A 72,089-nucleotide genomic window follows, 5' to 3' on the forward strand; every position below is an offset into this window, starting at 1 on the left:
CCACCTGCCGAACAATTGAGACATCTCCAATTCTTGGAGTCTCATCCTTAAAGTGAAGAGTACAATGTGCCCTAAAATCTCTTTTGCTTTAGGACTGTTTCCTAAAAGCACAATTTCTGGAACACACTTTAGTCCCATTGTGGGAGTATTGGCTGCAGGGTCCTCTATCTATACTCTCTTTCTTTCCGTGGAGCCTTGCTCGGGAAAGGAGGGTCCCCGGAGACTAGAGATGAACCCTGAAATCATGAGGAAGACAAGCCCACAGTGAGGCCATCAGGCTACCTGGGCGGGACCCGTGGAGCAGGGAAGAGCCTGTCCATACCGCCCTCATGGATCCTCCCTCCACAAGCATCCCTGCCCCACCACACACACACACACACACACACACACACACACACACACACACACCCGTCCTGGAACACCCCTCATCCAGACCCCATCCCGGGACACACCCCAGCCACTCCAGCCCCTCCTGCTCTAGAACTCAGCTTCTAAGTAGAGCAACCGGGTCCTGCTTCCAGGCCAGCAGAGGGGCGTCGGCCGGGCCACACTTGTCTGCTTGCTCCGGGTCCATCCTTTTTGGGCCTTGTCCTCCCAGGAAGGAACCAAGCTCTCATGGCAGCTCAGGTCAGTGAGTCACAGACATGACCTGAATGTGTTCATCCATATGTCCACTAGGTGGCAACAGCAAGAACTGCTTGAACCTCTGTGAACAGGGGGGACCTTTACTGAGGAGGGAAGAGAAGGCTAGCTGAGGACAAAGCCGGAATTGACACCCCACACACACCCCCACCATGGGGTGTACGTGACATTCCTCAGGCACTCCTGGCTGCCCTAAAGGGCAAAGAAATAGTTAACCTATAGACACCACAATCCTGCAAGACTTAAGTCTCCCTCAGTTTCCCAATGTCTTAGCAGTTTACAAGAACCAAGCATTTCTATCAATAACTTAGCTTCCTGAAGGGAAAGTAGATACAATGAAATGTCCTTATACTCTGCAGCCTCCAGGAAGTTCCCAACCGTCTTAATGTTCATGCCTTGCTAGGGGGCAAAACCACCTTCCCTAGACAATGGCAAGGCCTCTGTACCTTGTGAGTCTTCTTTCACATATGCAAGTATTATCTCAACCTCCCTTTTTCCTTACCTTCTCCCAACCCCATAGTCTACCATCAGCCACCCCTCACAAGCCAGGGCAGCATCTCTTTCTGCCATGGGTCCTGTCATAAACCACCAATTTTGCACCAAAGACGTCTCAAGAATTCTTTCCTGGTCGTCGGCTCCAGATTCCACCCCCACTGAACCTCACCTGTATTCCACAACCTCCTCATTTCCAAAGCACACTGGGTGCTCATGGAAGCTGCAGGATGGACAGAGCCTCAACCGGCAGCTTTGGCACTGGGCATAGCCCCTCCACACCCCTCAGGCTCCTCCAGCAGTGACCCCCTGCCCCTGCCAGCCCCAATTCTTGATAACCCTGCAGTTCAGTTGTTGTGAGAGCGGTGCCTACGCTTCCTGCTCCAGACACAAGTGAGGAGAAGGGAGAGATCCCTCTCCTTGCACAAAGTCGGTTGACGGGGAGTCCACTTGATCGGAAGCTCTCCACCTGGGAGCCCTGCAAAGGACAGAAACGCTGTGACCCTCCACCTTCCCCAAGGAGCTTTGGTGTGGGGAGCACCGCAGAAGTCTACAGAACTTGGTGCACAACAGCATCACACCTCTGCGCCTACAGATGAGGGCGGCCGTTTTTATTCTCACCCTTTCAAGAGGCAGGGAAAGCCCTCTGGGAACACAAGGCACACAGAGCAACCAGCTGACCCTGAGCCCCACCGGGCCCCCTGGCAAGGGGCAGTGCATCCCCGTCCAGGCAAAAACACCTGAGAATCAGCGCACTAGGCCCCCGCCCCCTGAAAACGAGGTGAAAGAACAAGTGAACAGCAAGTTTACAGACCAAAGAGGATGGCCAAACTCCAGCGCTAGGGGAAAATAGCACCTAGAGCTTGAGGCTTTTTCTCATGATTCATTTCTCTCTCCATTCAAAATTTTCCATTTATTTTTTTTCCCTCTTTTTTTCCCTTTCCAACTACTTTTTTTTTAATTTTAGCAACTCTTCATTTTTCAATCTTTTCTGAACTGTCATTTTTTACATTGACATTTTACACATATATTCTTCATTTTTGTTTTCTTGGTTTTTTTTTTAAAGAGAGTCTTATTTTTTTATAGATTTTATTTATTTATTCGACAGAGATAGAGACAGGCAGCGAGAGAGGGAACACAAGCAGGGGGAGTGGGAGAGGAAGAAGCAGGCTCATAGCAGAAGAGCCTGATGTGGGGCTCGATCCCAGATTGCCGGGATCACGCCCTGAGCCGAAGGCAGACGCTTAACCGCTGTGCCACCCAGGCGCTCCTATAGTCCTCATTTTTGGATTCCTTTCGCTATATATATATGAGTTTGGCTTTCTTTACAATTTTGGGATTTAGTGACTTCCAACACACAGACCAAAAGACAATCGGGACCAAGTGGATCACCCTGTTTTGTCCACCCTGTGAGATCCCAATCTCTCTCTCCCCCATCCATTCTTCTCTGGGAAAAGTGACTAGAGGGAGGGATTCACAGCAAAAGAAAGAGCCAGGGGTAACACTCTCTGCCACTGATCTAATGCATACGGTTTTAAGTAACATGTCAGAGCTGGAACTCAGGATGACAATTACAAAGTTGCTAGCTGGGCTTGAAAAAAGGATAAATGACACGAGAGACTCTCATAGTGCAGAAATGAAATCGAATCAGGCCCACATTCAAAAGGCTCTAACTGAGATGCAGTCTACATTGGATGTGGATGCTCTAACGGCTAGGGTCAATGAGGCAGAAGACAGAGTCAGTGACACCAAAGACAAGCTGATGGAAAGGAAGGAAGCTGAGGAAAAGAGAGAAAGCCAACGAATGGACCATGGGTGGAGGAATCGAAAAATCAGTGATGCCACAAAAGGAAACAATATTGGAATTACTTCTGGCCCTGAGGGAGAAGACACAGAGGGACAGAAGATCTATCTGTGTGGATCGTAGCTGAGAACTTCCCTAATCTGGGAGGGAAACAGGCATTCAAGTCCAAGAGGTAGAGAGGACTCTTCCCCAAATCCATAAGAATAGAGGAACACCCTAACATATACTAGTGACGTTTGCAATTTCAGACAGAAAGAGAAAATCCTGAAAGCAGCTCGAGACAAGGGGGTCTTCACCGACAGGGGTAAGCACATTAGACTAGCCACATACCTATCCACAGAGACCTGGCACACCAGAAAGGGCTGGCGTGATCGAGTCAGGGTACTAAATGAGAAAAACATGCAGCCAAGAATACTTTATCCAGCAAGGAGTCATTCCGAATAGGAGCAGAGATAAAGAGCTTCCAGGACAGAAAGAAACTCAAAGGATTTGGCCGCTAAACCACCCTGCAAGAAATAGGAAGGGGGATCCTGTAAGGGAAGAGAGACTCCAAGAGTAACACAGACCAGAAAGAAACAGAGACCATCTACACAATTAGGGACGTGACAGGTAATGCAATGGACTCATCTCCATCTGCTTTTTAGATTTTTTTCTTTAGCATTGGTCTTAAGCAATTTTATTAGGATGTAGGTTGATAAGGAGGGGTTTTTTTCCATGATCCTTATGTTTGGGGGTTTTGTTGGCTGGATTCCTGAATTCTTGAATCTATGGGTGTAGAGGGTTCATGCAATTCAGATAATAATCAGACATTACTTCTTCAAACATTTTTTTTTTCTGTACCTCAGCCAATTTCTTATCTACCAGGCCACTTGAAATTGCTACAAAGCTCACACCTACTCTAGTGTTTGTGTGCACGGCGTGGTTTGCACCCTTCCTTTTCTCTGCTTTATTCTGGACAACTGCTATGATCATGCATTCAAGTTCTCTCTCTGTCTCTCTCTCTCTCTTTTTGCTATGTAGTGTCTAACGTGGAAGAAAGCCCATCTACTACATTTTTCATCTTAGACGTGCTACTCTTCAGCTCCAGAAGTTGGGTTTTCCTTGTTTTCATATTTTCTATATCTCTGTTTCACTTCATCCTTTGTGTACATTCTTACGTATATAAAACCTCTTTCTAACAGTTGTTTGCAAGTGCATGTGCAATACTTCCATCCTCTTTTTCATTTCTGGGTAGGTTTCTATTGTTTAATCTTTCTCCTCAGTACGAGGTGAACTTTTCTCCTTCTTTGCATCCTGGTAATCTTTGGTTGGAAGGCAGGTATTGTGAATTTTAATTGTTAGATATTAACTATTGCTTATATTTCTACACATACTCTTGAGGATTGTTCTGATGGTGAGGTTCCTGGAGAACTATTTTATCCTTCCAGACTAGCTTTCCAAAGGTCTGTTAGGGGGTATCACAGTAGTCTTCAATATATTTTGCTATTGTTCTGTTGGTATTCTGAGCTCTCTTTGCAATGTCCCACGAATTACGAGGTTTTCCACTCTGCCTGCTGCTGGTAGCACAGACTTTTCCTGGTTGTGTGTGAAGGCTAGTGACATTTTCCTCTCTGCTTCCCCTGGGCTATTATTTTCCCCACACCACATACGTTCCTCACACAGGTGCCCTATTGAGGAATTCTATGAAACCTCAAAAGTGATCCTAGATGGCTTTCTGAGGTCCTCTTTCTCTGTGCAGCTCTCCTCAGTATTCTGTACTGTAAACCACAGCCATATCGACTTCTCCAAATTTCCATCTTGCTGTCTCCAACTCATGGAAATGGCTGAGCTTCGCCTGTATTCTTCATCCCTGACCCATAGACTAGAAACTAAATCTCTTTAGGCAGTTAAGTGAGGGAAATGCAGAGTCCCCCATGTTTGTCTTCCCTCTTGCACTAGTCACTTCCCTGCATTGCCTGGAAATATATCGAAAGTGTTCTTTTGCCAGGGCGCCTGGGTGGCTCAGTTGCTTAAGCTTCTGACTCGTGATCTGGACTCAGGTCACGAATTCAGGGTCTTGCGATCAAGACCAGCATTGGGCATCACACTCAGCACAGAGTCGGCTTGAGATTCTGTCTCCCCTCTCCCTCTATCCTCCCCACCCCCCACACTCTGTCTCTCAAACCAACACAGAAAATCTTTCAACTAAAATAAAGTCAGTTACGTAAGAGACGGCCTCTGCAACAAGGGGAAGACCCTAGCAGGGTCCGTGCCTTGCCCAGAATCACAGACTGGTAAGAAGGCAGAACCAGGCCTGAACCCAGCTCTCCGAGTGTCCTCAAAGGTGGGGCCATGGCTGAACCTAGCTACTCACTGGGAGCTCGGGAAGAGGTGGTGTTCTGGAACTGGCTGTAGACCTGGAGATGGTATGGGGGTGGGAAGAAGCATCGACATCCCAGGCAGGAGGCATCCCAGCACGTACCTGTCTGAGGAGGAGCCCAGGCCAGGGCAACCCACTGACGGCACCCCTGCCCATATGCCACCCAGAGGAAAGGAGGGATGGCTCGTGACACACGACTGGCAGCGTCTAGGGGTAAGGGTGGGCTCAGCCCCTCTAAGCCAAGGCTCCAATAGCTTCTGCAGGGTTTGCCTTGGAAATTAGAAAGCCTAAGACCTGGGAAAGCTATTTCCCATCCACCCCTAGGTGGGACTGGGCCTGCACAATAGGAGTACTGGGGCACACACATGTGCACAGACACACACACAACGCTAGGGACCGTGGGTGGGATCGGAGGAGTACAGACTCAGAGAAGGTGAGAAAGGAAGAAAATGTGGTGGCAGGTATTCCCTACGTGCGACACCACTCCCCCAATTTCTTAGATGGTATCCCACCTATGCCTGTGGACTTCTGCAAGACGTACACGCTGGAATAATCCCTATCGCACAGGCAAGACACAGACCATCCCTGACAGGCACAACAGCTTCTCCGGGGTCCAAAACAGGGAAGATGGAGAGTTGCATCAGAGCCCAGGGGTGTTTCCAAGCTGGGGCCCTGGCTGTACCCAGACCTTCCCTGGGGCCTGTGGAGAGGGTTGTGTTGGTGTCACTGGGTACACATTTGGCATGGCATGCAGAAAGGGGATGAGCAGTCGGCAGCCCAGAGCACTGTCTGTGCAGGTGCTAGTCCAGGTGTGGACTCAGGGAGGGGATCCCAGGAAGTGAAGTCACTTCCCTGATAACCGACCCCAACGGAACTCGGAACCCCGGTCACCAGGCACCCACATTCTAGTGCGGTCCCGTATCAGGCTCACTTGGCCGGAGACATTCGATAGTGAAAGATGTTCTCTTGCTGCGTGCCCATTTTCCGGGGCTCTGGCTTCCAGAATCCCCGGGGTGAGGGACGTTTCACATGCTGCAGACACTGGCTCAACCCGCGCCCCCGACACCTCAGGGCCTTTCCGAGGAGGTGCCGGAAGGTAATACCGAGCGACCTAGGCCAGGCCAGGCCACCTCTCCGAGCCATCCCTGGGCAGCCCCATTCCCCCAGTTTCAGGGAAAGAGGGGTATGTGGGGGAGGTCCCGCCCTGGGCTGGAGGAGGTTGCACGGCAGTGGATACCCTGGTGATGCCTTCACGTTCACACCGATGCCACGGGGGGGTGGGGGGGGCAGGGTGGAAAGAGGATTCCCGAGGTGCCTCTCACCAGGGCCAGAGTGAATCCAAGGCCCTCGAGCTGTGTCACTTTTCTCTCCATGGTGGAGCTGCGTGCATCCTGGGGTGTGGTGTGTCTGGAAGGGAGTCCCCTGGGGCTGAGGACCAGCCAAGGCAGCCAGACAGACCTGTGAGGCCTCCCGCCTGGCTGCCGGGCACTGTCTTTACAGAGCTCCACACAGGAGACGGGGCAGGAGCTGAACGATGGGATCCCCTGCCCCACCTCCTTGAAGGACAGGAAGGAGTCCCCTACTGCCAACAAAGTCCAGCGCTGGCTCAGGGTGAGTGGAGGTGCCGGAGGGACCCAGCACCCAGGGCACCGATGCGGCACAAAGGGACCCAGATCCCAGAAACCAGCCTCTGGGCTCCTCGGGGCTCCGTCCTAGACTCCTGCTCCCATGTGAACCCGGATCCCCATCCCCTCCCCAAACCAGCCCTCAGGGCCCTGCCACGGCCTTGGCCCGATGCACAGTCCCTATCCACATATCTGTACGAATATCAGAAAAGTGACCTTAAACCACCTCTCATCCCTTGCTCGAGATCCTGGTGAGTTGGGAGACTTTTCCCCAAAGGGGCATGGGGCTCACGGTACTATGCCTATTGCTCTGCCCTTTGGTTGTAAAGGAGCACATCCCTGGGGCCCCTCCAGGGTCCGGAGCAGGCGCCTCCTTGTGCTGCACAACATTCCAGAAGGCCCATCAGTTACCGCAGCCATTGAGCCCTTCACAGATGCAGGACGTTCATGTGATTCCCTTCTGTTGCCAACTCACAGTGCTGCACGGAACATCCTACGTACCCTAAAATGCTGAGCACCCCCACCCATGAAACAGTCTCTGTGTTCTCAAGCGTGGGATACATCGTCAGAAATCACAGGGACGATGCCCTTAGTGCAGGGAGAGGCTGTCAATACTCAGCTAACGATCTGACCTGAGATACCAACGTCCATTCACACACCCCCCACCTCACATCCTCCTATTGTTGCCATTCTCCCTTTTCCCTAAAAGGATTGCATGAGGTATTTTTTTGAGACACAGACAGAGATAGAGACAGAGACAGAGACGGGGGTGGGAGACACAGAGGCAGAGACAGGATCCTCAAGCAGACCCCGCCCTAAGTGCGAATCGGCCTGAGGATGGACTCGATCTCAGGACGCGCGCATCATGACCTCAGCCGAAACCAAGAGGCGGACCCCGAACCCACGGAACCAGCCAGGCACCTTGTTCCTTTTGTCTACTGTGGGCCCTCCTGTCCCACCTCTTTGCCTACGTCACCGAGAGCCTGGGGGGTTTGCTCTGGGCTCCAACCCCCAACCCTCCTGGTGACTGCAGTGAAGACCGCATTGTCTCCCCTGTCCCACCTCAGGCTAGAAAGGCCTCAACCGGGAAGAGCAATGGGACCTGCGTGGTGTGGCCCCAACGGGCAGAGCTGCTGAAGAAGCGAGTAGAACACCTGCTGCCCGCCTTCCTAGCCAGAGACCTCAGCTACGTCTCCACGTTCCTGGCCACATACAGAGCTTTTGCTACCACCCAGGAGGTGCTGGACCAGCTGTTGACAAGGTGAGCACCCTGCCCCTCCACAGCCCAGTGGGATTTGCCCACCTCGTGCTTGGGAGTCTGGGGAATGCCACCCAACTTCCCGGAGCCTCAGTTGGCTCCTCGGACTGGGGCAGAGTTATTACAGGGACTCAGTGGGGTCCTGTAGGCTAAGGACACCTGGGTGCCTGGCCCTGTGGAAAGGTCCGCTACAGGGGCTGTGATCGTGCTCGTGGACCATCGTCCCGCTCCCCATGAAGAAGCCTCTGCCTCAGCCCTCACCATCACCACGGTCTTGAGCTGAGCTCTTTTCCCCTTGGAAAAGGACATCGGACACTCCATCTGGGCTCTGTGTCCTGGGTGAGACCAGAGCAGGCATGCCTGGGGATGAGCAGGGGGCCCCAGGCCCACTCAGCTCTCTGGGATGGGGCTGGTGGGGGCCCTGCCATTCATCGAGCATAAAGGATGGATGCCCTTCTAGGTGCAGACCTGCAGACGCTTCCCTGGGCGCTGACTGTGATCCCACGCACACAGCAGACAGCACCCGGGAGCACCCCAGGGCTCCATTCTAGTCGGCAGTCAGACAGTGACACTAGATATGATGAGAGGGAGGGTTCACAGGACATTTCATGCGATCCCCCCACCACCCCTCCGGCCTCCTCTAGCTACGGATGCGTCCTCTCTTCCTGGGACGAGATCGGCGGAGTCCAGGAGCAGCGGGGCATGTGAGTGAGCTTTGGCTAATGCACAGGGCCCTTCCTTCTTTGAGAGGGCAGCGAGGGGACTGTGGTCTGGGGGCTGCTGGACCCTCATCCCACACATCTGCAATTCCTGTTGGAGGGTCCAGGTCTCAGGGCTTCTTCTGCAGAAGAGGAAAGGGATCCTGGAGAGCCCTGGGTGGGGTGTGGGCACTGTGGGAGAGCAGAGGGGGCTGGAGGGCAGCCTCAGCCCCTAACAGTGTCATTCCCCATCACCGCCGCCTCCCAGCCCTGTCTCTACCCCAATCCTGGGACCCAGAACAAAGGGCATGGCTTCCACAAATCTCGTGGAACGTCGACACTGGGTGCTCAGCAGGTACTCAGAGGAGACCCAGGGAGGGCTCGGGGACTGGACGTCCCCCACCCAGTGGGAGATTAGTGTCCACGGAAGGACACCCTCTCCTGGCACCTACTGAACGAGGCAGCACGTAGGCACGGGAGGGGAAGTGGGAGGTATCGGGAGGGTCCTGGGAAGGCCAGGGATGGGACAGAGTCCCTTTGTTCCCTCCTTGGTTGGATAGTCACAGAGCACTAGTGTGCACTGAGGGCAATGACCACGCCAGACACGCCACCCCTCCCTGCCCACGTGCAGTGGAAGTCACGCGGCAAGTGGGCGGGGAGACTGAGCAGGGCGTCCAGTTTCCACGACGAGGACAGAAATGGTCACACCAGGGGTCAAGGGCTCCCACTCACAGAGGCTTTGGGCCAGCCCCTCCTCAGTGACCAGGTCTGCCTCAGGCAGGACTGCCACATCACAGGTGGACATGGAGTAGGAATGGGCTCTGACAGCCAGGAGCCGGGGACCCAGGGGCCCAGGTTCCCACAGGGGTTCCCTGGGGCATCCGTGTGGGAGGTGCCCCGTCCTCTGACTCCTCTGCCCACCTGTCTGTCCCCAGGGCCATCTCCTCCATCCTGGGCACCTGGCTGGGCCACTACCCTGAAGATTTCTTCCAGCCCCCAGAATTTCCCTGCCTAAAGACACTACTGGCGTACGCAAGGCTCAATGTGCCAGGCTCAGACCTGGAGCAACGTGCCTGGCTCCTCCTCTCTCGGCTGCGACATCTCGAGCCCGCTGGGCCAGAGGCTGGGGGTGAGGAGGACTGGGGGTGACTGATGGAGGCCTGTGGAGGGGAGAGAATGGGCCACACAGAGCAAGCCTCCGCAGACTGCAGTGTGGCTGGGAGCAAGGAGTGGTCTCAGATCACTGTCCCCATGGGCTACAATATGGGGAGACCACCCAGGGACGGGTTCTTAGACTCAGACAATATTGAGTGGTGGGCAAAGTTGCCTTCATTTGGAAGGGACATGGAAAGACAATCATGATGACCACACTTTCTCTTCTTGGAGCCACAGCAGCGGCCCCAGAGCGAGATCCGGAACCGTGCCGAAAGCTAGTCCCAGCTCCCACTGTGCTGCCTGCTGCAGCTTCAGAGCCTGAGCTGGAAAACCCCATCACTGCTGCTGGAGCTCAGCAACTCAAAAGAGCAGGGACGTCACCTGCCGTGTCGGGCCCAGTGCAGCTGGTGGTCAGAGCTCTGATCCACCGTGAGGATGTGCAAGAGTCACCTGCGCCTTTGGAAAGCCAGGAGCCAGAGCAGGCCCCAGCACTAGCTAGAGAGGTCCCTGAAGGGCCCCTGATGCCACCTGCCCTGTCGGAGTCGGCGCAGGACAGACTCACAGCTCTAAGTCCCTGTCAGAAGCTCCAAGAGCCACCTGTGCCCTTGGCAGCCCCAGAGCCAAAGCAGGCTCCAGTCCTAGCTATGGAGGTCCCTGAAGAGCCCCTTAGGCCACATGCCATGTCAGAGCCAGCGGAGGATATACTCACAGCTCTGACTCTCTGTCAGGAGCTAGAAGAGTCACCTGCACCTTTGGAAAGCCAGGAGCCCGAGCAGGCTCCAGCAACCACCTCTCTCAGTGGAGCAACCGGCCTCGGCCCCGGAGCAGCAGTTCCTGCTCGCTGAATCCCCAAAGGATGGCTTCCCCTCCCCTGTCCTTCCAGTGTTTCTAATTTTTGCGTTGTTCATGCACCTATTTCATAGCTTAATGTATTCTGGTCTATAAATAAAGGATAAATTGAGTTTTCATGGAATTTTACTCTGATCCTTTTACATTGTACTTCCAGGTGTCATTAGGTACAGAGTGTTTCACAGCCTTGTCCTTCTACAGTATTTCCCTCCCAGAGACTCCCGTGCCACTCGTCAGATACTGTTCATTCCCTCAGCCCAGTCCCTGCAGCCACGGCTGCCCTCTCCGCCTCTGTGAGTTGCTTCTTCTGGGTTTTCATGTGTGTGGGATCAGACGGTGTGCCCTTTTTGTATCTAGCTACGTAACCTATGAGTGATTCATATTTTTTTTCAGTTTTTTTCTCTTAAAAAACAAACAAAACCAAAAACAGAAACAAACAAACAAAAAAACCCATTTTACTACAAAGGAATAGTCCTGATACAATAGTGCGCATGTGAAGCCCCAAAATGAAATGTTTTCATGATCTGGGATAGGCTTCCCTTTTGTAAGTGTGACCCAAGAGCCAGAAATATCTGGGTTCATGAGACACCTTCAAAATCTTTCATTTTCCTGGATAGGCCAGGTTTCAATGATTCTAATGGGCATATTAGAAAAATATTAAGACTGCATATTAAATCTTCCGCTTTATTACAAACATATCAGGTAATTAAAAAGTTCTCTAAGGTTTTAGCCAGATTACGTTTTGTTAGTAAAATAGTGATGTAAATATGAAGAAAGGAAGCCACATTCCTTCTACCTTCTATCACGATAGCCCATAACACATGGCGGCCCTCTTCCAGTCCTTTCCCTTGGAGTGTATGGGTGAGTGTGTGGGGGGAGGGGGTTTGCCTGTGTGTGGGATAGGGTGGGGCAGGGAGGGTTCCACAGCTGGGCTCTTGTGCGGCCTGAGGTCCCCACAGGGGACAGGCACTGCTACTCCTGTCCCCTTCTGCATTCTCAGGGGCTACACATCATTTACTCAGCAGCACCACCTGCCGAACAATTGAGACATCTCCAATTCTTGGAGTCTCATCCTTAAAGTGAAGAGTACAATGTGCCCTAAAATCTCTTTTGCTTTAGGACTGTTTCCTAAAAGCACAATTTCTGGAACACACTTTAGTCCCATTGTGGGAGTATTGGCTGCAGGGTCCTCTATCTATACTCTCTTTCTTTCCGTGGAGCCTTGCTCGGGAAAGGAGGGTCCCCGGAGACTAGAGATGAACCCTGAAATCATGAGGAAGACAAGCCCACAGTGAGGCCATCAGGCTACCTGGGCGGGACCCGTGGAGCAGGGAAGAGCCTGTCCATACCGCCCTCATGGATCCTCCCTCCACAAGCATCCCTGCCCCACCACACACACACACACACACACACACACACACACACACACACCCGTCCTGGAACACCCCTCATCCAGACCCCATCCCGGGACACACCCCAGCCACTCCAGCCCCTCCTGCTCTAGAACTCAGCTTCTAAGTAGAGCAACCGGGTCCTGCTTCCAGGCCAGCAGAGGGGCGTCGGCCGGGCCACACTTGTCTGCTTGCTCCGGGTCCATCCTTTTTGGGCCTTGTCCTCCCAGGAAGGAACCAAGCTCTCATGGCAGCTCAGGTCAGTGAGTCACAGACATGACCTGAATGTGTTCATCCATATGTCCACTAGGTGGCAACAGCAAGAACTGCTTGAACCTCTGTGAACAGGGGGGACCTTTACTGAGGAGGGAAGAGAAGGCTAGCTGAGGACAAAGCCGGAATTGACACCCCACACACACCCCCACCATGGGGTGTACGTGACATTCCTCAGGCACTCCTGGCTGCCCTAAAGGGCAAAGAAATAGTTAACCTATAGACACCACAATCCTGCAAGACTTAAGTCTCCCTCAGTTTCCCAATGTCTTAGCAGTTTACAAGAACCAAGCATTTCTATCAATAACTTAGCTTCCTGAAGGGAAAGTAGATACAATGAAATGTCCTTATACTCTGCAGCCTCCAGGAAGTTCCCAACCGTCTTAATGTTCATGCCTTGCTAGGGGGCAAAACCACCTTCCCTAGACAATGGCAAGGCCTCTGTACCTTGTGAGTCTTCTTTCACATATGCAAGTATTATCTCAACCTCCCTTTTTCCTTACCTTCTCCCAACCCCATAGTCTACCATCAGCCACCCCTCACAAGCCAGGGCAGCATCTCTTTCTGCCATGGGTCCTGTCATAAACCACCAATTTTGCACCAAAGACGTCTCAAGAATTCTTTCCTGGTCGTCGGCTCCAGATTCCACCCCCACTGAACCTCACCTGTATTCCACAACCTCCTCATTTCCAAAGCACACTGGGTGCTCATGGAAGCTGCAGGATGGACAGAGCCTCAACCGGCAGCTTTGGCACTGGGCATAGCCCCTCCACACCCCTCAGGCTCCTCCAGCAGTGACCCCCTGCCCCTGCCAGCCCCAATTCTTGATAACCCTGCAGTTCAGTTGTTGTGAGAGCGGTGCCTACGCTTCCTGCTTCAGACACAAGTGAGGAGAAGGGAGAGATCCCTCTCCTTGCACAAAGTCGGTTGACGGGGAGTCCACTTGATCGGAAGCTCTCCACCTGGGAGCCCTGCAAAGGACAGAAACGCTGTGACCCTCCGCCTTCCCCAAGGAGCTTTGGTGTGGGGAGCACCGCAGAAGTCTACAGAACTTGGTGCACAACAGCATCACACCTCTGCGCCTACAGATGAGGGCGGCCGTTTTTATTCTCACCCTTTCAAGAGGCAGGGAAAGCCCTCTGGGAACACAAGGCACACAGGGCAACCAGCTGACCCTGAGCCCCACCGGGCCCCCTGGCAAGGGGCAGTGCATCCCCGTCCAGGCAAAAACACCTGAGAATCAGCGCACTAGGCCCCCGCCCCCCGAAAACGAGGTGAAAGAACAAGTGAACAGCAAGTTTACAGACCAAAGAGGATGGCCAAACTCCAGCGCTAGGGGAAAATAGCACCTAGAGCTTGAGGCTTTTTCTCATGATTCATTTCTCTCTCCATTCAAAATTTTCCATTTATTTTTTTTCCCTCTTTTTTTCCCTTTCCAACTACTTTTTTTTTAATTTTAGCAACTCTTCATTTTTCAATCTTTTCTGAACTGTCATTTTTTACATTGACATTTTACACATATATTCTTCATTTTTGTTTTCTTGGTTTTTTTTTTAAAGAGAGTCTTATTTTTTTATAGATTTTATTTATTTATTCGACAGAGATAGAGACAGGCAGCGAGAGAGGGAACACAAGCAGGGGGAGTGGGAGAGGAAGAAGCAGGCTCATAGCAGAAGAGCCTGATGTGGGGCTCGATCCCAGATTGCCGGGATCACGCCCTGAGCCGAAGGCAGACGCTTAACCGCTGTGCCACCCAGGCGCTCCTATAGTCCTCATTTTTGGATTCCTTTCGCTATATATATATGAGTTTGGCTTTCTTTACAATTTTGGGATTTAGTGACTTCCAACACACAGACCAAAAGACAATCGGGACCAAGTGGATCACCCTGTTTTGTCCACCCTGTGAGATCCCAATCTCTCTCTCCCCCATCCATTCTTCTCTGGGAAAAGTGACTAGAGGGAGGGATTCACAGCAAAAGAAAGAGCCAGGGGTAACACTCTCTGCCACTGATCTAATGCATACGGTTTTAAGTAACATGTCAGAGCTGGAACTCAGGATGACAATTACAAAGTTGCTAGCTGGGCTTGAAAAAAGGATAAATGACACGAGAGACTCTCATAGTGCAGAAATGAAATCGAATCAGGCCCACATTCAAAAGGCTCTAACTGAGATGCAGTCTACATTGGATGTGGATGCTCTAACGGCTAGGGTCAATGAGGCAGAAGACAGAGTCAGTGACACCAAAGACAAGCTGATGGAAAGGAAGGAAGCTGAGGAAAAGAGAGAAAGCCAACGAATGGACCATGGGTGGAGGAATCGAAAAATCAGTGATGCCACAAAAGGAAACAATATTGGAATTACTTCTGGCCCTGAGGGAGAAGACACAGAGGGACAGAAGATCTATCTGTGTGGATCGTAGCTGAGAACTTCCCTAATCTGGGAGGGAAACAGGCATTCAAGTCCAAGAGGTAGAGAGGACTCTTCCCCAAATCCATAAGAATAGAGGAACACCCTAACATATACTAGTGACGTTTGCAATTTCAGACAGAAAGAGAAAATCCTGAAAGCAGCTCGAGACAAGGGGGTCTTCACCGACAGGGGTAAGCACATTAGACTAGCCACATACCTATCCACAGAGACCTGGCACACCAGAAAGGGCTGGCGTGATCGAGTCAGGGTACTAAATGAGAAAAACATGCAGCCAAGAATACTTTATCCAGCAAGGAGTCATTCCGAATAGGAGCAGAGATAAAGAGCTTCCAGGACAGAAAGAAACTCAAAGGATTTGGCCGCTAAACCACCCTGCAAGAAATAGGAAGGGGGATCCTGTAAGGGAAGAGAGACTCCAAGAGTAACACAGACCAGAAAGAAACAGAGACCATCTACACAATTAGGGACGTGACAGGTAATGCAATGGACTCATCTCCATCTGCTTTTTAGATTTTTTTCTTTAGCATTGGTCTTAAGCAATTTTATTAGGATGTAGGTTGATAAGGAGGGGTTTTTTTCCATGATCCTTATGTTTGGGGGTTTTGTTGGCTGGATTCCTGAATTCTTGAATCTATGGGTGTAGAGGGTTCATGCAATTCAGATAATAATCAGACATTACTTCTTCAAACATTTTTTTTTTCTGTACCTCAGCCAATTTCTTATCTACCAGGCCACTTGAAATTGCTACAAAGCTCACACCTACTCTAGTGTTTGTGTGCACGGCGTGGTTTGCACCCTTCCTTTTCTCTGCTTTATTCTGGACAACTGCTATGATCATGCATTCAAGTTCTCTCTCTGTCTCTCTCTCTCTCTTTTTGCTATGTAGTGTCTAACGTGGAAGAAAGCCCATCTACTACATTTTTCATCTTAGACGTGCTACTCTTCAGCTCCAGAAGTTGGGTTTTCCTTGTTTTCATATTTTCTATATCTCTGTTTCACTTCATCCTTTGTGTACATTCTTACGTATATAAAACCTCTTTCTAACAGTTGTTTGCAAGTGCATGTGCAATACTTCCATCCTCTTTTTCATTTCTGGGTAGGTTTCTATTGTTTAATCTTTCTCCTCAGTACGAGGTGAACTTTTCTCCTTCTTTGCATCCTGGTAATCTTTGGTTGGAAGGCAGGTATTGTGAATTTTAATTGTTAGATATTAACTATTGCTTATATTTCTACACATACTCTTGAGGATTGTTCTGATGGTGAGGTTCCTGGAGAACTATTTTATCCTTCCAGACTAGCTTTCCAAAGGTCTGTTAGGGGGTATCACAGTAGTCTTCAATATATTTTGCTATTGTTCTGTTGGTATTCTGAGCTCTCTTTGCAATGTCCCACGAATTACGAGGTTTTCCACTCTGCCTGCTGCTGGTAGCACAGACTTTTCCTGGTTGTGTGTGAAGGCTAGTGACATTTTCCTCTCTGCTTCCCCTGGGCTATTATTTTCCCCACACCACATACGTTCCTCACACAGGTGCCCTATTGAGGAATTCTATGAAACCTCAAAAGTGATCCTAGATGGCTTTCTGAGGTCCTCTTTCTCTGTGCAGCTCTCCTCAGTATTCTGTACTGTAAACCACAGCCATATCGACTTCTCCAAATTTCCATCTTGCTGTCTCCAACTCATGGAAATGGCTGAGCTTCGCCTGTATTCTTCATCCCTGACCCATAGACTAGAAACTAAATCTCTTTAGGCAGTTAAGTGAGGGAAATGCAGAGTCCCCCATGTTTGTCTTCCCTCTTGCACTAGTCACTTCCCTGCATTGCCTGGAAATATATCGAAAGTGTTCTTTTGCCAGGGCGCCTGGGTGGCTCAGTTGCTTAAGCTTCTGACTCGTGATCTGGACTCAGGTCACGAATTCAGGGTCTTGCGATCAAGACCAGCATTGGGCATCACACTCAGCACAGAGTCGGCTTGAGATTCTGTCTCCCCTCTCCCTCTATCCTCCCCACCCCCCACACTCTGTCTCTCAAACCAACACAGAAAATCTTTCAACTAAAATAAAGTCAGTTACGTAAGAGACGGCCTCTGCAACAAGGGGAAGACCCTAGCAGGGTCCGTGCCTTGCCCAGAATCACAGACTGGTAAGAAGGCAGAACCAGGCCTGAACCCAGCTCTCCGAGTGTCCTCAAAGGTGGGGCCATGGCTGAACCTAGCTACTCACTGGGAGCTCGGGAAGAGGTGGTGTTCTGGAACTGGCTGTAGACCTGGAGATGGTATGGGGGTGGGAAGAAGCATCGACATCCCAGGCAGGAGGCATCCCAGCACGTACCTGTCTGAGGAGGAGCCCAGGCCAGGGCAACCCACTGACGGCACCCCTGCCCATATGCCACCCAGAGGAAAGGAGGGATGGCTCGTGACACACGACTGGCAGCGTCTAGGGGTAAGGGTGGGCTCAGCCCCTCTAAGCCAAGGCTCCAATAGCTTCTGCAGGGTTTGCCTTGGAAATTAGAAAGCCTAAGACCTGGGAAAGCTATTTCCCATCCACCCCTAGGTGGGACTGGGCCTGCACAATAGGAGTACTGGGGCACACACATGTGCACAGACACACACACAACGCTAGGGACCGTGGGTGGGATCGGAGGAGTACAGACTCAGAGAAGGTGAGAAAGGAAGAAAATGTGGTGGCAGGTATTCCCTACGTGCGACACCACTCCCCCAATTTCTTAGATGGTATCCCACCTATGCCTGTGGACTTCTGCAAGACGTACACGCTGGAATAATCCCTATCGCACAGGCAAGACACAGACCATCCCTGACAGGCACAACAGCTTCTCCGGGGTCCAAAACAGGGAAGATGGAGAGTTGCATCAGAGCCCAGGGGTGTTTCCAAGCTGGGGCCCTGGCTGTACCCAGACCTTCCCTGGGGCCTGTGGAGAGGGTTGTGTTGGTGTCACTGGGTACACATTTGGCATGGCATGCAGAAAGGGGATGAGCAGTCGGCAGCCCAGAGCACTGTCTGTGCAGGTGCTAGTCCAGGTGTGGACTCAGGGAGGGGATCCCAGGAAGTGAAGTCACTTCCCTGATAACCGACCCCAACGGAACTCGGAACCCCGGTCACCAGGCACCCACATTCTAGTGCGGTCCCGTATCAGGCTCACTTGGCCGGAGACATTCGATAGTGAAAGATGTTCTCTTGCTGCGTGCCCATTTTCCGGGGCTCTGGCTTCCAGAATCCCCGGGGTGAGGGACGTTTCACATGCTGCAGACACTGGCTCAACCCGCGCCCCCGACACCTCAGGGCCTTTCCGAGGAGGTGCCGGAAGGTAATACCGAGCGACCTAGGCCAGGCCAGGCCACCTCTCCGAGCCATCCCTGGGCAGCCCCATTCCCCCAGTTTCAGGGAAAGAGGGGTATGTGGGGGAGGTCCCGCCCTGGGCTGGAGGAGGTTGCACGGCAGTGGATACCCTGGTGATGCCTTCACGTTCACACCGATGCCACGGGGGGGTGGGGGGGGCAGGGTGGAAAGAGGATTCCCGAGGTGCCTCTCACCAGGGCCAGAGTGAATCCAAGGCCCTCGAGCTGTGTCACTTTTCTCTCCATGGTGGAGCTGCGTGCATCCTGGGGTGTGGTGTGTCTGGAAGGGAGTCCCCTGGGGCTGAGGACCAGCCAAGGCAGCCAGACAGACCTGTGAGGCCTCCCGCCTGGCTGCCGGGCACTGTCTTTACAGAGCTCCACACAGGAGACGGGGCAGGAGCTGAACGATGGGATCCCCTGCCCCACCTCCTTGAAGGACAGGAAGGAGTCCCCTACTGCCAACAAAGTCCAGCGCTGGCTCAGGGTGAGTGGAGGTGCCGGAGGGACCCAGCACCCAGGGCACCGATGCGGCACAAAGGGACCCAGATCCCAGAAACCAGCCTCTGGGCTCCTCGGGGCTCCGTCCTAGACTCCTGCTCCCATGTGAACCCGGATCCCCATCCCCTCCCCAAACCAGCCCTCAGGGCCCTGCCACGGCCTTGGCCCGATGCACAGTCCCTATCCACATATCTGTACGAATATCAGAAAAGTGACCTTAAACCACCTCTCATCCCTTGCTCGAGATCCTGGTGAGTTGGGAGACTTTTCCCCAAAGGGGCATGGGGCTCACGGTACTATGCCTATTGCTCTGCCCTTTGGTTGTAAAGGAGCACATCCCTGGGGCCCCTCCAGGGTCCGGAGCAGGCGCCTCCTTGTGCTGCACAACATTCCAGAAGGCCCATCAGTTACCGCAGCCATTGAGCCCTTCACAGATGCAGGACGTTCATGTGATTCCCTTCTGTTGCCAACTCACAGTGCTGCACGGAACATCCTACGTACCCTAAAATGCTGAGCACCCCCACCCATGAAACAGTCTCTGTGTTCTCAAGCGTGGGATACATCGTCAGAAATCACAGGGACGATGCCCTTAGTGCAGGGAGAGGCTGTCAATACTCAGCTAACGATCTGACCTGAGATACCAACGTCCATTCACACACCCCCCACCTCACATCCTCCTATTGTTGCCATTCTCCCTTTTCCCTAAAAGGATTGCATGAGGTATTTTTTTTGAGACACAGAGAGAGATAGAGACAGAGACAGAGACGGGGGTGGGAGACACAGAGGCAGAGACAGGATCCTCAAGCAGACCCCGCCCTAAGTGCGAATCGGCCTGAGGATGGACTCGATCTCAGGACGCGCGCATCATGACCTCAGCCGAAACCAAGAGGCGGACCCCGAACCCACGGAACCAGCCAGGCACCTTGTTCCTTTTGTCTACTGTGGGCCCTCCTGTCCCACCTCTTTGCCTACGTCACCGAGAGCCTGGGGGGTTTGCTCTGGGCTCCAACCCCCAACCCTCCTGGTGACTGCAGTGAAGACCGCATTGTCTCCCCTGTCCCACCTCAGGCTAGAAAGGCCTCAACCGGGAAGAGCAATGGGACCTGCGTGGTGTGGCCCCAACGGGCAGAGCTGCTGAAGAAGCGAGTAGAACACCTGCTGCCCGCCTTCCTAGCCAGAGACCTCAGCTACGTCTCCACGTTCCTGGCCACATACAGAGCTTTTGCTACCACCCAGGAGGTGCTGGACCAGCTGTTGACAAGGTGAGCACCCTGCCCCTCCACAGCCCAGTGGGATTTGCCCACCTCGTGCTTGGGAGTCTGGGGAATGCCACCCAACTTCCCGGAGCCTCAGTTGGCTCCTCGGACTGGGGCAGAGTTATTACAGGGACTCAGTGGGGTCCTGTAGGCTAAGGACACCTGGGTGCCTGGCCCTGTGGAAAGGTCCGCTACAGGGGCTGTGATCGTGCTCGTGGACCATCGTCCCGCTCCCCATGAAGAAGCCTCTGCCTCAGCCCTCACCATCACCACGGTCTTGAGCTGAGCTCTTTTCCCCTTGGAAAAGGACATCGGACACTCCATCTGGGCTCTGTGTCCTGGGTGAGACCAGAGCAGGCATGCCTGGGGATGAGCAGGGGGCCCCAGGCCCACTCAGCTCTCTGGGATGGGGCTGGTGGGGGCCCTGCCATTCATCGAGCATAAAGGATGGATGCCCTTCTAGGTGCAGACCTGCAGACGCTTCCCTGGGCGCTGACTGTGATCCCACGCACACAGCAGACAGCACCCGGGAGCACCCCAGGGCTCCATTCTAGTCGGCAGTCAGACAGTGACACTAGATATGATGAGAGGGAGGGTTCACAGGACATTTCATGCGATCCCCCCACCACCCCTCCGGCCTCCTCTAGCTACGGATGCGTCCTCTCTTCCTGGGACGAGATCGGCGGAGTCCAGGAGCAGCGGGGCATGTGAGTGAGCTTTGGCTAATGCACAGGGCCCTTCCTTCTTTGAGAGGGCAGCGAGGGGACTGTGGTCTGGGGGCTGCTGGACCCTCATCCCACACATCTGCAATTCCTGTTGGAGGGTCCAGGTCTCAGGGCTTCTTCTGCAGAAGAGGAAAGGGATCCTGGAGAGCCCTGGGTGGGGTGTGGGCACTGTGGGAGAGCAGAGGGGGCTGGAGGGCAGCCTCAGCCCCTAACAGTGTCATTCCCCATCACCGCCGCCTCCCAGCCCTGTCTCTACCCCAATCCTGGGACCCAGAACAAAGGGCATGGCTTCCACAAATCTCGTGGAACGTCGACACTGGGTGCTCAGCAGGTACTCAGAGGAGACCCAGGGAGGGCTCGGGGACTGGACGTCCCCCACCCAGTGGGAGATTAGTGTCCACGGAAGGACACCCTCTCCTGGCACCTACTGAACGAGGCAGCACGTAGGCACGGGAGGGGAAGTGGGAGGTATCGGGAGGGTCCTGGGAAGGCCAGGGATGGGACAGAGTCCCTTTGTTCCCTCCTTGGTTGGATAGTCACAGAGCACTAGTGTGCACTGAGGGCAATGACCACGCCAGACACGCCACCCCTCCCTGCCCACGTGCAGTGGAAGTCACGCGGCAAGTGGGCGGGGAGACTGAGCAGGGCGTCCAGTTTCCACGACGAGGACAGAAATGGTCACACCAGGGGTCAAGGGCTCCCACTCACAGAGGCTTTGGGCCAGCCCCTCCTCAGTGACCAGGTCTGCCTCAGGCAGGACTGCCACATCACAGGTGGACATGGAGTAGGAATGGGCTCTGACAGCCAGGAGCCGGGGACCCAGGGGCCCAGGTTCCCACAGGGGTTCCCTGGGGCATCCGTGTGGGAGGTGCCCCGTCCTCTGACTCCTCTGCCCACCTGTCTGTCCCCAGGGCCATCTCCTCCATCCTGGGCACCTGGCTGGGCCACTACCCTGAAGATTTCTTCCAGCCCCCAGAATTTCCCTGCCTAAAGACACTACTGGCGTACGCAAGGCTCAATGTGCCAGGCTCAGACCTGGAGCAACGTGCCTGGCTCCTCCTCTCTCGGCTGCGACATCTCGAGCCCGCTGGGCCAGAGGCTGGGGGTGAGGAGGACTGGGGGTGACTGATGGAGGCCTGTGGAGGGGAGAGAATGGGCCACACAGAGCAAGCCTCCGCAGACTGCAGTGTGGCTGGGAGCAAGGAGTGGTCTCAGATCACTGTCCCCATGGGCTACAATATGGGGAGACCACCCAGGGACGGGTTCTTAGACTCAGACAATATTGAGTGGTGGGCAAAGTTGCCTTCATTTGGAAGGGACATGGAAAGACAATCATGATGACCACACTTTCTCTTCTTGGAGCCACAGCAGCGGCCCCAGAGCGAGATCCGGAACCGTGCCGAAAGCTAGTCCCAGCTCCCACTGTGCTGCCTGCTGCAGCTTCAGAGCCTGAGCTGGAAAACCCCATCACTGCTGCTGGAGCTCAGCAACTCAAAAGAGCAGGGACGTCACCTGCCGTGTCGGGCCCAGTGCAGCTGGTGGTCAGAGCTCTGATCCACCGTGAGGATGTGCAAGAGTCACCTGCGCCTTTGGAAAGCCAGGAGCCAGAGCAGGCCCCAGCACTAGCTAGAGAGGTCCCTGAAGGGCCCCTGATGCCACCTGCCCTGTCGGAGTCGGCGCAGGACAGACTCACAGCTCTAAGTCCCTGTCAGAAGCTCCAAGAGCCACCTGTGCCCTTGGCAGCCCCAGAGCCAAAGCAGGCTCCAGTCCTAGCTATGGAGGTCCCTGAAGAGCCCCTTAGGCCACATGCCATGTCAGAGCCAGCGGAGGATATACTCACAGCTCTGACTCTCTGTCAGGAGCTAGAAGAGTCACCTGCACCTTTGGAAAGCCAGGAGCCCGAGCAGGCTCCAGCAACCACCTCTCTCAGTGGAGCAACCGGCCTCGGCCCCGGAGCAGCAGTTCCTGCTCGCTGAATCCCCAAAGGATGGCTTCCCCTCCCCTGTCCTTCCAGTGTTTCTAATTTTTGCGTTGTTCATGCACCTATTTCATAGCTTAATGTATTCTGGTCTATAAATAAAGGATAAATTGAGTTTTCATGGAATTTTACTCTGATCCTTTTACATTGTACTTCCAGGTGTCATTAGGTACAGAGTGTTTCACAGCCTTGTCCTTCTACAGTATTTCCCTCCCAGAGACTCCCGTGCCACTCGTCAGATACTGTTCATTCCCTCAGCCCAGTCCCTGCAGCCACGGCTGCCCTCTCCGCCTCTGTGAGTTGCTTCTTCTGGGTTTTCATGTGTGTGGGATCAGACGGTGTGCCCTTTTTGTATCTAGCTACGTAACCTATGAGTGATTCATATTTTTTTTCAGTTTTTTTCTCTTAAAAAACAAACAAAACCAAAAACAGAAACAAACAAACAAAAAAACCCATTTTACTACAAAGGAATAGTCCTGATACAATAGTGCGCATGTGAAGCCCCAAAATGAAATGTTTTCATGATCTGGGATAGGCTTCCCTTTTGTAAGTGTGACCCAAGAGCCAGAAATATCTGGGTTCATGAGACACCTTCAAAATCTTTCATTTTCCTGGATAGGCCAGGTTTCAATGATTCTAATGGGCATATTAGAAAAATATTAAGACTGCATATTAAATCTTCCGCTTTATTACAAACATATCAGGTAATTAAAAAGTTCTCTAAGGTTTTAGCCAGATTACGTTTTGTTAGTAAAATAGTGATGTAAATATGAAGAAAGGAAGCCACATTCCTTCTACCTTCTATCACGATAGCCCATAACACATGGCGGCCCTCTTCCAGTCCTTTCCCTTGGAGTGTATGGGTGAGTGTGTGGGGGGAGGGGGTTTGCCTGTGTGTGGGATAGGGTGGGGCAGGGAGGGTTCCACAGCTGGGCTCTTGTGCGGCCTGAGGTCCCCACAGGGGACAGGCACTGCTACTCCTGTCCCCTTCTGCATTCTCAGGGGCTACACATCATTTACTCAGCAGCACCACCTGCCGAACAATTGAGACATCTCCAATTCTTGGAGTCTCATCCTTAAAGTGAAGAGTACAATGTGCCCTAAAATCTCTTTTGCTTTAGGACTGTTTCCTAAAAGCACAATTTCTGGAACACACTTTAGTCCCATTGTGGGAGTATTGGCTGCAGGGTCCTCTATCTATACTCTCTTTCTTTCCGTGGAGCCTTGCTCGGGAAAGGAGGGTCCCCGGAGACTAGAGATGAACCCTGAAATCATGAGGAAGACAAGCCCACAGTGAGGCCATCAGGCTACCTGGGCGGGACCCGTGGAGCAGGGAAGAGCCTGTCCATACCGCCCTCATGGATCCTCCCTCCACAAGCATCCCTGCCCCACCACACACACACACACACACACACACACACACACACACACACCCGTCCTGGAACACCCCTCATCCAGACCCCATCCCGGGACACACCCCAGCCACTCCAGCCCCTCCTGCTCTAGAACTCAGCTTCTAAGTAGAGCAACCGGGTCCTGCTTCCAGGCCAGCAGAGGGGCGTCGGCCGGGCCACACTTGTCTGCTTGCTCCGGGTCCATCCTTTTTGGGCCTTGTCCTCCCAGGAAGGAACCAAGCTCTCATGGCAGCTCAGGTCAGTGAGTCACAGACATGACCTGAATGTGTTCATCCATATGTCCACTAGGTGGCAACAGCAAGAACTGCTTGAACCTCTGTGAACAGGGGGGACCTTTACTGAGGAGGGAAGAGAAGGCTAGCTGAGGACAAAGCCGGAATTGACACCCCACACACACCCCCACCATGGGGTGTACGTGACATTCCTCAGGCACTCCTGGCTGCCCTAAAGGGCAAAGAAATAGTTAACCTATAGACACCACAATCCTGCAAGACTTAAGTCTCCCTCAGTTTCCCAATGTCTTAGCAGTTTACAAGAACCAAGCATTTCTATCAATAACTTAGCTTCCTGAAGGGAAAGTAGATACAATGAAATGTCCTTATACTCTGCAGCCTCCAGGAAGTTCCCAACCGTCTTAATGTTCATGCCTTGCTAGGGGGCAAAACCACCTTCCCTAGACAATGGCAAGGCCTCTGTACCTTGTGAGTCTTCTTTCACATATGCAAGTATTATCTCAACCTCCCTTTTTCCTTACCTTCTCCCAACCCCATAGTCTACCATCAGCCACCCCTCACAAGCCAGGGCAGCATCTCTTTCTGCCATGGGTCCTGTCATAAACCACCAATTTTGCACCAAAGACGTCTCAAGAATTCTTTCCTGGTCGTCGGCTCCAGATTCCACCCCCACTGAACCTCACCTGTATTCCACAACCTCCTCATTTCCAAAGCACACTGGGTGCTCATGGAAGCTGCAGGATGGACAGAGCCTCAACCGGCAGCTTTGGCACTGGGCATAGCCCCTCCACACCCCTCAGGCTCCTCCAGCAGTGACCCCCTGCCCCTGCCAGCCCCAATTCTTGATAACCCTGCAGTTCAGTTGTTGTGAGAGCGGTGCCTACGCTTCCTGCTTCAGACACAAGTGAGGAGAAGGGAGAGATCCCTCTCCTTGCACAAAGTCGGTTGACGGGGAGTCCACTTGATCGGAAGCTCTCCACCTGGGAGCCCTGCAAAGGACAGAAACGCTGTGACCCTCCGCCTTCCCCAAGGAGCTTTGGTGTGGGGAGCACCGCAGAAGTCTACAGAACTTGGTGCACAACAGCATCACACCTCTGCGCCTACAGATGAGGGCGGCCGTTTTTATTCTCACCCTTTCAAGAGGCAGGGAAAGCCCTCTGGGAACACAAGGCACACAGGGCAACCAGCTGACCCTGAGCCCCACCGGGCCCCCTGGCAAGGGGCAGTGCATCCCCGTCCAGGCAAAAACACCTGAGAATCAGCGCACTAGGCCCCCGCCCCCCGAAAACGAGGTGAAAGAACAAGTGAACAGCAAGTTTACAGACCAAAGAGGATGGCCAAACTCCAGCGCTAGGGGAAAATAGCACCTAGAGCTTGAGGCTTTTTCTCATGATTCATTTCTCTCTCCATTCAAAATTTTCCATTTATTTTTTTTCCCTCTTTTTTTCCCTTTCCAACTACTTTTTTTTTAATTTTAGCAACTCTTCATTTTTCAATCTTTTCTGAACTGTCATTTTTTACATTGACATTTTACACATATATTCTTCATTTTTGTTTTCTTGGTTTTTTTTTTAAAGAGAGTCTTATTTTTTTATAGATTTTATTTATTTATTCGACAGAGATAGAGACAGGCAGCGAGAGAGGGAACACAAGCAGGGGGAGTGGGAGAGGAAGAAGCAGGCTCATAGCAGAAGAGCCTGATGTGGGGCTCGATCCCAGATTGCCGGGATCACGCCCTGAGCCGAAGGCAGACGCTTAACCGCTGTGCCACCCAGGCGCTCCTATAGTCCTCATTTTTGGATTCCTTTCGCTATATATATATGAGTTTGGCTTTCTTTACAATTTTGGGATTTAGTGACTTCCAACACACAGACCAAAAGACAATCGGGACCAAGTGGATCACCCTGTTTTGTCCACCCTGTGAGATCCCAATCTCTCTCTCCCCCATCCATTCTTCTCTGGGAAAAGTGACTAGAGGGAGGGATTCACAGCAAAAGAAAGAGCCAGGGGTAACACTCTCTGCCACTGATCTAATGCATACGGTTTTAAGTAACATGTCAGAGCTGGAACTCAGGATGACAATTACAAAGTTGCTAGCTGGGCTTGAAAAAAGGATAAATGACACGAGAGACTCTCATAGTGCAGAAATGAAATCGAATCAGGCCCACATTCAAAAGGCTCTAACTGAGATGCAGTCTACATTGGATGTGGATGCTCTAACGGCTAGGGTCAATGAGGCAGAAGACAGAGTCAGTGACACCAAAGACAAGCTGATGGAAAGGAAGGAAGCTGAGGAAAAGAGAGAAAGCCAACGAATGGACCATGGGTGGAGGAATCGAAAAATCAGTGATGCCACAAAAGGAAACAATATTGGAATTACTTCTGGCCCTGAGGGAGAAGACACAGAGGGACAGAAGATCTATCTGTGTGGATCGTAGCTGAGAACTTCCCTAATCTGGGAGGGAAACAGGCATTCAAGTCCAAGAGGTAGAGAGGACTCTTCCCCAAATCCATAAGAATAGAGGAACACCCTAACATATACTAGTGACGTTTGCAATTTCAGACAGAAAGAGAAAATCCTGAAAGCAGCTCGAGACAAGGGGGTCTTCACCGACAGGGGTAAGCACATTAGACTAGCCACATACCTATCCACAGAGACCTGGCACACCAGAAAGGGCTGGCGTGATCGAGTCAGGGTACTAAATGAGAAAAACATGCAGCCAAGAATACTTTATCCAGCAAGGAGTCATTCCGAATAGGAGCAGAGATAAAGAGCTTCCAGGACAGAAAGAAACTCAAAGGATTTGGCCGCTAAACCACCCTGCAAGAAATAGGAAGGGGGATCCTGTAAGGGAAGAGAGACTCCAAGAGTAACACAGACCAGAAAGAAACAGAGACCATCTACACAATTAGGGACGTGACAGGTAATGCAATGGACTCATCTCCATCTGCTTTTTAGATTTTTTTCTTTAGCATTGGTCTTAAGCAATTTTATTAGGATGTAGGTTGATAAGGAGGGTTTTTTTTCCATGATCCTTATGTTTGGGGGTTTTGTTGGCTGGATTCCTGAATTCTTGAATCTATGGGTGTAGAGGGTTCATGCAATTCAGATAATAATCAGACATTACTTCTTCAAACATTTTTTTTTTCTGTACCTCAGCCAATTTCTTATCTACCAGGCCACTTGAAATTGCTACAAAGCTCACACCTACTCTAGTGTTTGTGTGCACGGCGTGGTTTGCACCCTTCCTTTTCTCTGCTTTATTCTGGACAACTGCTATGATCATGCATTCAAGTTCTCTCTCTGTCTCTCTCTCTCTCTTTTTGCTATGTAGTGTCTAACGTGAAAGAAAGCCCATCTACTACATTTTTCATCTTAGACGTGCTACTCTTCAGCTCCAGAAGTTGGGTTTTCCTTGTTTTCATATTTTCTATATCTCTGTTTCACTTCATCCTTTGTGTACATTCTTACGTATATAAAACCTCTTTCTAACAGTTGTTTGCAAGTGCATGTGCAATACTTCCATCCTCGTTTTCATTTCTGGGTAGGTTTCTATTGTTTAATCTTTCTCCTCAGTACGAGGTGAACTTTTCTCCTTCTTTGCATCCTGGTAATCTTTGGTTGGAAGGCAGGTATTGTGAATTTTAATTGTTAGATATTAACTATTGCTTATATTTCTACACATACTCTTGAGGATTGTTCTGATGGTGAGGTTCCTGGAGAACTATTTTATCCTTCCAGACTAGCTTTCCAAAGGTCTGTTAGGGGGTATCACAGTAGTCTTCAATATATTTTGCTATTGTTCTGTTGGTATTCTGAGCTCTCTTTGCAATGTCCCACGAATTACGAGGTTTTCCACTCTGCCTGCTGCTGGTAGCACAGACTTTTCCTGGTTGTGTGTGAAGGCTAGTGACATTTTCCTCTCTGCTTCCCCTGGGCTATTATTTTCCCCACACCACATACGTTCCTCACACAGGTGCCCTATTGAGGAATTCTATGAAACCTCAAAAGTGATCCTAGATGGCTTTCTGAGGTCCTCTTTCTCTGTGCAGCTCTCCTCAGTATTCTGTACTGTAAACCACAGCCATATCGACTTCTCCAAATTTCCATCTTGCTGTCTCCAACTCATGGAAATGGCTGAGCTTCGCCTGTATTCTTCATCCCTGACCCATAGACTAGAAACTAAATCTCTTTAGGCAGTTAAGTGAGGGAAATGCAGAGTCCCCCATGTTTGTCTTCCCTCTTGCACTAGTCACTTCCCTGCATTGCCTGGAAATATATCGAAAGTGTTCTTTTGCCAGGGCGCCTGGGTGGCTCAGTTGCTTAAGCTTCTGACTCGTGATCTGGACTCAGGTCACGAATTCAGGGTCTTGCGATCAAGACCAGCATTGGGCATCACACTCAGCACAGAGTCGGCTTGAGATTCTGTCTCCCCTCTCCCTCTATCCTCCCCACCCCCCACACTCTGTCTCTCAAACCAACACAGAAAATCTTTCAACTAAAATAAAGTCAGTTACGTAAGAGACGGCCTCTGCAACAAGGGGAAGACCCTAGCAGGGTCCGTGCCTTGCCCAGAATCACAGACTGGTAAGAAGGCAGAACCAGGCCTGAACCCAGCTCTCCGAGTGTCCTCAAAGGTGGGGCCATGGCTGAACCTAGCTACTCACTGGGAGCTCGGGAAGAGGTGGTGTTCTGGAACTGGCTGTAGACCTGGAGATGGTATGGGGGTGGGAAGAAGCATCGACATCCCAGGCAGGAGGCATCCCAGCACGTACCTGTCTGAGGAGGAGCCCAGGCCAGGGCAACCCACTGACGGCACCCCTGCCCATATGACACCCAGAGGAAAGGAGGGATGGCTCGTGACACACGACTGGCAGCGTCTAGGGGTAAGGGTGGGCTCAGCCCCTCTAAGCCAAGGCTCCAATAGCTTCTGCAGGGTTTGCCTTGGAAATTAGAAAGCCTAAGACCTGGGAAAGCTATTTCCCATCCACCCCTAGGTGGGACTGGGCCTGCACAATAGGAGTACTGGGGCACACACATGTGCACAGACACACACACAACGCTAGGGACCGTGGGTGGGATCGGAGGAGTACAGACTCAGAGAAGGTGAGAAAGGAAGAAAATGTGGTGGCAGGTATTCCCTACGTGCGACACCACTCCCCCAATTTCTTAGATGGTATCCCACCTATGCCTGTGGACTTCTGCAAGACGTACACGCTGGAATAATCCCTATCGCACAGGCAAGACACAGACCATCCCTGACAGGCACAACAGCTTCTCCGGGGTCCAAAACAGGGAAGATGGAGAGTTGCATCAGAGCCCAGGGGTGTTTCCAAGCTGGGGCCCTGGCTGTACCCAGACCTTCCCTGGGGCCTGTGGAGAGGGTTGTGTTGGTGTCACTGGGTACACATTTGGCATGGCATGCAGAAAGGGGATGAGCAGTCGGCAGCCCAGAGCACTGTCTGTGCAGGTGCTAGTCCAGGTGTGGACTCAGGGAGGGGATCCCAGGAAGTGAAGTCACTTCCCTGATAACCGACCCCAACGGAACTCGGAACCCCGGTCACCAGGCACCCACATTCTAGTGCGGTCCCGTATCAGGCTCACTTGGCCGGAGACATTCGATAGTGAAAGATGTTCTCTTGCTGCGTGCCCATTTTCCGGGGCTCTGGCTTCCAGAATCCCCGGGGTGAGGGACGTTTCACATGCTGCAGACACTGGCTCAACCCGCGCCCCCGACACCTCAGGGCCTTTCCGAGGAGGTGCCGGAAGGTAATACCGAGCGACCTAGGCCAGGCCAGGCCACCTCTCCGAGCCATCCCTGGGCAGCCCCATTCCCCCAGTTTCAGGGAAAGAGGGGTATGTGGGGGAGGTCCCGCCCTGGGCTGGAGGAGGTTGCAGGGCAGTGGATACCCTGGTGATGCCTTCACGTTCACACCGATGCCACGGGGGGGTGGGGGGGGGCAGGGTGGAAAGAGGATTCCCGAGGTGCCTCTCACCAGGGCCAGAGTGAATCCAAGGCCCTCGAGCTGTGTCACTTTTCTCTCCATGGTGGAGCTGCGTGCATCCTGGGGTGTGGTGTGTCTGGAAGGGAGTCCCCTGGGGCTGAGGACCAGCCAAGGCAGCCAGACAGACCTGTGAGGCCTCCCGCCTGGCTGCCGGGCACTGTCTTTACAGAGCTCCACACAGGAGACGGGGCAGGAGCTGAACGATGGGATCCCCTGCCCCACCTCCTTGAAGGACAGGAAGGAGTCCCCTACTGCCAACAAAGTCCAGCGCTGGCTCAGGGTGAGTGGAGGTGCCGGAGGGACCCAGCACCCAGGGCACCGATGCGGCACAAAGGGACCCAGATCCCAGAAACCAGCCTCTGGGCTCCTCGGGGCTCCGTCCTAGACTCCTGCTCCCATGTGAACCCGGATCCCCATCCCCTCCCCAAACCAGCCCTCAGGGCCCTGCCACGGCCTTGGCCCGATGCACAGTCCCTATCCACATATCTGTACGAATATCAGAAAAGTGACCTTAAACCACCTCTCATCCCTTGCTCGAGATCCTGGTGAGTTGGGAGACTTTTCCCCAAAGGGGCATGGGGCTCACGGTACTATGCCTATTGCTCTGCCCTTTGGTTGTAAAGGAGCACATCCCTGGGGCCCCTCCAGGGTCCGGAGCAGGCGCCTCCTTGTGCTGCACAACATTCCAGAAGGCCCATCAGTTACCGCAGCCATTGAGCCCTTCACAGATGCAGGACGTTCATGTGATTCCCTTCTGTTGCCAACTCACAGTGCTGCACGGAACATCCTACGTACCCTAAAATGCTGAGCACCCCCACCCATGAAACAGTCTCTGTGTTCTCAAGCGTGGGATACATCGTCAGAAATCACAGGGACGATGCCCTTAGTGCAGGGAGAGGCTGTCAATACTCAGCTAACGATCTGACCTGAGATACCAACGTCCATTCACACACCCCCCACCTCACATCCTCCTATTGTTGCCATTCTCCCTTTTCCCTAAAAGGATTGCATGAGGTATTTTTTTTGAGACACAGAGAGAGATAGAGACAGAGACAGAGACGGGGGTGGGAGACACAGAGGCAGAGACAGGATCCTCAAGCAGACCCCGCCCTAAGTGCGAATCGGCCTGAGGATGGACTCGATCTCAGGACGCGCGCATCATGACCTCAGCCGAAACCAAGAGGCGGACCCCGAACCCACGGAACCAGCCAGGCACCTTGTTCCTTTTGTCTACTGTGGGCCCTCCTGTCCCACCTCTTTGCCTACGTCACCGAGAGCCTGGGGGGTTTGCTCTGGGCTCCAACCCCCAACCCTCCTGGTGACTGCAGTGAAGACCGCATTGTCTCCCCTGTCCCACCTCAGGCTAGAAAGGCCTCAACCGGGAAGAGCAATGGGACCTGCGTGGTGTGGCCCCAACGGGCAGAGCTGCTGAAGAAGCGAGTAGAACACCTGCTGCCCGCCTTCCTAGCCAGAGACCTCAGCTACGTCTCCACGTTCCTGGCCACATACAGAGCTTTTGCTACCACCCAGGAGGTGCTGGACCAGCTGTTGACAAGGTGAGCACCCTGCCCCTCCACAGCCCAGTGGGATTTGCCCACCTCGTGCTTGGGAGTCTGGGGAATGCCACCCAACTTCCCGGAGCCTCAGTTGGCTCCTCGGACTGGGGCAGAGTTATTACAGGGACTCAGTGGGGTCCTGTAGGCTAAGGACACCTGGGTGCCTGGCCCTGTGGAAAGGTCCGCTACAGGGGCTGTGATCGTGCTCGTGGACCATCGTCCCGCTCCCCATGAAGAAGCCTCTGCCTCAGCCCTCACCATCACCACGGTCTTGAGCTGAGCTCTTTTCCCCTTGGAAAAGGACATCGGACACTCCATCTGGGCTCTGTGTCCTGGGTGAGACCAGAGCAGGCATGCCTGGGGATGAGCAGGGGGCCCCAGGCCCACTCAGCTCTCTGGGATGGGGCTGGTGGGGGCCCTGCCATTCATCGAGCATAAAGGATGGATGCCCTTCTAGGTGCAGACCTGCAGACGCTTCCCTGGGCGCTGACTGTGATCCCACGCACACAGCAGACAGCACCCGGGAGCACCCCAGGGCTCCATTCTAGTCGGCAGTCAGACAGTGACACTAGATATGATGAGAGGGAGGGTTCACAGGACATTTCATGCGATCCCCCCACCACCCCTCCGGCCTCCTCTAGCTACGGATGCGTCCTCTCTTCCTGGGACGAGATCGGCGGAGTCCAGGAGCAGCGGGGCATGTGAGTGAGCTTTGGCTAATGCACAGGGCCCTTCCTTCTTTGAGAGGGCAGCGAGGGGACTGTGGTCTGGGGGCTGCTGGACCCTCATCCCACACATCTGCAATTCCTGTTGGAGGGTCCAGGTCTCAGGGCTTCTTCTGCAGAAGAGGAAAGGGATCCTGGAGAGCCCTGGGTGGGGTGTGGGCACTGTGGGAGAGCAGAGGGGGCTGGAGGGCAGCCTCAGCCCCTAACAGTGTCATTCCCCATCACCGCCGCCTCCCAGCCCTGTCTCTACCCCAATCCTGGGACCCAGAACAAAGGGCATGGCTTCCACAAATCTCGTGGAACGTCGACACTGGGTGCTCAGCAGGTACTCAGAGGAGACCCAGGGAGGGCTCGGGGACTGGACGTCCCCCACCCAGTGGGAGATTAGTGTCCACGGAAGGACACCCTCTCCTGGCACCTACTGAACGAGGCAGCACGTAGGCACGGGAGGGGAAGTGGGAGGTATCGGGAGGGTCCTGGGAAGGCCAGGGATGGGACAGAGTCCCTTTGTTCCCTCCTTGGTTGGATAGTCACAGAGCACTAGTGTGCACTGAGGGCAATGACCACGCCAGACACGCCACCCCTCCCTGCCCACGTGCAGTGGAAGTCACGCGGCAAGTGGGCGGGGAGACTGAGCAGGGCGTCCAGTTTCCACGACGAGGACAGAAATGGTCACACCAGGGGTCAAGGGCTCCCACTCACAGAGGCTTTGGGCCAGCCCCTCCTCAGTGACCAGGTCTGCCTCAGGCAGGACTGCCACATCACAGGTGGACATGGAGTAGGAATGGGCTCTGACAGCCAGGAGCCGGGGACCCAGGGGCCCAGGTTCCCACAGGGGTTCCCTGGGGCATCCGTGTGGGAGGTGCCCCGTCCTCTGACTCCTCTGCCCACCTGTCTGTCCCCAGGGCCATCTCCTCCATCCTGGGCACCTGGCTGGGCCACTACCCTGAAGATTTCTTCCAGCCCCCAGAATTTCCCTGCCTAAAGACACTACTGGCGTACGCAAGGCTCAATGTGCCAGGCTCAGACCTGGAGCAACGTGCCTGGCTCCTCCTCTCTCGGCTGCGACATCTCGAGCCCGCTGGGCCAGAGGCTGGGGGTGAGGAGGACTGGGGGTGACTGATGGAGGCCTGTGGAGGGGAGAGAATGGGCCACACAGAGCAAGCCTCCGCAGACTGCAGTGTGGCTGGGAGCAAGGAGTGGTCTCAGATCACTGTCCCCATGGGCTACAATATGGGGAGACCACCCAGGGACGGGTTCTTAGACTCAGACAATATTGAGTGGTGGGCAAAGTTGCCTTCATTTGGAAGGGACATGGAAAGACAATCATGATGACCACACTTTCTCTTCTTGGAGCCACAGCAGCGGCCCCAGAGCGAGATCCGGAACCGTGCCGAAAGCTAGTCCCAGCTCCCACTGTGCTGCCTGCTGCAGCTTCAGAGCCTGAGCTGGAAAACCCCATCACTGCTGCTGGAGCTCAGCAACTCAAAAGAGCAGGGACGTCACCTGCCGTGTCGGGCCCAGTGCAGCTGGTGGTCAGAGCTCTGATCCACCGTGAGGATGTGCAAGAGTCACCTGCGCCTTTGGAAAGCCAGGAGCCAGAGCAGGCCCCAGCACTAGCTAGAGAGGTCCCTGAAGGGCCCCTGATGCCACCTGCCCTGTCGGAGTCGGCGCAGGACAGACTCACAGCTCTAAGTCCCTGTCAGAAGCTCCAAGAGCCACCTGTGCCCTTGGCAGCCCCAGAGCCAAAGCAGGCTCCAGTCCTAGCTATGGAGGTCCCTGAAGAGCCCCTTAGGCCACATGCCATGTCAGAGCCAGCGGAGGATATACTCACAGCTCTGACTCTCTGTCAGGAGCTAGAAGAGTCACCTGCACCTTTGGAAAGCCAGGAGCCCGAGCAGGCTCCAGCAACCACCTCTCTCAGTGGAGCAACCGGCCTCGGCCCCGGAGCAGCAGTTCCTGCTCGCTGAATCCCCAAAGGATGGCTTCCCCTCCCCTGTCCTTCCAGTGTTTCTAATTTTTGCGTTGTTCATGCATCTATTTCATAGCTTAATGTATTCTGGTCTATAAATAAAGGATAAATTGAGTTTTCATGGAATTTTACTCTGATCCTTTTACATTGTACTTCCAGGTGTCATTAGGTACAGAGTGTTTCACAGCCTTGTCCTTCTACAGTATTTCCCTCCCAGAGACTCCCGTGCCACTCGTCAGATACTGTTCATTCCCTCAGCCCAGTCCCTGCAGCCACGGCTGCCCTCTCCGCCTCTGTGAGTTGCTTCTTCTGGGTTTTCATGTGTGTGGGATCAGACGGTGTGCCCTTTTTGTATCTAGCTACGTAACCTATGAGTGATTCATATTTTTTTTCAGTTTTTTTCTCTTAAAAAACAAACAAAACCAAAAACAGAAACAAACAAACAAAAAAACCCATTTTACTACAAAGGAATAGTCCTGATACAATAGTGCGCATGTGAAGCCCCAAAATGAAATGTTTTCATGATCTGGGATAGGCTTCCCTTTTGTAAGTGTGACCCAAGAGCCAGAAATATCTGGGTTCATGAGACACCTTCAAAATCTTTCATTTTCCTGGATAGGCCAGGTTTCAATGATTCTAATGGGCATATTAGAAAAATATTAAGACTGCATATTAAATCTTCCGCTTTATTACAAACATATCAGGTAATTAAAAAGTTCTCTAAGGTTTTAGCCAGATTACGTTTTGTTAGTAAAATAGTGATGTAAATATGAAGAAAGGAAGCCACATTCCTTCTACCTTCTATCACGATAGCCCATAACACATGGCGGCCCTCTTCCAGTCCTTTCCCTTGGAGTGTATGGGTGAGTGTGTGGGGGGAGGGGGTTTGCCTGTGTGTGGGATAGGGTGGGGCAGGGAGGGTTCCACAGCTGGGCTCTTGTGCGGCCTGAGGTCCCCACAGGGGACAGGCACTGCTACTCCTGTCCCCTTCTGCATTCTCAGGGGCTACACATCATTTACTCAGCAGCACCACCTGCCGAACAATTGAGACATCTCCAATTCTTGGAGTCTCATCCTTAAAGTGAAGAGTACAATGTGCCCTAAAATCTCTTTTGCTTTAGGACTGTTTCCTAAAAGCACAATTTCTGGAACACACTTTAGTCCCATTGTGGGAGTATTGGCTGCAGGGTCCTCTATCTATACTCTCTTTCTTTCCGTGGAGCCTTGCTCGGGAAAGGAGGGTCCCCGGAGACTAGAGATGAACCCTGAAATCATGAGGAAGACAAGCCCACAGTGAGGCCATCAGGCTACCTGGGCGGGACCCGTGGAGCAGGGAAGAGCCTGTCCATACCGCCCTCATGGATCCTCCCTCCACAAGCATCCCTGCCCCACCACACACACACACACACACACACACACACACACACACACACACCCGTCCTGGAACACCCCTCATCCAGACCCCATCCCGGGACACACCCCAGCCACTCCAGCCCCTCCTGCTCTAGAACTCAGCTTCTAAGTAGAGCAACCGGGTCCTGCTTCCAGGCCAGCAGAGGGGCGTCGGCCGGGCCACACTTGTCTGCTTGCTCCGGGTCCATCCTTTTTGGGCCTTGTCCTCCCAGGAAGGAACCAAGCTCTCATGGCAGCTCAGGTCAGTGAGTCACAGACATGACCTGAATGTGTTCATCCATATGTCCACTAGGTGGCAACAGCAAGAACTGCTTGAACCTCTGTGAACAGGGGGGACCTTTACTGAGGAGGGAAGAGAAGGCTAGCTGAGGACAAAGCCGGAATTGACACCCCACACACACCCCCACCATGGGGTGTACGTGACATTCCTCAGGCACTCCTGGCTGCCCTAAAGGGCAAAGAAATAGTTAACCTATAGACACCACAATCCTGCAAGACTTAAGTCTCCCTCAGTTTCCCAATGTCTTAGCAGTTTACAAGAACCAAGCATTTCTATCAATAACTTAGCTTCCTGAAGGGAAAGTAGATACAATGAAATGTCCTTATACTCTGCAGCCTCCAGGAAGTTCCCAACCGTCTTAATGTTCATGCCTTGCTAGGGGGCAAAACCACCTTCCCTAGACAATGGCAAGGCCTCTGTACCTTGTGAGTCTTCTTTCACATATGCAAGTATTATCTCAACCTCCCTTTTTCCTTACCTTCTCCCAACCCCATAGTCTACCATCAGCCACCCCTCACAAGCCAGGGCAGCATCTCTTTCTGCCATGGGTCCTGTCATAAACCACCAATTTTGCACCAAAGACGTCTCAAGAATTCTTTCCTGGTCGTCGGCTCCAGATTCCACCCCCACTGAACCTCACCTGTATTCCACAACCTCCTCATTTCCAAAGCACACTGGGTGCTCATGGAAGCTGCAGGATGGACAGAGCCTCAACCGGCAGCTTTGGCACTGGGCATAGCCCCTCCACACCCCTCAGGCTCCTCCAGCAGTGACCCCCTGCCCCTGCCAGCCCCAATTCTTGATAACCCTGCAGTTCAGTTGTTGTGAGAGCGGTGCCTACGCTTCCTGCTCCAGACACAAGTGAGGAGAAGGGAGAGATCCCTCTCCTTGCACAAAGTCGGTTGACGGGGAGTCCACTTGATCGGAAGCTCTCCACCTGGGAGCCCTGCAAAGGACAGAAACGCTGTGACCCTCCGCCTTCCCCAAGGAGCTTTGGTGTGGGGAGCACCGCAGAAGTCTACAGAACTTGGTGCACAACAGCATCACACCTCTGCGCCTACAGATGAGGGCGGCCGTTTTTATTCTCACCCTTTCAAGAGGCAGGGAAAGCCCTCTGGGAACACAAGGCACACAGAGCAACCAGCTGACCCTGAGCCCCACCGGGCCCCCTGGCAAGGGGCAGTGCATCCCCGTCCAGGCAAAAACACCTGAGAATCAGCGCACTAGGCCCCCGCCCCCCGAAAACGAGGTGAAAGAACAAGTGAACAGCAAGTTTACAGACCAAAGAGGATGGCCAAACTCCAGCGCTAGGGGAAAATAGCACCTAGAGCTTGAGGCTTTTTCTCATGATTCATTTCTCTCTCCATTCAAAATTTTCCATTTATTTTTTTTCCCTCTTTTTTTCCCTTTCCAACTACTTTTTTTTTAATTTTAGCAACTCTTCATTTTTCAATCTTTTCTGAACTGTCATTTTTTACATTGACATTTTATACATATATTCTTCATTTTTGTTTTCTTGGTTTTTTTTTTAAAGAGAGTCTTATTTTTTTATAGATTTTATTTATTTATTCGACAGAGATAGAGACAGGCAGCGAGAGAGGGAACACAAGCAGGGGGAGTGGGAGAGGAAGAAGCAGGCTCATAGCAGAAGAGCCTGATGTGGGGCTCGATCCCAGATTGCCGGGATCACGCCCTGAGCCGAAGGCAGACGCTTAACCGCTGTGCCACCCAGGCGCTCCTATAGTCCTCATTTTTGGATTCCTTTCGCTATATATATATGAGTTTGGCTTTCTTTACAATTTTGGGATTTAGTGACTTCCAACACACAGACCAAAAGACAATCGGGACCAAGTGGATCACCCTGTTTTGTCCACCCTGTGAGATCCCAATCTCTCTCTCCCCCATCCATTCTTCTCTGGGAAAAGTGACTAGAGGGAGGGATTCACAGCAAAAGAAAGAGCCAGGGGTAACACTCTCTGCCACTGATCTAATGCATACGGTTTTAAGTAAGATGTCAGAGCTGGAACTCAGGATGACAATTACAAAGTTGCTAGCTGGGCTTGAAAAAAGGATAAATGACACGAGAGACTCTCATAGTGCAGAAATGAAATCGAATCAGGCCCACATTCAAAAGGCTCTAACTGAGATGCAGTCTACATTGGATGTGGATGCTCTAACGGCTAGGGTCAATGAGGCAGAAGACAGAGTCAGTGACACCAAAGACAAGCTGATGGAAAGGAAGGAAGCTGAGGAAAAGAGAGAAAGCCAACGAATGGACCATGGGTGGAGGAATCGAAAAATCAGTGATGCCACAAAAGGAAACAATATTGGAATTACTTCTGGCCCTGAGGGAGAAGACACAGAGGGACAGAAGATCTATCTGTGTGGATCGTAGCTGAGAACTTCCCTAATCTGGGAGGGAAACAGGCATTCAAGTCCAAGAGGTAGAGAGGACTCTTCCCCAAATCCATAAGAATAGAGGAACACCCTAACATATACTAGTGACGTTTGCAATTTCAGACAGAAAGAGAAAATCCTGAAAGCAGCTCGAGACAAGGGGGTCTTCACCGACAGGGGTAAGCACATTAGACTAGCCACATACCTATCCACAGAGACCTGGCACACCAGAAAGGGCTGGCGTGATCGAGTCAGGGTACTAAATGAGAAAAACATGCAGCCAAGAATACTTTATCCAGCAAGGAGTCATTCCGAATAGGAGCAGAGATAAAGAGCTTCCAGGACAGAAAGAAACTCAAAGGATTTGGCCGCTAAACCACCCTGCAAGAAATAGGAAGGGGGATCCTGTAAGGGAAGAGAGACTCCAAGAGTAACACAGACCAGAAAGAAACAGAGACCATCTACACAATTAGGGACGTGACAGGTAATGCAATGGACTCATCTCCATCTGCTTTTTAGATTTTTTTCTTTAGCATTGGTCTTAAGCAATTTTATTAGGATGTAGGTTGATAAGGAGGGGTTTTTTTCCATGATCCTTATGTTTGGGGGTTTTGTTGGCTGGATTCCTGAATTCTTGAATCTATGGGTGTAGAGGGTTCATGCAATTCAGATAATAATCAGACATTACTTCTTCAAACATTTTTTTTTTCTGTACCTCAGCCAATTTCTTATCTACCAGGCCACTTGAAATTGCTACAAAGCTCACACCTACTCTAGTGTTTGTGTGCACGGCGTGGTTTGCACCCTTCCTTTTCTCTGCTTTATTCTGGACAACTGCTATGATCATGCATTCAAGTTCTCTCTCTGTCTCTCTCTCTCTCTCTTTTTGCTATGTAGTGTCTAACGTGAAAGAAAGCCCATCTACTACATTTTTCATCTTAGACGTGCTACTCTTCAGCTCCAGAAGTTGGGTTTTCCTTGTTTTCATATTTTCTATATCTCTGTTTCACTTCATCCTTTGTGTACATTCTTACGTATATAAAACCTCTTTCTAACAGTTGTTTGCAAGTGCATGTGCAATACTTCCATCCTCGTTTTCATTTCTGGGTAGGTTTCTATTGTTTAATCTTTCTCCTCAGTACGAGGTGAACTTTTCTCCTTCTTTGCATCCTGGTAATCTTTGGTTGGAAGGCAGGTATTGTGAATTTTAATTGTTAGATATTAACTATTGCTTATATTTCTACACATACTCTTGAGGATTGTTCTGATGGTGAGGTTCCTGGAGAACTATTTTATCCTTCCAGACTAGCTTTCCAAAGGTCTGTTAGGGGGTATCACAGTAGTCTTCAATATATTTTGCTATTGTTCTGTTGGTATTCTGAGCTCTCTTTGCAATGTCCCACGAATTACGAGGTTTTCCACTCTGCCTGCTGCTGGTAGCACAGACTTTTCCTGGTTGTGTGTGAAGGCTAGTGACATTTTCCTCTCTGCTTCCCCTGGGCTATTATTTTCCCCACACCACATACGTTCCTCACACAGGTGCCCTATTGAGGAATTCTATGAAACCTCAAAAGTGATCCTAGATGGCTTTCTGAGGTCCTCTTTCTCTGTGCAGCTCTCCTCAGTATTCTGTACTGTAAACCACAGCCATATCGACTTCTCCAAATTTCCATCTTGCTGTCTCCAACTCATGGAAATGGCTGAGCTTCGCCTGTATTCTTCATCCCTGACCCATAGACTAGAAACTAAATCTCTTTAGGCAGTTAAGTGAGGGAAATGCAGAGTCCCCCATGTTTGTCTTCCCTCTTGCACTAGTCACTTCCCTGCATTGCCTGGAAATATATCGAAAGTGTTCTTTTGCCAGGGCGCCTGGGTGGCTCAGTTGCTTAAGCTTCTGACTCGTGATCTGGACTCAGGTCACGAATTCAGGGTCTTGCGATCAAGACCAGCATTGGGCATCACACTCAGCACAGAGTCGGCTTGAGATTCTGTCTCCCCTCTCCCTCTATCCTCCCCACCCCCCACACTCTGTCTCTCAAACCAACACAGAAAATCTTTCAACTAAAATAAAGTCAGTTACGTAAGAGACGGCCTCTGCAACAAGGGGAAGACCCTAGCAGGGTCCGTGCCTTGCCCAGAATCACAGACTGGTAAGAAGGCAGAACCAGGCCTGAACCCAGCTCTCCGAGTGTCCTCAAAGGTGGGGCCATGGCTGAACCTAGCTACTCACTGGGAGCTCGGGAAGAGGTGGTGTTCTGGAACTGGCTGTAGACCTGGAGATGGTATGGGGGTGGGAAGAAGCATCGACATCCCAGGCAGGAGGCATCCCAGCACGTACCTGTCTGAGGAGGAGCCCAGGCCAGGGCAACCCACTGACGGCACCCCTGCCCATATGACACCCAGAGGAAAGGAGGGATGGCTCGTGACACACGACTGGCAGCGTCTAGGGGTAAGGGTGGGCTCAGCCCCTCTAAGCCAAGGCTCCAATAGCTTCTGCAGGGTTTGCCTTGGAAATTAGAAAGCCTAAGACCTGGGAAAGCTATTTCCCATCCACCCCTAGGTGGGACTGGGCCTGCACAATAGGAGTACTGGGGCACACACATGTGCACAGACACACACACAACGCTAGGGACCGTGGGTGGGATCGGAGGAGTACAGACTCAGAGAAGGTGAGAAAGGAAGAAAATGTGGTGGCAGGTATTCCCTACGTGCGACACCACTCCCCCAATTTCTTAGATGGTATCCCACCTATGCCTGTGGACTTCTGCAAGACGTACACGCTGGAATAATCCCTATCGCACAGGCAAGACACAGACCATCCCTGACAGGCACAACAGCTTCTCCGGGGTCCAAAACAGGGAAGATGGAGAGTTGCATCAGAGCCCAGGGGTGTTTCCAAGCTGGGGCCCTGGCTGCACCCAGACCTTCCCTGGGGCCTGTGGAGAGGGTTGTGTTGGTGTCACTGGGTACACATTTGGCATGGCATGCAGAAAGGGGATGAGCAGTCGGCAGCCCAGAGCACTGTCTGTGCAGGTGCTAGTCCAGGTGTGGACTCAGGGAGGGGATCCCAGGAAGTGAAGTCACTTCCCTGATAACCGACCCCAACGGAACTCGGAACCCCGGTCACCAGGCACCCACATTCTAGTGCGGTCCCGTATCAGGCTCACTTGGCCGGAGACATTCGATAGTGAAAGATGTTCTCTTGCTGCGTGCCCATTTTCCGGGGCTCTGGCTTCCAGAATCCCCGGGGTGAGGGACGTTTCACATGCTGCAGACACTGGCTCAACCCGCGCCCCCGACACCTCAGGGCCTTTCCGAGGAGGTGCCGGAAGGTAATACCGAGCGACCTAGGCCAGGCCAGGCCACCTCTCCGAGCCATCCCTGGGCAGCCCCATTCCCCCAGTTTCAGGGAAAGAGGGGTATGTGGGGGAGGTCCCGCCCTGGGCTGGAGGAGGTTGCACGGCAGTGGATACCCTGGTGATGCCTTCACGTTCACACCGATGCCACGGGGGGGTGGGGGGGGCAGGGTGGAAAGAGGATTCCCGAGGTGCCTCTCACCAGGGCCAGAGTGAATCCAAGGCCCTCGAGCTGTGTCACTTTTCTCTCCATGGTGGAGCTGCGTGCATCCTGGGGTGTGGTGTGTCTGGAAGGGAGTCCCCTGGGGCTGAGGACCAGCCAAGGCAGCCAGACAGACCTGTGAGGCCTCCCGCCTGGCTGCCGGGCACTGTCTTTACAGAGCTCCACACAGGAGACGGGGCAGGAGCTGAACGATGGGATCCCCTGCCCCACCTCCTTGAAGGACAGGAAGGAGTCCCCTACTGCCAACAAAGTCCAGCGCTGGCTCAGGGTGAGTGGAGGTGCCGGAGGGACCCAGCACCCAGGGCACCGATGCGGCACAAAGGGACCCAGATCCCAGAAACCAGCCTCTGGGCTCCTCGGGGCTCCGTCCTAGACTCCTGCTCCCATGTGAACCCGGATCCCCATCCCCTCCCCAAACCAGCCCTCAGGGCCCTGCCACGGCCTTGGCCCGATGCACAGTCCCTATCCACATATCTGTACGAATATCAGAAAAGTGACCTTAAACCACCTCTCATCCCTTGCTCGAGATCCTGGTGAGTTGGGAGACTTTTCCCCAAAGGGGCATGGGGCTCACGGTACTATGCCTATTGCTCTGCCCTTTGGTTGTAAAGGAGCACATCCCTGGGGCCCCTCCAGGGTCCGGAGCAGGCGCCTCCTTGTGCTGCACAACATTCCAGAAGGCCCATCAGTTACCGCAGCCATTGAGCCCTTCACAGATGCAGGACGTTCATGTGATTCCCTTCTGTTGCCAACTCACAGTGCTGCACGGAACATCCTACGTACCCTAAAATGCTGAGCACCCCCACCCATGAAACAGTCTCTGTGTTCTCAAGCGTGGGATACATCGTCAGAAATCACAGGGACGATGCCCTTAGTGCAGGGAGAGGCTGTCAATACTCAGCTAACGATCTGACCTGAGATACCAACGTCCATTCACACACCCCCCACCTCACATCCTCCTATTGTTGCCATTCTCCCTTTTCCCTAAAAGGATTGCATGAGGTATTTTTTTGAGACACAGACAGAGATAGAGACAGAGACAGAGACGGGGGTGGGAGACACAGAGGCAGAGACAGGATCCTCAAGCAGACCCCGCCCTAAGTGCGAATCGGCCTGAGGATGGACTCGATCTCAGGACGCGCGCATCATGACCTCAGCCGAAACCAAGAGGCGGACCCCGAACCCACGGAACCAGCCAGGCACCTTGTTCCTTTTGTCTACTGTGGGCCCTCCTGTCCCACCTCTTTGCCTACGTCACCGAGAGCCTGGGGGGTTTGCTCTGGGCTCCAACCCCCAACCCTCCTGGTGACTGCAGTGAAGACCGCATTGTCTCCCCTGTCCCACCTCAGGCTAGAAAGGCCTCAACCGGGAAGAGCAATGGGACCTGCGTGGTGTGGCCCCAACGGGCAGAGCTGCTGAAGAAGCGAGTAGAACACCTGCTGCCCGCCTTCCTAGCCAGAGACCTCAGCTACGTCTCCACGTTCCTGGCCACATACAGAGCTTTTGCTACCACCCAGGAGGTGCTGGACCAGCTGTTGACAAGGTGAGCACCCTGCCCCTCCACAGCCCAGTGGGATTTGCCCACCTCGTGCTTGGGAGTCTGGGGAATGCCACCCAACTTCCCGGAGCCTCAGTTGGCTCCTCGGACTGGGGCAGAGTTATTACAGGGACTCAGTGGGGTCCTGTAGGCTAAGGACACCTGGGTGCCTGGCCCTGTGGAAAGGTCCGCTACAGGGGCTGTGATCGTGCTCGTGGACCATCGTCCCGCTCCCCATGAAGAAGCCTCTGCCTCAGCCCTCACCATCACCACGGTCTTGAGCTGAGCTCTTTTCCCCTTGGAAAAGGACATCGGACACTCCATCTGGGCTCTGTGTCCTGGGTGAGACCAGAGCAGGCATGCCTGGGGATGAGCAGGGGGCCCCAGGCCCACTCAGCTCTCTGGGATGGGGCTGGTGGGGGCCCTGCCATTCATCGAGCATAAAGGATGGATGCCCTTCTAGGTGCAGACCTGCAGACGCTTCCCTGGGCGCTGACTGTGATCCCACGCACACAGCAGACAGCACCCGGGAGCACCCCAGGGCTCCATTCTAGTCGGCAGTCAGACAGTGACACTAGATATGATGAGAGGGAGGGTTCACAGGACATTTCATGCGATCCCCCCACCACCCCTCCGGCCTCCTCTAGCTACGGATGCGTCCTCTCTTCCTGGGACGAGATCGGCGGAGTCCAGGAGCAGCGGGGCATGTGAGTGAGCTTTGGCTAATGCACAGGGCCCTTCCTTCTTTGAGAGGGCAGCGAGGGGACTGTGGTCTGGGGGCTGCTGGACCCTCATCCCACACATCTGCAATTCCTGTTGGAGGGTCCAGGTCTCAGGGCTTCTTCTGCAGAAGAGGAAAGGGATCCTGGAGAGCCCTGGGTGGGGTGTGGGCACTGTGGGAGAGCAGAGGGGGCTGGAGGGCAGCCTCAGCCCCTAACAGTGTCATTCCCCATCACCGCCGCCTCCCAGCCCTGTCTCTACCCCAATCCTGGGACCCAGAACAAAGGGCATGGCTTCCACAAATCTCGTGGAACGTCGACACTGGGTGCTCAGCAGGTACTCAGAGGAGACCCAGGGAGGGCTCGGGGACTGGACGTCCCCCACCCAGTGGGAGATTAGTGTCCACGGAAGGACACCCTCTCCTGGCACCTACTGAACGAGGCAGCACGTAGGCACGGGAGGGGAAGTGGGAGGTATCGGGAGGGTCCTGGGAAGGCCAGGGATGGGACAGAGTCCCTTTGTTCCCTCCTTGGTTGGATAGTCACAGAGCACTAGTGTGCACTGAGGGCAATGACCACGCCAGACACGCCACCCCTCCCTGCCCACGTGCAGTGGAAGTCACGCGGCAAGTGGGCGGGGAGACTGAGCAGGGCGTCCAGTTTCCACGACGAGGACAGAAATGGTCACACCAGGGGTCAAGGGCTCCCACTCACAGAGGCTTTGGGCCAGCCCCTCCTCAGTGACCAGGTCTGCCTCAGGCAGGACTGCCACATCACAGGTGGACATGGAGTAGGAATGGGCTCTGACAGCCAGGAGCCGGGGACCCAGGGGCCCAGGTTCCCACAGGGGTTCCCTGGGGCATCCGTGTGGGAGGTGCCCCGTCCTCTGACTCCTCTGCCCACCTGTCTGTCCCCAGGGCCATCTCCTCCATCCTGGGCACCTGGCTGGGCCACTACCCTGAAGATTTCTTCCAGCCCCCAGAATTTCCCTGCCTAAAGACACTACTGGCGTACGCAAGGCTCAATGTGCCAGGCTCAGACCTGGAGCAACGTGCCTGGCTCCTCCTCTCTCGGCTGCGACATCTCGAGCCCGCTGGGCCAGAGGCTGGGGGTGAGGAGGACTGGGGGTGACTGATGGAGGCCTGTGGAGGGGAGAGAATGGGCCACACAGAGCAAGCCTCCGCAGACTGCAGTGTGGCTGGGAGCAAGGAGTGGTCTCAGATCACTGTCCCCATGGGCTACAATATGGGGAGACCACCCAGGGACGGGTTCTTAGACTCAGACAATATTGAGTGGTGGGCAAAGTTGCCTTCATTTGGAAGGGACATGGAAAGACAATCATGATGACCACACTTTCTCTTCTTGGAGCCACAGCAGCGGCCCCAGAGCGAGATCCGGAACCGTGCCGAAAGCTAGTCCCAGCTCCCACTGTGCTGCCTGCTGCAGCTTCAGAGCCTGAGCTGGAAAACCCCATCACTGCTGCTGGAGCTCAGCAACTCAAAAGAGCAGGGACGTCACCTGCCGTGTCGGGCCCAGTGCAGCTGGTGGTCAGAGCTCTGATCCACCGTGAGGATGTGCAAGAGTCACCTGCGCCTTTGGAAAGCCAGGAGCCAGAGCAGGCCCCAGCACTAGCTAGAGAGGTCCCTGAAGGGCCCCTGATGCCACCTGCCCTGTCGGAGTCGGCGCAGGACAGACTCACAGCTCTAAGTCCCTGTCAGAAGCTCCAAGAGCCACCTGTGCCCTTGGCAGCCCCAGAGCCAAAGCAGGCTCCAGTCCTAGCTATGGAGGTCCCTGAAGAGCCCCTTAGGCCACATGCCATGTCAGAGCCAGCGGAGGATATACTCACAGCTCTGACTCTCTGTCAGGAGCTAGAAGAGTCACCTGCACCTTTGGAAAGCCAGGAGCCCGAGCAGGCTCCAGCAACCACCTCTCTCAGTGGAGCAACCGGCCTCGGCCCCGGAGCAGCAGTTCCTGCTCGCTGAATCCCCAAAGGATGGCTTCCCCTCCCCTGTCCTTCCAGTGTTTCTAATTTTTGCGTTGTTCATGCACCTATTTCATAGCTTAATGTATTCTGGTCTATAAATAAAGGATAAATTGAGTTTTCATGGAATTTTACTCTGATCCTTTTACATTGTACTTCCAGGTGTCATTAGGTACAGAGTGTTTCACAGCCTTGTCCTTCTACAGTATTTCCCTCCCAGAGACTCCCGTGCCACTCGTCAGATACTGTTCATTCCCTCAGCCCAGTCCCTGCAGCCACGGCTGCCCTCTCCGCCTCTGTGAGTTGCTTCTTCTGGGTTTTCATGTGTGTGGGATCAGACGGTGTGCCCTTTTTGTATCTAGCTACGTAACCTATGAGTGATTCATATTTTTTTTCAGTTTTTTTCTCTTAAAAAACAAACAAAACCAAAAACAGAAACAAACAAACAAAAAAACCCATTTTACTACAAAGGAATAGTCCTGATACAATAGTGCGCATGTGAAGCCCCAAAATGAAATGTTTTCATGATCTGGGATAGGCTTCCCTTTTGTAAGTGTGACCCAAGAGCCAGAAATATCTGGGTTCATGAGACACCTTCAAAATCTTTCATTTTCCTGGATAGGCCAGGTTTCAATGATTCTAATGGGCATATTAGAAAAATATTAAGACTGCATATTAAATCTTCCGCTTTATTACAAACATATCAGGTAATTAAAAAGTTCTCTAAGGTTTTAGCCAGATTACGTTTTGTTAGTAAAATAGTGATGTAAATATGAAGAAAGGAAGCCACATTCCTTCTACCTTCTATCACGATAGCCCATAACACATGGCGGCCCTCTTCCAGTCCTTTCCCTTGGAGTGTATGGGTGAGTGTGTGGGGGGAGGGGGTTTGCCTGTGTGTGGGATAGGGTGGGGCAGGGAGGGTTCCACAGCTGGGCTCTTGTGCGGCCTGAGGTCCCCACAGGGGACAGGCACTGCTACTCCTGTCCCCTTCTGCATTCTCAGGGGCTACACATCATTTACTCAGCAGCACCACCTGCCGAACAATTGAGACATCTCCAATTCTTGGAGTCTCATCCTTAAAGTGAAGAGTACAATGTGCCCTAAAATCTCTTTTGCTTTAGGACTGTTTCCTAAAAGCACAATTTCTGGAACACACTTTAGTCCCATTGTGGGAGTATTGGCTGCAGGGTCCTCTATCTATACTCTCTTTCTTTCCGTGGAGCCTTGCTCGGGAAAGGAGGGTCCCCGGAGACTAGAGATGAACCCTGAAATCATGAGGAAGACAAGCCCACAGTGAGGCCATCAGGCTACCTGGGCGGGACCCGTGGAGCAGGGAAGAGCCTGTCCATACCGCCCTCATGGATCCTCCCTCCACAAGCATCCCTGCCCCACCACACACACACACACACACACACACACACACACACACACACACCCGTCCTGGAACACCCCTCATCCAGACCCCATCCCGGGACACACCCCAGCCACTCCAGCCCCTCCTGCTCTAGAACTCAGCTTCTAAGTAGAGCAACCGGGTCCTGCTTCCAGGCCAGCAGAGGGGCGTCGGCCGGGCCACACTTGTCTGCTTGCTCCGGGTCCATCCTTTTTGGGCCTTGTCCTCCCAGGAAGGAACCAAGCTCTCATGGCAGCTCAGGTCAGTGAGTCACAGACATGACCTGAATGTGTTCATCCATATGTCCACTAGGTGGCAACAGCAAGAACTGCTTGAACCTCTGTGAACAGGGGGGACCTTTACTGAGGAGGGAAGAGAAGGCTAGCTGAGGACAAAGCCGGAATTGACACCCCACACACACCCCCACCATGGGGTGTACGTGACATTCCTCAGGCACTCCTGGCTGCCCTAAAGGGCAAAGAAATAGTTAACCTATAGACACCACAATCCTGCAAGACTTAAGTCTCCCTCAGTTTCCCAATGTCTTAGCAGTTTACAAGAACCAAGCATTTCTATCAATAACTTAGCTTCCTGAAGGGAAAGTAGATACAATGAAATGTCCTTATACTCTGCAGCCTCCAGGAAGTTCCCAACCGTCTTAATGTTCATGCCTTGCTAGGGGGCAAAACCACCTTCCCTAGACAATGGCAAGGCCTCTGTACCTTGTGAGTCTTCTTTCACATATGCAAGTATTATCTCAACCTCCCTTTTTCCTTACCTTCTCCCAACCCCATAGTCTACCATCAGCCACCCCTCACAAGCCAGGGCAGCATCTCTTTCTGCCATGGGTCCTGTCATAAACCACCAATTTTGCACCAAAGACGTCTCAAGAATTCTTTCCTGGTCGTCGGCTCCAGATTCCACCCCCACTGAACCTCACCTGTATTCCACAACCTCCTCATTTCCAAAGCACACTGGGTGCTCATGGAAGCTGCAGGATGGACAGAGCCTCAACCGGCAGCTTTGGCACTGGGCATAGCCCCTCCACACCCCTCAGGCTCCTCCAGCAGTGACCCCCTGCCCCTGCCAGCCCCAATTCTTGATAACCCTGCAGTTCAGTTGTTGTGAGAGCGGTGCCTACGCTTCCTGCTCCAGACACAAGTGAGGAGAAGGGAGAGATCCCTCTCCTTGCACAAAGTCGGTTGACGGGGAGTCCACTTGATCGGAAGCTCTCCACCTGGGAGCCCTGCAAAGGACAGAAACGCTGTGACCCTCCGCCTTCCCCAAGGAGCTTTGGTGTGGGGAGCACCGCAGAAGTCTACAGAACTTGGTGCACAACAGCATCACACCTCTGCGCCTACAGATGAGGGCGGCCGTTTTTATTCTCACCCTTTCAAGAGGCAGGGAAAGCCCTCTGGGAACACAAGGCACACAGGGCAACCAGCTGACCCTGAGCCCCACCGGGCCCCCTGGCAAGGGGCAGTGCATCCCCGTCCAGGCAAAAACACCTGAGAATCAGCGCACTAGGCCCCCGCCCCCCGAAAACGAGGTGAAAGAACAAGTGAACAGCAAGTTTACAGACCAAAGAGGATGGCCAAACTCCAGCGCTAGGGGAAAATAGCACCTAGAGCTTGAGGCTTTTTCTCATGATTCATTTCTCTCTCCATTCAAAATTTTCCATTTATTTTTTTTCCCTCTTTTTTTCCCTTTCCAACTACTTTTTTTTTAATTTTAGCAACTCTTCATTTTTCAATCTTTTCTGAACTGTCATTTTTTACATTGACATTTTACACATATATTCTTCATTTTTGTTTTCTTGGTTTTTTTTTTAAAGAGAGTCTTATTTTTTTATAGATTTTATTTATTTATTCGACAGAGATAGAGACAGGCAGCGAGAGAGGGAACACAAGCAGGGGGAGTGGGAGAGGAAGAAGCAGGCTCATAGCAGAAGAGCCTGATGTGGGGCTCGATCCCAGATTGCCGGGATCACGCCCTGAGCCGAAGGCAGACGCTTAACCGCTGTGCCACCCAGGCGCTCCTATAGTCCTCATTTTTGGATTCCTTTCGCTATATATATATGAGTTTGGCTTTCTTTACAATTTTGGGATTTAGTGACTTCCAACACACAGACCAAAAGACAATCGGGACCAAGTGGATCACCCTGTTTTGTCCACCCTGTGAGATCCCAATCTCTCTCTCCCCCATCCATTCTTCTCTGGGAAAAGTGACTAGAGGGAGGGATTCACAGCAAAAGAAAGAGCCAGGGGTAACACTCTCTGCCACTGATCTAATGCATACGGTTTTAAGTAACATGTCAGAGCTGGAACTCAGGATGACAATTACAAAGTTGCTAGCTGGGCTTGAAAAAAGGATAAATGACACGAGAGACTCTCATAGTGCAGAAATGAAATCGAATCAGGCCCACATTCAAAAGGCTCTAACTGAGATGCAGTCTACATTGGATGTGGATGCTCTAACGGCTAGGGTCAATGAGGCAGAAGACAGAGTCAGTGACACCAAAGACAAGCTGATGGAAAGGAAGGAAGCTGAGGAAAAGAGAGAAAGCCAACGAATGGACCATGGGTGGAGGAATCGAAAAATCAGTGATGCCACAAAAGGAAACAATATTGGAATTACTTCTGGCCCTGAGGGAGAAGACACAGAGGGACAGAAGATCTATCTGTGTGGATCGTAGCTGAGAACTTCCCTAATCTGGGAGGGAAACAGGCATTCAAGTCCAAGAGGTAGAGAGGACTCTTCCCCAAATCCATAAGAATAGAGGAACACCCTAACATATACTAGTGACGTTTGCAATTTCAGACAGAAAGAGAAAATCCTGAAAGCAGCTCGAGACAAGGGGGTCTTCACCGACAGGGGTAAGCACATTAGACTAGCCACATACCTATCCACAGAGACCTGGCACACCAGAAAGGGCTGGCGTGATCGAGTCAGGGTACTAAATGAGAAAAACATGCAGCCAAGAATACTTTATCCAGCAAGGAGTCATTCCGAATAGGAGCAGAGATAAAGAGCTTCCAGGACAGAAAGAAACTCAAAGGATTTGGCCGCTAAACCACCCTGCAAGAAATAGGAAGGGGGATCCTGTAAGGGAAGAGAGACTCCAAGAGTAACACAGACCAGAAAGAAACAGAGACCATCTACACAATTAGGGACGTGACAGGTAATGCAATGGACTCATCTCCATCTGCTTTTTAGATTTTTTTCTTTAGCATTGGTCTTAAGCAATTTTATTAGGATGTAGGTTGATAAGGAGGGGTTTTTTTCCATGATCCTTATGTTTGGGGGTTTTGTTGGCTGGATTCCTGAATTCTTGAATCTATGGGTGTAGAGGGTTCATGCAATTCAGATAATAATCAGACATTACTTCTTCAAACATTTTTTTTTTCTGTACCTCAGCCAATTTCTTATCTACCAGGCCACTTGAAATTGCTACAAAGCTCACACCTACTCTAGTGTTTGTGTGCACGGCGTGGTTTGCACCCTTCCTTTTCTCTGCTTTATTCTGGACAACTGCTATGATCATGCATTCAAGTTCTCTCTCTGTCTCTCTCTCTCTCTTTTTGCTATGTAGTGTCTAACGTGAAAGAAAGCCCATCTACTACATTTTTCATCTTAGACGTGCTACTCTTCAGCTCCAGAAGTTGGGTTTTCCTTGTTTTCATATTTTCTATATCTCTGTTTCACTTCATCCTTTGTGTACATTCTTACGTATATAAAACCTCTTTCTAACAGTTGTTTGCAAGTGCATGTGCAATACTTCCATCCTCGTTTTCATTTCTGGGTAGGTTTCTATTGTTTAATCTTTCTCCTCAGTACGAGGTGAACTTTTCTCCTTCTTTGCATCCTGGTAATCTTTGGTTGGAAGGCAGGTATTGTGAATTTTAATTGTTAGATATTAACTATTGCTTATATTTCTACACATACTCTTGAGGATTGTTCTGATGGTGAGGTTCCTGGAGAACTATTTTATCCTTCCAGACTAGCTTTCCAAAGGTCTGTTAGGGGGTATCACAGTAGTCTTCAATATATTTTGCTATTGTTCTGTTGGTATTCTGAGCTCTCTTTGCAATGTCCCACGAATTACGAGGTTTTCCACTCTGCCTGCTGCTGGTAGCACAGACTTTTCCTGGTTGTGTGTGAAGGCTAGTGACATTTTCCTCTCTGCTTCCCCTGGGCTATTATTTTCCCCACACCACATACGTTCCTCACACAGGTGCCCTATTGAGGAATTCTATGAAACCTCAAAAGTGATCCTAGATGGCTTTCTGAGGTCCTCTTTCTCTGTGCAGCTCTCCTCAGTATTCTGTACTGTAAACCACAGCCATATCGACTTCTCCAAATTTCCATCTTGCTGTCTCCAACTCATGGAAATGGCTGAGCTTCGCCTGTATTCTTCATCCCTGACCCATAGACTAGAAACTAAATCTCTTTAGGCAGTTAAGTGAGGGAAATGCAGAGTCCCCCATGTTTGTCTTCCCTCTTGCACTAGTCACTTCCCTGCATTGCCTGGAAATATATCGAAAGTGTTCTTTTGCCAGGGCGCCTGGGTGGCTCAGTTGCTTAAGCTTCTGACTCGTGATCTGGACTCAGGTCACGAATTCAGGGTCTTGGGATCAAGACCAGCATTGGGCATCACACTCAGCACAGAGTCGGCTTGAGATTCTGTCTCCCCTCTCCCTCTATCCTCCCCACCCCCCACACTCTGTCTCTCAAACCAACACAGAAAATCTTTCAACTAAAATAAAGTCAGTTACGTAAGAGACGGCCTCTGCAACAAGGGGAAGACCCTAGCAGGGTCCGTGCCTTGCCCAGAATCACAGACTGGTAAGAAGGCAGAACCAGGCCTGAACCCAGCTCTCCGAGTGTCCTCAAAGGTGGGGCCATGGCTGAACCTAGCTACTCACTGGGAGCTCGGGAAGAGGTGGTGTTCTGGAACTGGCTGTAGACCTGGAGATGGTATGGGGGTGGGAAGAAGCATCGACATCCCAGGCAGGAGGCATCCCAGCACGTACCTGTCTGAGGAGGAGCCCAGGCCAGGGCAACCCACTGACGGCACCCCTGCCCATATGACACCCAGAGGAAAGGAGGGATGGCTCGTGACACACGACTGGCAGCGTCTAGGGGTAAGGGTGGGCTCAGCCCCTCTAAGCCAAGGCTCCAATAGCTTCTGCAGGGTTTGCCTTGGAAATTAGAAAGCCTAAGACCTGGGAAAGCTATTTCCCATCCACCCCTAGGTGGGACTGGGCCTGCACAATAGGAGTACTGGGGCACACACATGTGCACAGACACACACACAACGCTAGGGACCGTGGGTGGGATCGGAGGAGTACAGACTCAGAGAAGGTGAGAAAGGAAGAAAATGTGGTGGCAGGTATTCCCTACGTGCGACACCACTCCCCCAATTTCTTAGATGGTATCCCACCTATGCCTGTGGACTTCTGCAAGACGTACACGCTGGAATAATCCCTATCGCACAGGCAAGACACAGACCATCCCTGACAGGCACAACAGCTTCTCCGGGGTCCAAAACAGGGAAGATGGAGAGTTGCATCAGAGCCCAGGGGTGTTTCCAAGCTGGGGCCCTGGCTGTACCCAGACCTTCCCTGGGGCCTGTGGAGAGGGTTGTGTTGGTGTCACTGGGTACACATTTGGCATGGCATGCAGAAAGGGGATGAGCAGTCGGCAGCCCAGAGCACTGTCTGTGCAGGTGCTAGTCCAGGTGTGGACTCAGGGAGGGGATCCCAGGAAGTGAAGTCACTTCCCTGATAACCGACCCCAACGGAACTCGGAACCCCGGTCACCAGGCACCCACATTCTAGTGCGGTCCCGTATCAGGCTCACTTGGCCGGAGACATTCGATAGTGAAAGATGTTCTCTTGCTGCGTGCCCATTTTCCGGGGCTCTGGCTTCCAGAATCCCCGGGGTGAGGGACGTTTCACATGCTGCAGACACTGGCTCAACCCGCGCCCCCGACACCTCAGGGCCTTTCCGAGGAGGTGCCGGAAGGTAATACCGAGCGACCTAGGCCAGGCCAGGCCACCTCTCCGAGCCATCCCTGGGCAGCCCCATTCCCCCAGTTTCAGGGAAAGAGGGGTATGTGGGGGAGGTCCCGCCCTGGGCTGGAGGAGGTTGCACGGCAGTGGATACCCTGGTGATGCCTTCACGTTCACACCGATGCCACGGGGGGGTGGGGGGGGCAGGGTGGAAAGAGGATTCCCGAGGTGCCTCTCACCAGGGCCAGAGTGAATCCAAGGCCCTCGAGCTGTGTCACTTTTCTCTCCATGGTGGAGCTGCGTGCATCCTGGGGTGTGGTGTGTCTGGAAGGGAGTCCCCTGGGGCTGAGGACCAGCCAAGGCAGCCAGACAGACCTGTGAGGCCTCCCGCCTGGCTGCCGGGCACTGTCTTTACAGAGCTCCACACAGGAGACGGGGCAGGAGCTGAACGATGGGATCCCCTGCCCCACCTCCTTGAAGGACAGGAAGGAGTCCCCTACTGCCAACAAAGTCCAGCGCTGGCTCAGGGTGAGTGGAGGTGCCGGAGGGACCCAGCACCCAGGGCACCGATGCGGCACAAAGGGACCCAGATCCCAGAAACCAGCCTCTGGGCTCCTCGGGGCTCCGTCCTAGACTCCTGCTCCCATGTGAACCCGGATCCCCATCCCCTCCCCAAACCAGCCCTCAGGGCCCTGCCACGGCCTTGGCCCGATGCACAGTCCCTATCCACATATCTGTACGAATATCAGAAAAGTGACCTTAAACCACCTCTCATCCCTTGCTCGAGATCCTGGTGAGTTGGGAGACTTTTCCCCAAAGGGGCATGGGGCTCACGGTACTATGCCTATTGCTCTGCCCTTTGGTTGTAAAGGAGCACATCCCTGGGGCCCCTCCAGGGTCCGGAGCAGGCGCCTCCTTGTGCTGCACAACATTCCAGAAGGCCCATCAGTTACCGCAGCCATTGAGCCCTTCACAGATGCAGGACGTTCATGTGATTCCCTTCTGTTGCCAACTCACAGTGCTGCACGGAACATCCTACGTACCCTAAAATGCTGAGCACCCCCACCCATGAAACAGTCTCTGTGTTCTCAAGCGTGGGATACATCGTCAGAAATCACAGGGACGATGCCCTTAGTGCAGGGAGAGGCTGTCAATACTCAGCTAACGATCTGACCTGAGATACCAACGTCCATTCACACACCCCCCACCTCACATCCTCCTATTGTTGCCATTCTCCCTTTTCCCTAAAAGGATTGCATGAGGTATTTTTTTGAGACACAGACAGAGATAGAGACAGAGACAGAGACGGGGGTGGGAGACACAGAGGCAGAGACAGGATCCTCAAGCAGACCCCGCCCTAAGTGCGAATCGGCCTGAGGATGGACTCGATCTCAGGACGCGCGCATCATGACCTCAGCCGAAACCAAGAGGCGGACCCCGAACCCACGGAACCAGCCAGGCACCTTGTTCCTTTTGTCTACTGTGGGCCCTCCTGTCCCACCTCTTTGCCTACGTCACCGAGAGCCTGGGGGGTTTGCTCTGGGCTCCAACCCCCAACCCTCCTGGTGACTGCAGTGAAGACCGCATTGTCTCCCCTGTCCCACCTCAGGCTAGAAAGGCCTCAACCGGGAAGAGCAATGGGACCTGCGTGGTGTGGCCCCAACGGGCAGAGCTGCTGAAGAAGCGAGTAGAACACCTGCTGCCCGCCTTCCTAGCCAGAGACCTCAGCTACGTCTCCACGTTCCTGGCCACATACAGAGCTTTTGCTACCACCCAGGAGGTGCTGGACCAGCTGTTGACAAGGTGAGCACCCTGCCCCTCCACAGCCCAGTGGGATTTGCCCACCTCGTGCTTGGGAGTCTGGGGAATGCCACCCAACTTCCCGGAGCCTCAGTTGGCTCCTCGGACTGGGGCAGAGTTATTACAGGGACTCAGTGGGGTCCTGTAGGCTAAGGACACCTGGGTGCCTGGCCCTGTGGAAAGGTCCGCTACAGGGGCTGTGATCGTGCTCGTGGACCATCGTCCCGCTCCCCATGAAGAAGCCTCTGCCTCAGCCCTCACCATCACCACGGTCTTGAGCTGAGCTCTTTTCCCCTTGGAAAAGGACATCGGACACTCCATCTGGGCTCTGTGTCCTGGGTGAGACCAGAGCAGGCATGCCTGGGGATGAGCAGGGGGCCCCAGGCCCACTCAGCTCTCTGGGATGGGGCTGGTGGGGGCCCTGCCATTCATCGAGCATAAAGGATGGATGCCCTTCTAGGTGCAGACCTGCAGACGCTTCCCTGGGCGCTGACTGTGATCCCACGCACACAGCAGACAGCACCCGGGAGCACCCCAGGGCTCCATTCTAGTCGGCAGTCAGACAGTGACACTAGATATGATGAGAGGGAGGGTTCACAGGACATTTCATGCGATCCCCCCACCACCCCTCCGGCCTCCTCTAGCTACGGATGCGTCCTCTCTTCCTGGGACGAGATCGGCGGAGTCCAGGAGCAGCGGGGCATGTGAGTGAGCTTTGGCTAATGCACAGGGCCCTTCCTTCTTTGAGAGGGCAGCGAGGGGACTGTGGTCTGGGGGCTGCTGGACCCTCATCCCACACATCTGCAATTCCTGTTGGAGGGTCCAGGTCTCAGGGCTTCTTCTGCAGAAGAGGAAAGGGATCCTGGAGAGCCCTGGGTGGGGTGTGGGCACTGTGGGAGAGCAGAGGGGGCTGGAGGGCAGCCTCAGCCCCTAACAGTGTCATTCCCCATCACCGCCGCCTCCCAGCCCTGTCTCTACCCCAATCCTGGGACCCAGAACAAAGGGCATGGCTTCCACAAATCTCGTGGAACGTCGACACTGGGTGCTCAGCAGGTACTCAGAGGAGACCCAGGGAGGGCTCGGGGACTGGACGTCCCCCACCCAGTGGGAGATTAGTGTCCACGGAAGGACACCCTCTCCTGGCACCTACTGAACGAGGCAGCACGTAGGCACGGGAGGGGAAGTGGGAGGTATCGGGAGGGTCCTGGGAAGGCCAGGGATGGGACAGAGTCCCTTTGTTCCCTCCTTGGTTGGATAGTCACAGAGCACTAGTGTGCACTGAGGGCAATGACCACGCCAGACACGCCACCCCTCCCTGCCCACGTGCAGTGGAAGTCACGCGGCAAGTGGGCGGGGAGACTGAGCAGGGCGTCCAGTTTCCACGACGAGGACAGAAATGGTCACACCAGGGGTCAAGGGCTCCCACTCACAGAGGCTTTGGGCCAGCCCCTCCTCAGTGACCAGGTCTGCCTCAGGCAGGACTGCCACATCACAGGTGGACATGGAGTAGGAATGGGCTCTGACAGCCAGGAGCCGGGGACCCAGGGGCCCAGGTTCCCACAGGGGTTCCCTGGGGCATCCGTGTGGGAGGTGCCCCGTCCTCTGACTCCTCTGCCCACCTGTCTGTCCCCAGGGCCATCTCCTCCATCCTGGGCACCTGGCTGGGCCACTACCCTGAAGATTTCTTCCAGCCCCCAGAATTTCCCTGCCTAAAGACACTACTGGCGTACGCAAGGCTCAATGTGCCAGGCTCAGACCTGGAGCAACGTGCCTGGCTCCTCCTCTCTCGGCTGCGACATCTCGAGCCCGCTGGGCCAGAGGCTGGGGGTGAGGAGGACTGGGGGTGACTGATGGAGGCCTGTGGAGGGGAGAGAATGGGCCACACAGAGCAAGCCTCCGCAGACTGCAGTGTGGCTGGGAGCAAGGAGTGGTCTCAGATCACTGTCCCCATGGGCTACAATATGGGGAGACCACCCAGGGACGGGTTCTTAGACTCAGACAATATTGAGTGGTGGGCAAAGTTGCCTTCATTTGGAAGGGACATGGAAAGACAATCATGATGACCACACTTTCTCTTCTTGGAGCCACAGCAGCGGCCCCAGAGCGAGATCCGGAACCGTGCCGAAAGCTAGTCCCAGCTCCCACTGTGCTGCCTGCTGCAGCTTCAGAGCCTGAGCTGGAAAACCCCATCACTGCTGCTGGAGCTCAGCAACTCAAAAGAGCAGGGACGTCACCTGCCGTGTCGGGCCCAGTGCAGCTGGTGGTCAGAGCTCTGATCCACCGTGAGGATGTGCAAGAGTCACCTGCGCCTTTGGAAAGCCAGGAGCCAGAGCAGGCCCCAGCACTAGCTAGAGAGGTCCCTGAAGGGCCCCTGATGCCACCTGCCCTGTCGGAGTCGGCGCAGGACAGACTCACAGCTCTAAGTCCCTGTCAGAAGCTCCAAGAGCCACCTGTGCCCTTGGCAGCCCCAGAGCCAAAGCAGGCTCCAGTCCTAGCTATGGAGGTCCCTGAAGAGCCCCTTAGGCCACATGCCATGTCAGAGCCAGCGGAGGATATACTCACAGCTCTGACTCTCTGTCAGGAGCTAGAAGAGTCACCTGCACCTTTGGAAAGCCAGGAGCCCGAGCAGGCTCCAGCAACCACCTCTCTCAGTGGAGCAACCGGCCTCGGCCCCGGAGCAGCAGTTCCTGCTCGCTGAATCCCCAAAGGATGGCTTCCCCTCCCCTGTCCTTCCAGTGTTTCTAATTTTTGCGTTGTTCATGCACCTATTTCATAGCTTAATGTATTCTGGTCTATAAATAAAGGATAAATTGAGTTTTCATGGAATTTTACTCTGATCCTTTTACATTGTACTTCCAGGTGTCATTAGGTACAGAGTGTTTCACAGCCTTGTCCTTCTACAGTATTTCCCTCCCAGAGACTCCCGTGCCACTCGTCAGATACTGTTCATTCCCTCAGCCCAGTCCCTGCAGCCACGGCTGCCCTCTCCGCCTCTGTGAGTTGCTTCTTCTGGGTTTTCATGTGTGTGGGATCAGACGGTGTGCCCTTTTTGTATCTAGCTACGTAACCTATGAGTGATTCATATTTTTTTTCAGTTTTTTTCTCTTAAAAAACAAACAAAACCAAAAACAGAAACAAACAAACAAAAAAACCCATTTTACTACAAAGGAATAGTCCTGATACAATAGTGCGCATGTGAAGCCCCAAAATGAAATGTTTTCATGATCTGGGATAGGCTTCCCTTTTGTAAGTGTGACCCAAGAGCCAGAAATATCTGGGTTCATGAGACACCTTCAAAATCTTTCATTTTCCTGGATAGGCCAGGTTTCAATGATTCTAATGGGCATATTAGAAAAATATTAAGACTGCATATTAAATCTTCCTCTTTATTACAAACATATCAGGTAATTAAAAAGTTCTCTAAGGTTTTAGCCAGATTACGTTTTGTTAGTAAAATAGTGATGTAAATATGAAGAAAGGAAGCCACATTCCTTCTACCTTCTATCACGATAGCCCATAACACATGGCGGCCCTCTTCCAGTCCTTTCCCTTGGAGTGTATGGGTGAGTGTGTGGGGGGAGGGGGTTTGCCTGTGTGTGGGATAGGGTGGGGCAGGGAGGGTTCCACAGCTGGGCTCTTGTGCGGCCTGAGGTCCCCACAGGGGACAGGCACTGCTACTCCTGTCCCCTTCTGCATTCTCAGGGGCTACACATCATTTACTCAGCAGCACCACCTGCCGAACAATTGAGACATCTCCAATTCTTGGAGTCTCATCCTTAAAGTGAAGAGTACAATGTGCCCTAAAATCTCTTTTGCTTTAGGACTGTTTCCTAAAAGCACAATTTCTGGAACACACTTTAGTCCCATTGTGGGAGTATTGGCTGCAGGGTCCTCTATCTATACTCTCTTTCTTTCCGTGGAGCCTTGCTCGGGAAAGGAGGGTCCCCGGAGACTAGAGATGAACCCTGAAATCATGAGGAAGACAAGCCCACAGTGAGGCCATCAGGCTACCTGGGCGGGACCCGTGGAGCAGGGAAGAGCCTGTCCATACCGCCCTCATGGATCCTCCCTCCACAAGCATCCCTGCCCCACCACACACACACACACACACACACACACACACACACACACACACCCGTCCTGGAACACCCCTCATCCAGACCCCATCCCGGGACACACCCCAGCCACTCCAGCCCCTCCTGCTCTAGAACTCAGCTTCTAAGTAGAGCAACCGGGTCCTGCTTCCAGGCCAGCAGAGGGGCGTCGGCCGGGCCACACTTGTCTGCTTGCTCCGGGTCCATCCTTTTTGGGCCTTGTCCTCCCAGGAAGGAACCAAGCTCTCATGGCAGCTCAGGTCAGTGAGTCACAGACATGACCTGAATGTGTTCATCCATATGTCCACTAGGTGGCAACAGCAAGAACTGCTTGAACCTCTGTGAACAGGGGGGACCTTTACTGAGGAGGGAAGAGAAGGCTAGCTGAGGACAAAGCCGGAATTGACACCCCACACACACCCCCACCATGGGGTGTACGTGACATTCCTCAGGCACTCCTGGCTGCCCTAAAGGGCAAAGAAATAGTTAACCTATAGACACCACAATCCTGCAAGACTTAAGTCTCCCTCAGTTTCCCAATGTCTTAGCAGTTTACAAGAACCAAGCATTTCTATCAATAACTTAGCTTCCTGAAGGGAAAGTAGATACAATGAAATGTCCTTATACTCTGCAGCCTCCAGGAAGTTCCCAACCGTCTTAATGTTCATGCCTTGCTAGGGGGCAAAACCACCTTCCCTAGACAATGGCAAGGCCTCTGTACCTTGTGAGTCTTCTTTCACATATGCAAGTATTATCTCAACCTCCCTTTTTCCTTACCTTCTCCCAACCCCATAGTCTACCATCAGCCACCCCTCACAAGCCAGGGCAGCATCTCTTTCTGCCATGGGTCCTGTCATAAACCACCAATTTTGCACCAAAGACGTCTCAAGAATTCTTTCCTGGTCGTCGGCTCCAGATTCCACCCCCACTGAACCTCACCTGTATTCCACAACCTCCTCATTTCCAAAGCACACTGGGTGCTCATGGAAGCTGCAGGATGGACAGAGCCTCAACCGGCAGCTTTGGCACTGGGCATAGCCCCTCCACACCCCTCAGGCTCCTCCAGCAGTGACCCCCTGCCCCTGCCAGCCCCAATTCTTGATAACCCTGCAGTTCAGTTGTTGTGAGAGCGGTGCCTACGCTTCCTGCTCCAGACACAAGTGAGGAGAAGGGAGAGATCCCTCTCCTTGCACAAAGTCGGTTGACGGGGAGTCCACTTGATCGGAAGCTCTCCACCTGGGAGCCCTGCAAAGGACAGAAACGCTGTGACCCTCCGCCTTCCCCAAGGAGCTTTGGTGTGGGGAGCACCGCAGAAGTCTACAGAACTTGGTGCACAACAGCATCACACCTCTGCGCCTACAGATGAGGGCGGCCGTTTTTATTCTCACCCTTTCAAGAGGCAGGGAAAGCCCTCTGGGAACACAAGGCACACAGAGCAACCAGCTGACCCTGAGCCCCACCGGGCCCCCTGGCAAGGGGCAGTGCATCCCCGTCCAGGCAAAAACACCTGAGAATCAGCGCACTAGGCCCCCGCCCCCCGAAAACGAGGTGAAAGAACAAGTGAACAGCAAGTTTACAGACCAAAGAGGATGGCCAAACTCCAGCGCTAGGGGAAAATAGCACCTAGAGCTTGAGGCTTTTTCTCATGATTCATTTCTCTCTCCATTCAAAATTTTCCATTTATTTTTTTTCCCTCTTTTTTTCCCTTTCCAACTACTTTTTTTTTAATTTTAGCAACTCTTCATTTTTCAATCTTTTCTGAACTGTCATTTTTTACATTGACATTTTACACATATATTCTTCATTTTTGTTTTCTTGGTTTTTTTTTTAAAGAGAGTCTTATTTTTTTATAGATTTTATTTATTTATTCGACAGAGATAGAGACAGGCAGCGAGAGAGGGAACACAAGCAGGGGGAGTGGGAGAGGAAGAAGCAGGCTCATAGCAGAAGAGCCTGATGTGGGGCTCGATCCCAGATTGCCGGGATCACGCCCTGAGCCGAAGGCAGACGCTTAACCGCTGTGCCACCCAGGCGCTCCTATAGTCCTCATTTTTGGATTCCTTTCGCTATATATATATGAGTTTGGCTTTCTTTACAATTTTGGGATTTAGTGACTTCCAACACACAGACCAAAAGACAATCGGGACCAAGTGGATCACCCTGTTTTGTCCACCCTGTGAGATCCCAATCTCTCTCTCCCCCATCCATTCTTCTCTGGGAAAAGTGACTAGAGGGAGGGATTCACAGCAAAAGAAAGAGCCAGGGGTAACACTCTCTGCCACTGATCTAATGCATACGGTTTTAAGTAAGATGTCAGAGCTGGAACTCAGGATGACAATTACAAAGTTGCTAGCTGGGCTTGAAAAAAGGATAAATGACACGAGAGACTCTCATAGTGCAGAAATGAAATCGAATCAGGCCCACATTCAAAAGGCTCTAACTGAGATGCAGTCTACATTGGATGTGGATGCTCTAACGGCTAGGGTCAATGAGGCAGAAGACAGAGTCAGTGACACCAAAGACAAGCTGATGGAAAGGAAGGAAGCTGAGGAAAAGAGAGAAAGCCAACGAATGGACCATGGGTGGAGGAATCGAAAAATCAGTGATGCCACAAAAGGAAACAATATTGGAATTACTTCTGGCCCTGAGGGAGAAGACACAGAGGGACAGAAGATCTATCTGTGTGGATCGTAGCTGAGAACTTCCCTAATCTGGGAGGGAAACAGGCATTCAAGTCCAAGAGGTAGAGAGGACTCTTCCCCAAATCCATAAGAATAGAGGAACACCCTAACATATACTAGTGACGTTTGCAATTTCAGACAGAAAGAGAAAATCCTGAAAGCAGCTCGAGACAAGGGGGTCTTCACCGACAGGGGTAAGCACATTAGACTAGCCACATACCTATCCACAGAGACCTGGCACACCAGAAAGGGCTGGCGTGATCGAGTCAGGGTACTAAATGAGAAAAACATGCAGCCAAGAATACTTTATCCAGCAAGGAGTCATTCCGAATAGGAGCAGAGATAAAGAGCTTCCAGGACAGAAAGAAACTCAAAGGATTTGGCCGCTAAACCACCCTGCAAGAAATAGGAAGGGGGATCCTGTAAGGGAAGAGAGACTCCAAGAGTAACACAGACCAGAAAGAAACAGAGACCATCTACACAATTAGGGACGTGACAGGTAATGCAATGGACTCATCTCCATCTGCTTTTTAGATTTTTTTCTTTAGCATTGGTCTTAAGCAATTTTATTAGGATGTAGGTTGATAAGGAGGGGTTTTTTCCATGATCCTTATGTTTGGGGGTTTTGTTGGCTGGATTCCTGAATTCTTGAATCTATGGGTGTAGAGGGTTCATGCAATTCAGATAATAATCAGACATTACTTCTTCAAACATTTTTTTTTTCTGTACCTCAGCCAATTTCTTATCTACCAGGCCACTTGAAATTGCTACAAAGCTCACACCTACTCTAGTGTTTGTGTGCACGGCGTGGTTTGCACCCTTCCTTTTCTCTGCTTTATTCTGGACAACTGCTATGATCATGCATTCAAGTTCTCTCTCTGTCTCTCTCTCTCTCTTTTTGCTATGTAGTGTCTAACGTGGAAGAAAGCCCATCTACTACATTTTTCATCTTAGACGTGCTACTCTTCAGCTCCAGAAGTTGGGTTTTCCTTGTTTTCATATTTTCTATATCTCTGTTTCACTTCATCCTTTGTGTACATTCTTACGTATATAAAACCTCTTTCTAACAGTTGTTTGCAAGTGCATGTGCAATACTTCCATCCTCTTTTTCATTTCTGGGTAGGTTTCTATTGTTTAATCTTTCTCCTCAGTACGAGGTGAACTTTTCTCCTTCTTTGCATCCTGGTAATCTTTGGTTGGAAGGCAGGTATTGTGAATTTTAATTGTTAGATATTAACTATTGCTTATATTTCTACACATACTCTTGAGGATTGTTCTGATGGTGAGGTTCCTGGAGAACTATTTTATCCTTCCAGACTAGCTTTCCAAAGGTCTGTTAGGGGGTATCACAGTAGTCTTCAATATATTTTGCTATTGTTCTGTTGGTATTCTGAGCTCTCTTTGCAATGTCCCACGAATTACGAGGTTTTCCACTCTGCCTGCTGCTGGTAGCACAGACTTTTCCTGGTTGTGTGTGAAGGCTAGTGACATTTTCCTCTCTGCTTCCCCTGGGCTATTATTTTCCCCACACCACATACGTTCCTCACACAGGTGCCCTATTGAGGAATTCTATGAAACCTCAAAAGTGATCCTAGATGGCTTTCTGAGGTCCTCTTTCTCTGTGCAGCTCTCCTCAGTATTCTGTACTGTAAACCACAGCCATATCGACTTCTCCAAATTTCCATCTTGCTGTCTCCAACTCATGGAAATGGCTGAGCTTCGCCTGTATTCTTCATCCCTGACCCATAGACTAGAAACTAAATCTCTTTAGGCAGTTAAGTGAGGGAAATGCAGAGTCCCCCATGTTTGTCTTCCCTCTTGCACTAGTCACTTCCCTGCATTGCCTGGAAATATATCGAAAGTGTTCTTTTGCCAGGGCGCCTGGGTGGCTCAGTTGCTTAAGCTTCTGACTCGTGATCTGGACTCAGGTCACGAATTCAGGGTCTTGGGATCAAGACCAGCATTGGGCATCACACTCAGCACAGAGTCGGCTTGAGATTCTGTCTCCCCTCTCCCTCTATCCTCCCCACCCCCCACACTCTGTCTCTCAAACCAACACAGAAAATCTTTCAACTAAAATAAAGTCAGTTACGTAAGAGACGGCCTCTGCAACAAGGGGAAGACCCTAGCAGGGTCCGTGCCTTGCCCAGAATCACAGACTGGTAAGAAGGCAGAACCAGGCCTGAACCCAGCTCTCCGAGTGTCCTCAAAGGTGGGGCCATGGCTGAACCTAGCTACTCACTGGGAGCTCGGGAAGAGGTGGTGTTCTGGAACTGGCTGTAGACCTGGAGATGGTATGGGGGTGGGAAGAAGCATCGACATCCCAGGCAGGAGGCATCCCAGCACGTACCTGTCTGAGGAGGAGCCCAGGCCAGGGCAACCCACTGACGGCACCCCTGCCCACATGACACCCAGAGGAAAGGAGGGATGGCTCGTGACACACGACTGGCAGCGTCTAGGGGTAAGGGTGGGCTCAGCCCCTCTAAGCCAAGGCTCCAATAGCTTCTGCAGGGTTTGCCTTGGAAATTAGAAAGCCTAAGACCTGGGAAAGCTATTTCCCATCCACCCCTAGGTGGGACTGGGCCTGCACAATAGGAGTACTGGGTCACACACATGTGCACAGACACACACACAACGCTAGGGACCGTGGGTGGGATCGGAGGAGTACAGACTCAGAGAAGGTGAGAAAGGAAGAAAATGTGGTGGCAGGTATTCCCTACGTGCGACACCACTCCCCCAATTTCTTAGATGGTATCCCACCTATGCCTGTGGACTTCTGCAAGACGTACACGCTGGAATAATCCCTATCGCACAGGCAAGACACAGACCATCCCTGACAGGCACAACAGCTTCTCCGGGGTCCAAAACAGGGAAGATGGAGAGTTGCATCAGAGCCCAGGGGTGTTTCCAAGCTGGGGCCCTGGCTGTACCCAGACCTTCCCTGGGGCCTGTGGAGAGGGTTGTGTTGGTGTCACTGGGTACACATTTGGCATGGCATGCAGAAAGGGGATGAGCAGTCGGCAGCCCAGAGCACTGTCTGTGCAGGTGCTAGTCCAGGTGTGGACTCAGGGAGGGGATCCCAGGAAGTGAAGTCACTTCCCTGATAACCGACCCCAACGGAACTCGGAACCCCGGTCACCAGGCACCCACATTCTAGTGCGGTCCCGTATCAGGCTCACTTGGCCGGAGACATTCGATAGTGAAAGATGTTCTCTTGCTGCGTGCCCATTTTCCGGGGCTCTGGCTTCCAGAATCCCCGGGGTGAGGGACGTTTCACATGCTGCAGACACTGGCTCAACCCGCGCCCCCGACACCTCAGGGCCTTTCCGAGGAGGTGCCGGAAGGTAATACCGAGCGACCTAGGCCAGGCCAGGCCACCTCTCCGAGCCATCCCTGGGCAGCCCCATTCCCCCAGTTTCAGGGAAAGAGGGGTATGTGGGGGAGGTCCCGCCCTGGGCTGGAGGAGGTTGCAGGGCAGTGGATACCCTGGTGATGCCTTCACGTTCACACCGATGCCACGGGGGGGTGGGGGGGGGCAGGGTGGAAAGAGGATTCCCGAGGTGCCTCTCACCAGGGCCAGAGTGAATCCAAGGCCCTCGAGCTGTGTCACTTTTCTCTCCATGGTGGAGCTGCGTGCATCCTGGGGTGTGGTGTGTCTGGAAGGGAGTCCCCTGGGGCTGAGGACCAGCCAAGGCAGCCAGACAGACCTGTGAGGCCTCCCGCCTGGCTGCCGGGCACTGTCTTTACAGAGCTCCACACAGGAGACGGGGCAGGAGCTGAACGATGGGATCCCCTGCCCCACCTCCTTGAAGGACAGGAAGGAGTCCCCTACTGCCAACAAAGTCCAGCGCTGGCTCAGGGTGAGTGGAGGTGCCGGAGGGACCCAGCACCCAGGGCACCGATGCGGCACAAAGGGACCCAGATCCCAGAAACCAGCCTCTGGGCTCCTCGGGGCTCCGTCCTAGACTCCTGCTCCCATGTGAACCCGGATCCCCATCCCCTCCCCAAACCAGCCCTCAGGGCCCTGCCACGGCCTTGGCCCGATGCACAGTCCCTATCCACATATCTGTACGAATATCAGAAAAGCGACCTTAAACCACCTCTCATCCCTTGCTCGAGATCCTGGTGAGTTGGGAGACTTTTCCCCAAAGGGGCATGGGGCTCACGGTACTATGCCTATTGCTCTGCCCTTTGGTTGTAAAGGAGCACATCCCTGGGGCCCCTCCAGGGTCCGGAGCAGGCGCCTCCTTGTGCTGCACAACATTCCAGAAGGCCCATCAGTTACCGCAGCCATTGAGCCCTTCACAGATGCAGGACGTTCATGTGATTCCCTTCTGTTGCCAACTCACAGTGCTGCACGGAACATCCTACGTACCCTAAAATGCTGAGCACCCCCACCCATGAAACAGTCTCTGTGTTCTCAAGCGTGGGATACATCGTCAGAAATCACAGGGACGATGCCCTTAGTGCAGGGAGAGGCTGTCAATACTCAGCTAACGATCTGACCTGAGATACCAACGTCCATTCACACACCCCCCACCTCACATCCTCCTATTGTTGCCATTCTCCCTTTTCCCTAAAAGGATTGCATGAGGTATTTTTTTGAGACACAGACAGAGATAGAGACAGAGACAGAGACGGGGGTGGGAGACACAGAGGCAGAGACAGGATCCTCAAGCAGACCCCGCCCTAAGTGCGAATCGGCCTGAGGATGGACTCGATCTCAGGACGCGCGCATCATGACCTCAGCCGAAACCAAGAGGCGGACCCCGAACCCACGGAACCAGCCAGGCACCTTGTTCCTTTTGTCTACTGTGGGCCCTCCTGTCCCACCTCTTTGCCTACGTCACCGAGAGCCTGGGGGGTTTGCTCTGGGCTCCAACCCCCAACCCTCCTGGTGACTGCAGTGAAGACCGCATTGTCTCCCCTGTCCCACCTCAGGCTAGAAAGGCCTCAACCGGGAAGAGCAATGGGACCTGCGTGGTGTGGCCCCAACGGGCAGAGCTGCTGAAGAAGCGAGTAGAACACCTGCTGCCCGCCTTCCTAGCCAGAGACCTCAGCTACGTCTCCACGTTCCTGGCCACATACAGAGCTTTTGCTACCACCCAGGAGGTGCTGGACCAGCTGTTGACAAGGTGAGCACCCTGCCCCTCCACAGCCCAGTGGGATTTGCCCACCTCGTGCTTGGGAGTCTGGGGAATGCCACCCAACTTCCCGGAGCCTCAGTTGGCTCCTCGGACTGGGGCAGAGTTATTACAGGGACTCAGTGGGGTCCTGTAGGCTAAGGACACCTGGGTGCCTGGCCCTGTGGAAAGGTCCGCTACAGGGGCTGTGATCGTGCTCGTGGACCATCGTCCCGCTCCCCATGAAGAAGCCTCTGCCTCAGCCCTCACCGTCACCACGGTCTTGAGCTGAGCTCTTTTCCCCTTGGAAAAGGACATCGGACACTCCATCTGGGCTCTGTGTCCTGGGTGAGACCAGAGCAGGCATGCCCGGGGATGAGCAGGGGGCCCCAGGCCCACTCAGCTCTCTGGGATGGGGCTGGTGGGGGCCCTGCCATTCATCGAGCATAAAGGATGGATGCCCTTCTAGGTGCAGACCTGCAGACGCTTCCCTGGGCGCTGACTGTGATCCCACGCACACAGCAGACAGCACCCGGGAGCACCCCAGGGCTCCATTCTAGTCGGCAGTCAGACAGTGACACTAGATATGATGAGAGGGAGGGTTCACAGGACATTTCATGCGATCCCCCCACCACCCCTCCGGCCTCCTCTAGCTACGGATGCGTCCTCTCTTCCTGGGACGAGATCGGCGGAGCCCAGGAGCAGCGGGGCATGTGAGTGAGCTTTGGCTAATGCACAGGGCCCTTCCTTCTTTGAGAGGGCAGCGAGGGGACTGTGGTCTGGGGGCTGCTGGACCCTCATCCCACACATCTGCAATTCCTGTTGGAGGGTCCAGGTCTCAGGGCTTCTTCTGCAGAAGAGGAAAGGGATCCTGGAGAGCCCTGGGTGGGGTGTGGGCACTGTGGGAGAGCAGAGGGGGCTGGAGGGCAGCCTCAGCCCCTAACAGTGTCATTCCCCATCACCGCCGCCTCCCAGCCCTGTCTCTACCCCAATCCTGGGACCCAGAACAAAGGGCATGGCTTCCACACATCTGGTGGAACGTCGACACTGGGTGCTCACCAGGTACTCAGAGGAGACCCAGGGAGGGCTCGGGGACTGGACGTCCCCCACCCAGTGGGAGATTAGTGTCCACGGAAGGACACCCTCTCCTGGCACCTACTGAACGAGGCAGCACGTAGGCACGGGAGGGGAAGTGGGAGGTATCGGGAGGGTCCTGGGAAGGCCAGGGATGGGACAGAGTCCCTTTGTTCCCTCCTTGGTTGGATAGTCACAGAGCACTAGTGTGCACTGAGGGCAATGACCACGCCAGACACGCCACCCCTCCCTGCCCACGTGCAGTGGAAGTCACGCGGCAAGTGGGCGGGGAGACTGAGCAGGGCGTCCAGTTTCCACGACGAGGACAGAAATGGTCACACCAGGAGTCAAGGGCTCCCACTCACAGAGGCTTTGGGCCAGCCCCTCCTCAGTGACCAGGTCTGCCTCAGGCAGGACTGCCACATCACAGGTGGACATGGAGTAGGAATGGGCTCTGACAGCCAGGAGCCGGGGACCCAGGGGCCCAGGTTCCCACAGGGGTTCCCTGGGGCATCCGTGTGGGAGGTGCCCCGTCCTCTGACTCCTCTGCCCACCTGTCTGTCCCCAGGGCCATCTCCTCCATCCTGGGCACCTGGCTGGGCCACTACCCTGAAGATTTCTTCCAGCCCCCAGAATTTCCCTGCCTAAAGACACTACTGGCGTACGCAAGGCTCAATGTGCCAGGCTCAGACCTGGAGCAACGTGCCTGGCTCCTCCTCTCTCGGCTGCGACATCTCGAGCCCGCTGGGCCAGAGGCTGGGGGTGAGGAGGCCTGGGGGTGACTGATGGAGGCCTGTGGAGGGGAGAGAATGGGCCACACAGAGCAAGCCTCCGCAGACTGCAGTGTGGCTGGGAGCAAGGAGTGGTCTCAGATCACTGTCCCCATGGGCTACAATATGGGGAGACCACCCAGGGACGGGTTCTTAGACTCAGACAATATTGAGTGGTGGGCAAAGTTGCCTTCATTTGGAAGGGACATGGAAAGACAATCATGATGACCACACTTTCTCTTCTTGGAGCCACAGCAGCGGCCCCAGAGCGAGATCCGGAACCGTGCCGAAAGCTAGTCCCAGCTCCCACTGTGCTGCCTGCTGCAGCTTCAGAGCCTGAGCTGGAAAACCCCATCACTGCTGCTGGAGCTCAGCAACTCAAAAGAGCAGGGACGTCACCTGCCGTGTCGGGCCCAGTGCAGCTGGTGGTCAGAGCTCTGATCCACCGTGAGGATGTGCAAGAGTCACCTGCGCCTTTGGAAAGCCAGGAGCCAGAGCAGGCCCCAGCACTAGCTAGAGAGGTCCCTGAAGGGCCCCTGATGCCACCTGCCCTGTCGGAGCCGGCGCAGGACAGACTCACAGCTCTAAGTCCCTGTCAGAAGCTCCAAGAGCCACCTGTGCCCTTGGCAGCCCCAGAGCCAAAGCAGGCTCCAGTCCTAGCTATGGAGGTCCCTGAAGAGCCCCTTAGGCCACATGCCATGTCAGAGCCAGCGGAGGATATACTCACAGCTCTGACTCTCTGTCAGGAGCTAGAAGAGTCACCTGCACCTTTGGAAAGCCAGGAGCCCGAGCAGGCTCCAGCAACCACCTCTCTCAGTGGAGCAACCGGCCTCGGCCCCGGAGCAGCAGTTCCTGCTCGCTGAATCCCCAAAGGATGGCTTCCCCTCCCCTGTCCTTCCAGTGTTTCTAATTTTTGCGTTGTTCATGCATCTATTTCATAGCTTAATGTATTCTGGTCTATAAATAAAGGATAAATTGAGTTTTCATGGAATTTTACTCTGATCCTTTTACATTGTACTTCCAGGTGTCATTAGGTACAGAGTGTTTCACAGCCTTGTCCTTCTACAGTATTTCCCTCCCAGAGACTCCCGTGCCACTCGTCAGATACTGTTCATTCCCTCAGCCCAGTCCCTGCAGCCACGGCTGCCCTCTCCGCCTCTGTGAGTTGCTTCTTCTGGGTTTTCATGTGTGTGGGATCAGACGGTGTGCCCTTTTTGTATCTAGCTACGTAACCTATGAGTGATTCATATTTTTTTTCAGTTTTTTTCTCTTAAAAAACAAACAAAACCAAAAACAGAAACAAACAAACAAAAAAACCCATTTTACTACAAAGGAATAGTCCTGATACAATACTGCGCATGTGAAGCCCCAAAATGAAATGTTTTCATGATCTGGGATAGGCTTCCCTTTTGTAAGTGTGACCCAAGAGCCAGAAATATCTGGGTTCATGAGACACCTTCAAAATCTTTCATTTTCCTGGATAGGCCAGGTTTCAATGATTCTAATGGGCATATTAGAAAAATATTAAGACTGCATATTAAATCTTCCTCTTTATTACAAACATATCAGGTAATTAAAAAGTTCTCTAAGGTTTTAGCCAGATTACGTTTTGTTAGTAAAATAGTGATGTAAATATGAAGAAAGGAAGCCACATTCCTTCTACCTTCTATCACGATAGCCCATAACACATGGCGGCCCTCTTCCAGTCCTTTCCCTTGGAGTGTATGGGTGAGTGTGTGGGGGGAGGGGGTTTGCCTGTGTGTGGGATAGGGTGGGGCAGGGAGGGTTCCACAGCTGGGCTCTTGTGCGGCCTGAGGTCCCCACAGGGGACAGGCACTGCTCCTCCTGTCCCCTTCTGCATTCTCAGGGGCTACACATCATTTACTCAGCAGCACCACCTGCCGAACAATTGAGACATCTCCAATTCTTGGAGTCTCATCCTTAAAGTGAAGAGTACAATGTGCCCTAAAATCTCTTTTGCTTTAGGACTGTTTCCTAAAAGCACAATTTCTGGAACACACTTTAGTCCCATTGTGGGAGTATTGGCTGCAGGGTCCTCTATCTATACTCTCTTTCTTTCCGTGGAGCCTTGCTCGGGAAAGGAGGGTCCCCGGAGACTAGAGATGAACCCTGAAATCATGAGGAAGACAAGCCCACAGTGAGGCCATCAGGCTACCTGGGCGGGACCCGTGGAGCAGGGAAGAGCCTGTCCATACCGCCCTCATGGATCCTCCCTCCACAAGCATCCCTGCCCCACCACACACACACACACACACACACACACACACACACACACACACACACACCCGTCCTGGAACACCCCTCATCCAGACCCCATCCCGGGACACACCCCAGCCACTCCAGCCCCTCCTGCTCTAGAACTCAGCTTCTAAGTAGAGCAACCGGGTCCTGCTTCCAGGCCAGCAGAGGGGCGTCGGCCGGGCCACACTTGTCTGCTTGCTCCGGGTCCATCCTTTTTGGGCCTTGTCCTCCCAGGAAGGAACCAAGCTCTCATGGCAGCTCAGGTCAGTGAGTCAC

This window comes from Ursus arctos, unplaced genomic scaffold (assembly GCF_023065955.2).
Source record: "Ursus arctos isolate Adak ecotype North America unplaced genomic scaffold, UrsArc2.0 scaffold_27, whole genome shotgun sequence".
NCBI classification, from domain to species: Eukaryota; Metazoa; Chordata; class Mammalia; order Carnivora; family Ursidae; genus Ursus; species Ursus arctos.